This window comes from Podarcis muralis, chromosome 5 (genome assembly GCF_964188315.1).
Source record: "Podarcis muralis chromosome 5, rPodMur119.hap1.1, whole genome shotgun sequence".
NCBI lineage: Eukaryota > Metazoa > Chordata > Lepidosauria > Squamata > Lacertidae > Podarcis > Podarcis muralis.
In genome coordinates, this window is record NC_135659.1 from 45950199 (window position 1) to 46021069 (window position 70871).

General features: G+C 43.0%; 4 protein-coding genes across 18 annotated transcripts in view; 2 read left to right on the top strand and 2 right to left on the bottom strand.

Moving 5' to 3' along the window:
- Positions 1-6098: 6098 nt before the first annotated feature.
- SHISAL2A (shisa like 2A) lies at positions 6099-20344 on the bottom strand. 3 transcript variants are annotated; one of them, XM_028733473.2, is made up of 4 exons: positions 19931-20334; positions 16376-16521; positions 12917-12999; positions 6099-8781 (listed from the first exon to the last, which is right to left on the bottom strand). In XM_028733473.2, exons 1-3 carry the CDS (start codon positions 20110-20112, stop codon positions 12968-12970), a joined length of 360 nt encoding a protein of 119 aa, XP_028589306.2. In that variant the 5' UTR covers positions 20113-20334; the 3' UTR covers positions 6099-8781; positions 12917-12967. The 3 variants fall into 3 exon arrangements, with proteins under 3 accessions (XP_028589306.2, XP_028589305.2, XP_077784862.1); XM_028733472.2 differs by having other exon boundaries at positions 6099-8784; positions 19931-20332; XM_077928736.1 differs by lacking the exons at positions 6099-8781; positions 12917-12999 and having other exon boundaries at positions 13225-16521; positions 19931-20344.
- Positions 20345-20459: 115 nt separating this feature from the next.
- Positions 20460-52931, top strand: SLC26A8 (solute carrier family 26 member 8). 10 transcript variants are annotated; one of them, XM_028733464.2, is made up of 22 exons: positions 20847-22965; positions 23641-23789; positions 24196-24298; positions 25232-25404; positions 28773-28912; positions 30169-30285; positions 32161-32336; positions 33368-33532; positions 35085-35234; positions 36638-36720; positions 38198-38345; positions 38869-38982; positions 39748-39825; positions 40695-40790; positions 41599-41705; positions 43278-43347; positions 44065-44157; positions 44599-44730; positions 46410-46739; positions 48406-48460; positions 48593-48786; positions 52423-52931. In XM_028733464.2, exons 4-22 carry the CDS (start codon positions 25247-25249, stop codon positions 52675-52677), a joined length of 2661 nt encoding a protein of 886 aa, XP_028589297.2. In that variant the 5' UTR covers positions 20847-22965; positions 23641-23789; positions 24196-24298; positions 25232-25246; the 3' UTR covers positions 52678-52931. The 10 variants fall into 10 exon arrangements, with proteins under 10 accessions (XP_077784859.1, XP_028589297.2, XP_028589298.2 ...); XM_028733465.2 differs by lacking the exon at positions 24196-24298; XM_028733463.2 differs by lacking the exon at positions 23641-23789.
- Positions 52932-55947: 3016 nt separating this feature from the next.
- GPX7 (glutathione peroxidase 7) lies at positions 55948-65709 on the bottom strand. The gene is made up of 3 exons (XM_028733474.2): positions 65452-65709; positions 59631-59892; positions 55948-57798 (listed from the first exon to the last, which is right to left on the bottom strand). The coding sequence occupies exons 1-3, from the start codon at positions 65692-65694 to the stop codon at positions 57635-57637; spliced, it is 669 nt and encodes a 222-aa protein (XP_028589307.1). The 5' UTR covers positions 65695-65709; the 3' UTR covers positions 55948-57634.
- A 4374-nt stretch (positions 65710-70083) lies between these two features.
- Positions 70084-70871, top strand: part of TUT4 (terminal uridylyl transferase 4) — a 34600-nt gene continuing 33812 nt past the window's right edge. For 3 of the 4 annotated variants that reach the window (XM_028733475.2, XM_077928731.1, XM_077928732.1), the window contains exon 1: positions 70084-70241. The gene's annotated coding sequence lies outside the window, so the exon portion shown is untranslated. The remainder of the gene's footprint in view (positions 70242-70871) is intronic. The other variant, XM_028733476.2, reaches the window with a different exon arrangement.

The window sequence follows — 70871 nt, forward strand, 5'->3', positions numbered from 1 at the left end:
CAGTGTTTAATCTAGGGAAGGGTCTGTACCAACATTTGACCAATGAGGAATTTGTCAGCAAATGGCAGAAAACCATGGCTAAAAAAGCCACCTCTATTGGTCTGTCTCCCCCCCAACTGTATTACCTGGGCTATGAAGGCGCCCAAAAGGTTTTAAAGCAAAGATTATGGGACAATGCACACAGTGACTTGCGATCTCGGTCACACGCAGTCTGTAGTCCACTGGCAGCAGGAGTTCAATATGGGTATGTCTTTGAGTTAACATCTTACATCAAAAACCTGACAGTACCTAACTATCGAAGGCTTTTCACCAAGGCCAGACTGAATGTCTTCCCCTCTGCAGTGCTGGATGGTAGGTTGAGAGGAGTTCCCTACCAGGACAGACTTTGCTCGTGTGCTCAAGACATCGATTCCATAAATCATATTTTGTTACATTGTGCGAAGTATGAGCAGGCCAGGGCTGAACTGATACTACCCTTGCTGGTGCCTTTCCCGGGAAAGTCAGAGGCTCACTATGTCAGGTTCCTACTGGAAGACCGGACAAAAGCTAGAACGTTGGCAGTGGCAAAGTTTTTATCGGTGGTTGCAAGAACAAATGAGCCCTATATTCCAAACAAAGTGCTTGATTAACCTGCAGGTAGGCTGTATGAACTCTGTATTGATTTGTAATGTTTTGTTGGTCTCTGGACCGTAATAAAGATTGTTGTTGTTGTTAAAGAAACAACACCCAGGAAATATTTCAGATGTGCTGTGGATGCAGATGAACAGAGGAGAAAGTGCATTCCATTTCCTGTTCCTTCACAGCTCCAACTATTCTGACAGAAGTTTTGCATCTTCCCTGCTTGGGGTATATACAGTATAAGGTGTCCTCAGGTACAGAAGTTGTACATCTCTCAGGTGGGGGAAGTTTGAAAGTTCTGTTGTGGGCATAGTAGAGATGCCAGAAAACTGGAAGGACAAGTTCCTTTCGCTTTCTGCTCTCTCCAGATTTGTGTCACAGCCAAAGCCACTCTAAGGATTCCTAAACACACACATTCTTAGTGCCTGAGCATTCTGATTTCCTGTTCTGTACTATAGTGGTGATTATAGAGCAATGGCGGGATAATTAGTGGATCTAAGAGAAACTGTTTTTAAAAAGCCATATCATGCATGACATATTTTTCCTTAAAAAATGACAAATAAGGTTTTAAGATGTTGTTGGTCCTGTGACAAACAAAAGGCTGAGTTTCTTAACATGCGGTACTTATGTATTCAGTGTAGTACTTCCTGAAAAATGGCAGCTGAGACTATAGCTAGATTTATTAAATATCCATTTACCATTAGATCCTTAAGCTTGAGAAAGTACATATTGTTCCTGAAAAACTGTTTTGCTATTTTAGCATATCTTCTGGCTCTGTGAAGGATTCAGGAGAGATCCTCTCTATGCCATGAAAGCATCACTCAGAGATAAGATCATGCTATGAGTTGCTGCAGTCACCACCCACTAATCCTGTAGTCCTTTTGCTTACTATGCTCTTTAATCCTATTTTCCTTATTCACCTCAATTTCTCACTTCCTCCCGTCATTTTCAATGCTAGTACCTGACCTGGGTCAAAACACAGTGTGCTATTTACCATCCTAGTCTCTTCCTTGTGGTGGCTTCTCTTCCCTCCCCTCCTCTAAACGCCAGTTACCAAGTGAGTGTGTACATCAATAATATAACATGTAGCTTGGTCCTTGCTCCCATGTGCTGCCACAATCTACCTTACTATGTTCCCAAATTCATTGCTGGACTTCCATTAGTTTATCCTCTTCTCTTCCCATTCTCCTTGGTTCAAATGGTAATTTCTTGCCCTCATCACTTTGCTGGAACCACAGATTTAGAGCAAAACTAATGGCAGCAGATCTACAGGTTTGAAGAACTTTCTGGAACTTCCAGGAATAATTTTCTGACATTAAGAACCGTTCGACAGTGGAACAGACTCCCTTGGGAGGTTGTGGACTCTCCTTCCCTGGAGATTTTTAAGCAGAGGTGGGATGGCCATTTGCCATGGATGCTTTAGTTGAGATTCCTTCCTTTGCAGGGGATTGGACTAGATGACCCTCAGGGTCCCTGCTACTTCTATAATTCTATGAGCCTGCGCCTGCCCTAATGGTGTGGACCAAGGATAGCAAAAGTTGCGCCGTCTTGATGCTGTTGGACTCCAGCTCCCATAATCCCTGGGTATTAGTCATGCTGGTTGAGGCTAATTAGAACTGTACGCAAACAACATCTGGAGGGCATCACGTTGTCTACCCCTGGTGTCGACAATGAGAAGGGGAGAGTGCAATTTTAGCAGCAAAAGGGATAAGTTGGTAAAGGGATCCAGGCTCTTGCCATATTTTTTTCCATTCAGTATATCCTCATTGTTGTCTTCCCAATTTGCCCCAACTTGAAATTGTCCTGCTGTTTCAAAATTTAGCTTTATATTACCAGTTGGGGAAGAGGTTCCATCCAAGGTTTTAGAGGACCTTCAGTCCCTAGGACACAAATACCGCTACTTTCAGTATGGGGCGACTGAAGCTGCAAGTAAGCAACTTGCTGAAGGTCACCCAAACTCAATCACAATCAAATGGAAATTTGACCTCACATTTCCAATATTCACTGCGTCATATTATGCTGCCTTGCACTTTAGCCTCTTAATGGCTCTGTGAGTGGAGGAAAAGCACCACTAGACAATTGCTTCTAATGGCAGACAAGAGCAGGCACTGAAATGAAATAACTTCAGCAGTATTGAACAGGCATTCGCATAACTCATTTGAACAGCACTGAACATGATACCTCAGAACACAAGAGCCCTGCTAGAGCACCTGACTTCCAGCAGCAGCAAGATACACAGAGCAACAAATCTACCCAGCCTGGGTTAAGGTGTACTGATCCCTATGTAGGTCAAGTTACTTCAGCACTGACCCCACAGGTGCTTCTCCGCCTCTCTGGTAGTGTGAATGCAATAATTAATTGAATATCCAACAATTTTGCTATCCTTTCATGACATCCAAAACCTGAGGGCACCACTTCACTCTGCCTTAATGGTAGGGCTGCCATTTTTAATGTAGCATTCATACCCTGGTGGCTTCAGGTGCAAAGAGCTCACTGCAGCATCGATAGTTCATCAAAACAATCACATTGATTCAGTGTGAGTTCGATGAACTAATATGGGAAAGCTGTTTAAATCCAAAACCAAAAAAACCCCAGCCTGCATGAAAGCATAGCTGTGAGCTCTACAACCAAAAGAAATTGCCCTTAGTGGGTTGCAGGCACTGGTATTGATCAAAGCAAATGTATTCTCTTCAAGGCAATGCCCTTGTACAACATTTATGATGGTTCAATAAGGGAGGTGGACACACAGAGTATCGACTGTTGGTTTCCCAGCTGGCTCCCCTTCTCAAATATCTTCCTGTTGCCGTTATTTCAGTATCCTTAAGTTGAAATGCTTTCACAAATAGAAGTAAGAATCTTTGAGCTTGTGACAAGTTGTGTTTGGGGTGAAAGGACACAACTTTGTTAAAATCAAAGAGCTTCAGAGGAAAGAGCTAGGAAGATACTGCAGCCAATGCTATTGGTGAAGTGTGCCAAGAAAGCACTCACCTGGGTGATACTACCTGGTCACATTCACACTGTACATTTAAAGCGTGTGGCTGTCCCCAAAGAATCCTGAGAACTACAGGTTGTTGATTTTTTAAAATGGTGCTGGGAATTGTTGCTGTGTGGTGGGTAAAGTATGGTTCCCCAGATCTGGGGGGGGGCATGGTAGAGAAACATTCACACACGCATACCCTGCTGTCTAGTACTGAGAGGGATGGTCCCATCAGCACCTGAAGTATATCCATTTCCACTTCTGTACTTTTTTGGAGCCAGAAACTATCATAGAATTCAGAGAAGTGCAAAATCTGAAGGACAACAATGTTTCAATTTGCACGTTGGTCTGGGAGGTGAGGATCAGGCCAATTCACGGAAACCCTCAAGCACCTCAGCCACCACTTGATGCCAACTGAATATTGTTTTCACCTATATTGTACTCAGCTATGTGATCACACCCTAAACTACTGTTCCCCTTCAGCAGAGTGGCCTGCCCAATGTCTGTTGTTGTTGGCAGCCATTTTATCTCGAGAGACAATGGAATGCCCAAGGTCACACAACAGATAATTGTGTTGCAAAACTTGTCAGAACTTGATTACCATCCAGCATCCAATATGAGAAGTATATGTGTGTTTCTCTCTCCCTTATGCCTGCTTTGTATTAGTGCTGTTTTCATTTTGTTCATTTTGGTGTGCACTGAGATGTACAAAAGCAGTCTAAAAATCCTAAAAACCATCCATCCATGCACTACAGTACATGATGGGCTGAAGGGATCGGACACAAACAGTGAGGATTGAGACGGCTACATCTACCTCCCTGAAGCTTAGCCCTGGCACAGGGATGTGTGCTAAGTCCCTACCTGTACTCATTGCACACATATGACTGCATATCATCTGATCCATCCACAGTAATTATTAAGTTTGCAGATGATACTACCATAATGGGCCTAATTGCAGGCGGAGATGAAACAGCTTACAGGGGGAAGGTTCAAAAAGTATCTACATGGTGCTTAGAGAATAACTTGCACCTAAATATTAGTAAGACAAAGGAGATGGTGTTGGACTTCCAGAGGAAGAGAGGGGAACCTGCCCCATTGTATATCGGGGGGAGGGGCTGTGTGGAGAGAGTCTCCTCCTTTAAATTCCTGGGAGTTTACCTTAGTGAGGACCTCACTTGGAAAATCAACATAACTCAGGTGGTCAGAAAGGCCCAACAGAGACTCAATTTCCTCAGGGTCTTGCGAAAGAATAATGTTAAACAACAACTGATGAACTCCTTTAACCGGTCCACAATAGAAAGTGTCCTTTCATATTGTATCACAGTGTGGTATGCTGGCCTGACAGCCACAGACAGAAAGTCTCTACAGAGGGTAGTGACTACAGCACATGATATCATGGGCTGTCCCTGGATGACATCGCAAGGGATAGTTGCCTTAGGAGAGCGAGAAAAATTCTCAGAGATGACTCACGCCCTGGCCATCACCTCTTTAATCTTCTACCCTTGGGCAGGAGATATAGAAGTATAATCAGCCGTACAAACCGGCTAAAATATAGCTTCTATCCATGGGCTGTTAGGCTGTTGAATGGAAAATAACACAGCGAAATTGACTTGCAAGGTGGTGTATTGTTCGATAAGAGATTGAGTGTTTGGGAGGGGAGGCTCACTTAATTTCATTGTACACAGGTTGTACAATGACAATAAAGGTATTATTATTATTATTATTATTATTATTATTATTATTATTATTATTATTATTATTGCACCCTACATTTGTTGACCTGGGACCTGCTTTTTCACTACCTGAAGTGAAAAGAAATAAAGCAGGGAAATGATGCAAGAATCACCCTGCCAACAGGTAAGCCTGCATTTTCCTCCTTGTGATACTCTTTTCAAACCTCCTTTGTTACTTCCCATTTAATGACATTTGAGATGTTGAAACCATGCAACTTTCTGGAAGCAAACCAAAAGCATTGGGGCGGGTGGGGTGTGTGCAGGAGAAAGAAAGCAGCCACTTAATCTTAGCTGGAGATTCAGACTAGACTACAATGTGTCACTGATTAAATGACAGTTAAGAGCTTGAGCATACAAACAGAGGCATAAACAGTCTGTATGCGAAGCTGGTACCTTTCTCATGGGGGAAAATCATGCCTATTGTGCACATAGCCCTGATAACCCATTAGGCAGACAGGATTTCCTGGGACCTTTTGTTGGCATCGGTCTATCTCAAGAGACAATGGAGTGCACCTCTTGGGGTGAAGTCAAACTGCTGCGTTACCAAAGCAGTACCAAAGTGACCTCCCCAGAGTACAAACCTGGGCAGTGTGTATGGAGGTCTTGAGCTGCCCAGACAACAAGGCGCCCCTTTCAGCCTTGCTGATGTGGTCCAAAGGAAAGCAATATGCTTGGCACCAGCTTGGCTGCAGGAGGTGCCAGAATGAGGCATACAAGGTGCTATGCAACCATCTTAGATTAAAGAAAGATGACTAAGGAAGCTGATGGGGTAACCAATAATTTCCACATTTTAATTTCCATACAATCACCAATTTAAATCATTTGCATACAATTCACATAAGCATGGCAGAGTACCAACAATAGCTTTTGAAGTTGTCCCTTTTCTGTGATGCCAAATGCACATTTTCCGGAGGTAAGAGCAGCGGGTCCTTAGGGATTTTGATGAAAACAATTGGTTGAGATCTCATTCTACATTTTTAAAAAAGCTTTGGCAATAATGGGGTGGACAGATGGAGCAATTAGTGTTGGAGTACTGGCATGATGCATGGAGCATGCAGAATAAGATGCTAGACCATTTCTCATGCCAAAAATCAATTTAATATGACACTTTTTAAAACAACCTATCACAAAAGCACCTGTGATGGTGGGGCTTGTTGTCTCTGACTATTCATATCAGCTTCAGCCCCTAAACTATGGAATAGAAAGGAAAAGTGCAGAGAGAGGAAAACAAAGTGATGTGTGGTTGCAGACAAACTTGTAAATAAGAAAAGAGAGGATTGGTAGACTAAAGTACAGAGGGGGAGCAGAGAGATAATGGGTTTCAGAAATGGAATTCAGTGGAGGAGAATGTGGGCAAAAACAGATGAGGCAGTTGAGAAACTGAGTGTACAGTATCTGGGGAAAGCAAACAAAATTCAGACCTGTGATTGTGCAGAGAAAGAAATAGTTCATGGAGAAGGGCTATAGTTTAGGGACAAAACATCTGCTTTGCATGCAGAAAGGTCTGCATGCAGAAAGGTCTCAGGTTCAATCCCCAGCATCTCCAGATAGGGCTTTAAATGTCTCCCTGCCTGAAACCCTGGACTACAATTCCCATCAGCCCCAACCAACATGACCAATGATGAGGTATGATGGAACTTGGAGCCCAGCAACACGTGGAAGGCATAGCCTCCCCACTTCTGGGATACAGAAAGAAATGACAGTGTACTATGGAGCAGAGAGAAAGAAAGAAAAGGAGGGGAAATGATCAGAAAGTGGAGTTCGGTATTAGTGAAAAGTGAGAAAGCACTGCGTAGCACAGAAATGAAATAGAGAATGAATTGAAAAGATGACAATGAGTTAACACTGTAATCAAAATACTTTTCTATGGTTCACATAACAATGTAGCTCACTAGAGTTAGCAGAACTACAGAAGTGGCCCTCAAAGTGATGTGTAGCTGTGATCTAAACAATATGCCTTTCCTGCTATGAATGAAATATTTATTTATATAGCCATGGGTTTTCCACCCCATGCAAGTTTATGTCTATAATATAGGAGAGTTGATCACTGTAAGCCTTCAAAAATAATAGTGTGAGCTAAACAGGCGTGCTTATCGTTAACATGATGCATAGAAGACTGTCAGCCTATGGTTTAATTAGAAACAGCTGCTCCGATGAACAAAGGTGTCACTAACAGATGTCTTTATAAATTGTAAGCCACTGAAGCAGATCCTGTGGGCCTCAAATGCTCCTGGCAAATTAGTAAACTGTTTACTTACCTGCTTTTTAATTTTATCAAGCCAATTTCATGGAACTGGTTTTAATTGCTAATTGCATCTTTCTATTTAGGATTATGTAATACATTGAGGAGTCTCTTCAATTTGGCTTTGAGCATGCACTTTTAACTCTTGCTCATGTTGGTGCCTTGAGTGAAGCACTGTTGGTTTTTGCTGCAATTTGAATTGCTACAACTAACTTTAATAGTACATATAGTGAAGTTATTGTGCCTTCTCAACATCTGCCTATTTTCACCCTAAGAGCTGCAGGGGAGGCCCTGCTCAGGGTCAGTGAGCAGGGCCCATTTGGCAGTGACATTGAACAAGACCTTCTCTGTGGTGGCACCCCAACTGTGGAACTCTCTCCTGCTAGAGCTGCATTTGTGCCCCCCTCCCTGATTCTGCCAACAGCTAATCCAGGCCTTTGGAGTAGAGTGAATGAAACTGATCATTTGTAATCCCTTGTCTGATGTACTGTGAATTCTGTCTTTTAAATCATTTTACTGATCTTACTTTGTATAATGTACTTATGGTTTTGATTTGGTTTATATTCTTTGCCATCTTAGACCCCTGGGAAGGAAGAATGGGGCAGAAATAAATAAATAATATGTATGAGCAGATATCATTAAAATGTGTTTCCACAGTACACGATGAAGACACAAATGAAATGTTAGGAAGCGGGGTATTGTCTGTTCAGAAAGAACCATGTGTTTAACGCAAAAGTTTGCAGGTGCATAATTCAAAGAAAATATTGGGGCACAAAAAATCACTTTCTTAACAGAAGTTGTGCAAATCAAAATATACTATTGCATTTGCATTTTGGGCATGTAAGATGGTCTGTATGAACAACAGGTTAATTTTTTTTTTTAAAGCAATATTAGCTCATTTAATTAAAAGTTAACATTCCTGCAAATATAAGACAATACATACTTGTAAAACAGAGGGGGAAGGTTGTCACTGGATCAGGGCCTGCAGTGTACATGAATGGTGACAATCATGATTTCATTTTCCTGGATACTTGTCCAGGTTGGCCCCTGAGCATTAATAGCTTTCACAGCAGCAATAGAACAACTTTCAAAGTGCTCCTTGGGTTCTTCGAGTTGGATTCTTCCAGTCCAGCTTAAAGACAAGAGACTCCTTTTGTTTCTGTGGGGCTGTCTAGACAGTTTTGCTGGTGTGTTCTGAAAGATGCAGTTTTCTGCTATGGAAACAAAACAGAAACCACTATTAAAAACAGACTCTCTCTCTTTTGAATAGATTTGTCTTTGTCGTACTTGAATCTCACCCTTCCTCCATGGAGCTCAGGATTGCATACATAGGGCAATCATATTTTATTTGCACAATAACTCTGTGACTAATAACCTTAGAAGCAAGAAATAATGTTACCCCAGCCAAGATCAAGGGCTAAGCAGGAATGTGAACCCCAGGCTAGAATCCTAGATCTGGGAATGCCCCATTAAAGTCAACTGGACTTGCTTCCAGAAAATTGCACTATCAGTTTCCTACCCAGGAACACGTTAACTCCTACAGCTGTAGCTCTACACATGCTTCATAAGTATAAGCTTTAAAAAAAGAAAAGACAAGAACACTGAGTTAACAATCCAGTTCTGTGATGAAGCACAGAAGGTGATTAATACTAGCCTAAAATAATGCACGAAGAAGATGACAAAGATATCTTGGCACGGGGCCAAATCAAATGTGATGTGGGACATCCACAATTAGGATCTTTCAGCTCCTGTTTTGCTTACAGTGACTTTGAAGATCAGCTCTGGGAAAGTTTCACCCTTTCTTCCTATGTGTTTTCTCTAGTGCAAATTGCTTTCCCCTCCCAAGCTATTATTAGCTCCAAAAGGAGGCTAAAGACAGGAAACTATTAGCAACTCTATCAGACAAGGGGCATGGGAAGGAAGGGTTAAACAACTTTCCTCAGAGCACTACTCTGCCAACCTCCAAAACAGCACAATAACAAAAATGCAGGAGAGTCTATTAGTGAATTTCCGACCTCACATCTGACTTGTCACTAATTTAGCCAAATCAACAGCTGTCCGCCATAAGCACAAACAGATTCATCAACAGATAGTAGCTGAAGTAGGAAAATGCCCTCTTGCATTCTGCTGGGGACAGAGGATCAATAATGCCCAAGGTTAGAGTGCTAGGAAGGCTTGCACTTCAGCTAAAACAACCATGAAACTTCACTCCATTTGCCTGTATAAAATCCCCACTCATTTGTCAGAGCAATGCTGATACAAATGTTGTGCACAGCCTTGCCTCTTTCTCCATCCTATTTGCCCCAAGTCAGTCTCTTGGATGCCAAAGCTGCTCCATGAAAGGGGCTTGCAGGTCTTTTTTTTTTTTTTTTGGAGTAGCTGAGTATGATTGTCTTCCAATGAACACAGTCTTAACAGTGAATCTGTAAGTGACTGTGGGGGACATAGGTTTCCAGGCAAGAGTTAATCATGGTGAGGGTTTGCCAAACATGCCTTCCTCTTAGCACATTTCTCCCTTTTGTCCTGAGTTTGAGCGTCTTTAAAGTCCATGACATCTTTGGTAAAGGCTGTTCTCCAATTGGAGCGCTCACAGGCCAGTGTTTCCCAATTGTCGGTGGTTACATTTTTTAAGATTTGCCTTCAGAGAGCCTTTAAACCTCTTTTGTTGACCACCAGCATTATGCTTTCCATTTATAAGTTCAGAATAGAGTAGTTGCTTTGGAAGACGATAATCAGACATCCAAACAACATGCCCAGTCCAACGAAGTTGATGTTGAAGAATCATTGCTTTGACAATGATCCTTGCAGGTACTGCTGCTACAGTGTCATGGCTTCAGCTCCTCCCCCAGCAGATGGAGTAGGGCAGCCTTGCAGTGGTGGAACAAAGATTTCATTTGCACAGGGACTAGTCAGTGCGAGAACAAGGCTTCCTGTTACACCAGCTTAGTGCTTGATGTAGTGCTATGTAACTACGGTATAACTACATCAAATCAGGTTTCAGTCCCATTGTTGAATCAGTGCTAGCTCTCACACAGTTGGCTACATTACATTCTGTCATGCTGTGCATCAAAGGACATAGCAATACAGGTGTGCATCAAAGGCACAGCAGAAAGATCTGATCAAGCCACATTTCAAATATGTACTAATAAAACATATCAACAGGCACAAAGTGCAAACAGAAGGAAACAGCCAGCTTCTTCATGAGCAGCAGAAGACTGTAAAGTGGCATCCGGGGGGGGGGGGGAAGGACAGTTACACTTCTATAATATATGCTTGAGAAGACTTGCTTTTGAAACTCCAAGGGCTCTGATTTCAAAAACAATATTAAACTGCATGGTTTTTCTTTCTTTCTTTCTAGGCTATCAAGCTAAGTACCATAGAAAGCATATGTTATATATGCATTCCTCTTTGGCCATGGATTGATCTGTTCCCATTCACAATTCTGCATTAAGCAAAAACCATAGAAATTTATGGTAGCTGCTTTCCAGCCCTCTTCCTCCTCTTAAATACACACGTGGACAAGGAAGAAAGAAGTATATCTACATAAACACTAAGTTCTGCTCTAAGACCCAGAAAAACAGCTTGGAGAAAAAGCCCCTGCTATTAATAATTTTGTTATCTTCACTTTGACTCTGCCTCCCATGTTCATCAATATACTAAGGCTTAATCACTGGTAACATAAGAGGGAAATGACTGTTATTCATATTTAATCTAAGCACACACACAAGGGCTTCTGATCACAAGGTGTTTAGCGCTGCAATGTTGAACGTTATCTGTTAACTCTGTTCTACCCTGTTTCCCCATTGTTTAAACCAATTCACAAACCAAGAACTTACACACCTAACGCTAATAATGAACCATATGTTGCAGATATTACACATGACAAGAAGACTTGGTCTATTTATTTGTATCATTTATTATGATCCTTGTTTATAAAACCCAATAAAAAGTTATTTTTAAAAATGCACCCTGAAACTCACAAACAAGATTGTAAAGCCAACCAAAGGAATGCAGTATATTTCATTTGTTGACTAAAGCATGTTTCTTTTATCAGCATTTTTAGTTCAAATCCTCATTGATCAGTAAGCAACACTGTGCTGTCTCCCTTTCAATAATCCACAGACAAGTGCACTACAAAAATAATTTTCTTCTGTCCAGATGAATCAGTGTTTATTCTCAATGGCTAAATCCTTCTGTCTCAGCTGAATTATGTGCTCTATGACGCAGACAGCTTGGCCTTTCACCTGAAATGTTACTACTGCAATACAACATACTATCTCCCCATCTCTCTGAGGAAGAAACAATCCACACTCATTATTCAGGAAGTAGAACAATGCTAAGCTACTTAGCCCAAACTTAATTTCCTGTCTTACCCAGGAGTCCATGTGCCAGAATATTTGCTTTCATGAAAATGTTTCATTGACTGTTTCCACAATGAGTTTTAATGCTTTCAATTGTCAGTTGTGAAATCCATTAGCATCGCATAAGGGTGGGAAGGGCAACCCGTGGCTTTCAGCCTAATTTCATGGGGTAAGGGGCAGGGCTGGCCCACCCATGAGGCAAGTTGAGGCGATTGCCTCGGGGGACAGGATCCAGAGGCAGAACATCCTAAAAGGGATCTTTATTTCCCCTTTGTTCCTGATGTAGATCTTCCCTCACCCCTTCTTCCCTGGCAGGGAGCAGAGTACCATTTTGTGGTTTGCCTCAAGCATCAAAATGTCTTGGACTAGCCCCAGGTAGCTCAGAATAAGAAAACGAGGATTTGGGGAGAACCTCTGCCAAGTGATCAGTTCAGACCTCTAAGAAGAGTGATTTGTCCTACTCCCAGCAGTCTGCTAGAGAGGGAAGGGGGTGGCAGAGACTTCTTCCTCTCCTCTCACTGTGCACCTTCAAAAGATGCTTGGAGGGGCATGTCTGGAGGGTGCCCAGGGGTCTGGAGAGGAGGAATGGGGAAAGTTCCCTTGTGCAAATGGAAGTCTACTGCACTGGTGGAACATCAGTACTGGGTATAACCCAACGTTAACTAATCCCTGCATTTCACAAAAGCTAATATTTGACCTGAATGGGCCTGCTCAATGAAAGTCACAAAGACAGCAAGGACTCTTATGGACTAAATAATACAGCAACAAAGTAGGCATTCAAATGAACAATCTTGCAAGTTCCATGACTGCACAAGAGGGTAGCGGGAACACACCCTCCGCCATTGTACAGGTGAAGGGGTTTGTTTGAACACACCTATACTGCCTTTCAAATAGCAAACAATTCTTATCGATCCTGAATTCAAAAGCAAACATTCCCTCATCTACAAAGAAGAGACTGGGGGCTGTAACGGGAAGAACAGTGTACCTGTTTGCTTGCAGAACTGGTCCGTACGTGTCCTGTTCCACGCACCTTTCTTTAACATAAAGAACTTCCTCTAGTTTCTCGACCTGAAAAACAAAAAGGACATCTTTCTCAGTCAACCTGAAATGAAGGAGGCATCTTTCAGTTACAGGATCTAATGAGGATGCTCTGCTGGTATGGTCTGAAGGTACATGAAGCCATCCCCTTGCTGAAGTTGAGTCTGATCAATATCTGGATAGGTGACTGACTTGGGTCCAATGACAGGGGAAAAAGGGGCTCTAACTCTAAGAAAATAAATAAAGGATAGCTAGAACAAGGCTGTGTGTGCACACTGGTGGGAGAATCCATTGGTGTGCTTGCACAGCCCCAACCTTGCACATTGCCCTGCCCTGCTCTGCATCATCCCAATAAGTGACAGTGATTACTGTGTTAGATGGGTAGCTCTGCAGCACTGCCCCAACTACTCCTGGTAGTTACACTTGACGGGATGAATTAGCATAATTTCTTTCCAGATCTGATCTCTGAGCTTCTGACAAAGCAAGGTTTAGGAAGGCAATGGCTGCATAAGCTGAAATTGGGTTTGCTGCTTGGTTCTGAACTTGCTCTATTGTCACAATTAAAATGCATCTTGTACTATTCTAGTAAGTTGGCAACCCTAATAAGAAGAGGCACCAAAGTCAATTTGTGTATTTGGCCTTTTAACACTTACTGCGCAGAGTGTCAGCTGTTCCTCAAAGCCTCAGATTTATCACTTTAAAAGGCCAAGTAGAAAGTTTCAACAGATTTACTGTTTCTAATTAAGCAGATTAGGGACATTCAAAGCATGACTGACTAGTTCCAAAGGAAATGAACAGATATCCAGTTATGATAAAGCAACTTGATCATCAGCTAACCTTATTATTAAGAGAGAGAGATAAGAACAGGTATCAACAAATTTAAGTTAACACACTTAAGAGTATAATAATCGTTTTTAACAAGCTGGAAAACTTCAAATTCACAAATATATATTTCAAATCAACCTAATTAAGGTTGTCATAGTTACCAAATGTGCCACTTAGTGATTTTCCCCCAGGTCATTCTTTTAAGGGAGAAAACAGGAAATAAACGAGTTTATCTGATTCTGAAGTTCCTTTAATAATTAGACCAATATGTGTGCTGCTGTATCTGTACCCACAAGCAATTGTTGCTCAAAGACAGACATAAAAGCTTATTCCTTTTCCAGTCCATTGACGGCTATTCTTAAATTGGTCATTAATGTATTTAGCAAGTCATCTTTTCTGGTGTTTTCTGATGGTAGATAAAGTTCCACAAAACTGTTTTACCATAGTTATGACGACATATGAGGCAGAAAGGGGGTGCTTCCAGACGGGAGGTTTTGTCATGGCCCCACTGAATGAAACCTCTTTGGAGGATCTGGAGAAGCAGCCTACATCACAGGACCATGAAGCAGAGGAGAGGAAGGGACCTTGGGGGTCATCTAGTCCAACTCCTTGCATTGCAGGAACCTCAACACATGCCCCCCCCCAATACAATTTGAAACCATCCTGGATCATGCTTGGCTTTGCAAATGTGCTAGCAGTTTTATTGCTGCACCACTAGTTGACAGTATATATGCTGCTAGAGCTTTAATGAAACACCACAACTGCCCCCCCCCATTCCTCCCCATTTCAAAAGATTGAAATAATAACTAGAATAGTAGCTGGAGACTGATGATGGGTTTAGTTCCAATTTCAGAGGATAATCAATACAGTTCCCTTGAATTCACAGAACAAAAAGTTTTCATCTGGAATTGAATTAAATTGAGTAGGTCTGTTGCCTAAGGATGAGACAACTAGGACTAAGAATCTCTTAATTAGCAGGCCGATATGCTTGCCATCTCTGGAGAATGTCCCATTAGGAACCTTTTAACAAAAAAGGGAGCAAAGAAGGCAGCTTGCTGTTTCTGTCAGGCTCAACTTTGCCTTTCAAAAAAAAAAATATAAAGTATTAGGTGTTTTTGCTAATTAAAATAAAATAAGAGAGCTGACGGAATTCTCTATAATATGATTGCACCTCAAAGATCTTTCAACACCTCTCTGTTGGGATCAGGAAATCTTTCACATTAGAAAGAATTTCTCTGCGGCTCCTGCAGCATGGCTTATAATACTCTGCAAGAAGGTGAACAGGACGTCTCTTTTTAAAGAAATGTTGGCTCCTGTCATTTATGAACATTTTCAATATGAGTTTTGATATGTTTGTTTGGTCTTATTTTCTGTATATCAGCAGTAATGAAGGAATAGAAATAGGTGATGATTAGCCCGAACCAGATCTTGCAGATATCAATGGGAGCATTTAATCTGCAGCTGAAGCCAGACCAGGCAGTTGTGGTTATGGGCTAGGGAGCTGCATGCTTTGTATAGTGTGGGGATGCCCATGATTAAGGTGGCTACCATGCATTCGGTAATCAGATTCGACATCTGAATGTAGTCCTGGACCCTGGGCACTAACAGTGTGAGATTATGACCACACTTTGAACTCAAGGATCTGTCAACTATCATCCATGTTCCCCTAACTGCCAGGATGAACTACACTATCAGAGAACACTGACACCAGAAAACGCATCAGATAAGTCTTCTGATATTGTATTTAAAGACAGGAAGACACTGTGGCGATCAGTTTATAGGTCAGGCCATAGCTCTCAAATGGTGATAAGGTCTTCCCCAGGGGTCTGCAACCCGCGGCTCCGGAGCCGCATGTGGCTCTTTTACACCTTTGCCGTGGCTCTGGGGCAGATACTAGCGAGGGGAGGAGGCGCATTGTGCGCCCCGACACTCCCCACTGTGGCGGGTGCTGTACTGGCTGTGACGTCGCATGGGGGCGGTGCGTGCGTTAGTCACGCACCGTCCCGACGTCACCTTCCCGCCCACTGTCAGATCGCGGCTCCGGAGATATATTTGTTTTAAATGTCGCAATGGTTTTGCGGCTCCCAGTTTTTTTTTCCTTCGGAAATAGGTCCAAGTGGCTCTTTTTGTCTTAAAGGTTGCAGACCCCTGGTCTTCCCCAACATGATGGAGGCAAGATCTAGGAGAACTGCTAAGTCCTCCCAGTCCAGGTGTGCATCTTTTCCAACAAGCTATGCAACAGCCCATTCCCTTCCTTTCCTAATGAGCACAAAATGAAGCCCTGTGATTGGCTTGCTCCTTTTCACTGTTGTACTGAGTGACTGTTCTATTGCCCAATGGACTACTTGTTCTCCTGCTACATACTGTCTGAATATTTTTTTGCCTCTAGAACTTCAAGAAGGAATAAACGTTGCCTGAGCCATCTGAATTTGGAAGACTCGGAGAGCTTAGTGTTGATTTAGAGAGAGGCTAAAATTTGAGACTGCTTGATATCAGAACAATTTGAAAACCCAGGTGGTGAGGAACCTTGGAACTACTAAGGAAACATCTGAATGTTCTCTGCTGAATGAAGAGCTCTTACCTGCTGACTGTAAGCTTAAACTGAGGCCTCTATCCAGTTTGCTTTGTGGCTTCGTGCTGATAAACAAGTAACAAAGAACGCACACAGTGATGATAAAAGCCAGCAGGACCACTGCTGCAATTGACAAGCCAATAAGTGCTCCAACACTGAGAAAAGAAAGCAACAAAATTCAATGTGCTGGACATTCTAGGAGCATTGTCAAGCACACCACAACAAGAAATTATCAGCATCACACGTACTTAAGGAAGGAAAACAGATGTTTTGACAGAATAGAGATAAACTGATTTGCCTTTAATATTCTCATGGGAGCTGAATTCGTCATGAAATTCTACTCTTATTGATCCAGAGCAGAACTCCAACGTATAGTTAGCAGAGTAAAAACTTAAACACGTTGCAGGATTCCCAAAAAATAGACCAGAGGCAATTGTATTTCATCCAGCAGAGCTTTACTGCTAACGAAGGTAAATGAGCATAATGGTCACAAATCCAATACAATCAGGATTGGCGCTGTCCATAAGAAATCCAGTTGCAGCAGACTTAACTTAAACTTACAATAACTTATAATAAGACTAAAACTTAACACTATATACAGAACACCACACCAGAAGGAAAAGAGAAAGAAAGAGAAACTGAAACCCAGGCTCCTTCTGGCCTTACTTTTATAGTCAGCATGACCTTGACAGAAAAGAGATCCAGTTTAAACCAGCTGTACTCAGCTTCTCTGAAGGAATAACCCAAACATCATGAACCTTCTGCTTGTTTCTTTCACACAGAGAAGCTTCCAGAACCCTCTTGAATTAAGTAGAATAGGAAAGATTTTTACACATCAGATCAATACTTTCTGTACTAAGAAAATGCAAACTGATACTCCCCCCATTTATTAAGTACAGGAAGTATTGATATGCAAAACGCCCATAGAAAAACATTGCATGTACAAGAATAAATCCTAGCCTTTTGTTGCTAGACCTGCAATTTACAGCAAACACATTCCTTCACTATTCCTGGGGAGATAAACATAGTCTCAGAGAGAGAAGGGGACTGAAGCTATCTAGTTCAACTTTCTGCTGCAGGAAGGACAATATGCCTGTCAGCCACACCCACTCACTGTGATATTCAGTTCTAAATGGACTAAAACAGAAGTGGTGTGCTGAAGCAAATGTTTTGCCACAGGCCCCCATTGTAGATTCCATGTTGCTGGTCTGGTCTTCACATGCATGCAACAGAAACAGGTGGTAGAGTCCCAAGGTATGGACCGTACCACTTCAGACCACACGTGGAGGATCATTATTTTGAATGATCCTTTGTATAAAATTATTACTTTTTAATATGAAAAAAGTGAAATTCCACAGGTTTCTTTTTAATTCCTACACAGCACTGCCTTTGCTGTATAAATTTTGTATTCTGTGAGGTGGATTTCTCTCACATGAAATGTAGTAGCACCATCTGCCTGCATAGATTAGTACCTAAATTCAGTCACTGATGATAGATATTCTTGTTTTGAGATGGCATCTGTTACTTCTGAGGAAGAAACTGGCAGAGGAGAGAGTGTAATGAGGAACTTTAAGTGTTATGTTGCTATTCCAACCATAGTTGACATCCCATCCCTAATGACGCCGTCAGCATTGAAAGTGCTGCTGTTTTTGACTAGTCATGGCAATATAATAGCTGTTCTTGTCGGTAGCTATTTGGTCTGCCTACTTTTCTGAAATAACTCAACATGGTGTCAGAAGTCTAAGCCTTAAAACTCACAATTGCTTACTATGACAGTTTTAAGCTCCAGAAAGCTTCAACTTCTGGTGAATGTGCAAGGCTGATACATGTGCAAGGCTATGCCTCCTGTGAGCCACTTATTTGGCCACAGTGCTTAGTGATGTATGCATGTACGGTAGGTGTCACTGAACACATGAGGGGGGGCAGGATCCCCCCCACAATATGTCATTTGCAAATACTCTTTTACTCAATATCCAGGTGATCACAGTTGATACTCCTTAAAAATATAAACTTATTCAGTACTTTGGTTTCTCTTCAGATTGGATAAATCTTTTTATCTTTTACTCATACAAACTTAGCAGTAACATAGAACTTTTTTAAAAGTGTTCAAAGTGTTTTCTGTGTATTAGTACAGGCTTGTTGTAAACCACTCACAGGGTTAGTGGCCTGTGGCAATGATTAATCACCTCCAGGTAACCAGGCAGGGAAACCTCTACAATAGTTTGTTCCTCTTTTGAGCACAAGTAAATACAGTAATGGGACGCGGGTGGCGCTGTGGGTTAAAGCCTCAGCGCCTAGGACTTGCCGATCGAAAGGTCGGCGGTTCGAATCCCCGCGGCGGGGTGCGCTCCTGTTGCTCGGTCCCAGCGCCTGCCAACCTAGCAGTTCAAAAGCACTCCCAGGTGCAAGTAGATAAATAGGGACCGCTTACTGGCGGGAAGGTAAACGGCGTTCTGTGTGCTGCGCTGGCTCGCCAGATGCAGCTTGTCACGCTGGCCACGTGACCCGGAAGTGTCTGCAGACAGCGCTGGCCCCCGGCCTCTTGAGTGAGATGGGCGCACAACCCTAGAGTCTGGCAAGACTGGCCCGTACGGGCAGGGGTACCTTTACCTTTACCTAAATACAGTAATATATTGGAGGACTAGACAACGGATTCCGCCTCCCCCTGCCCCCTCAGCTTGTTAACTCAGGTGGACTTTTCCAAGGCTGCACAAATCCTTGCCACACTATCCATATTGCAAATGCGACATGGAGGCTACAAGCTTATACCTACTTATCTGGGAGTAAGCCTCACTGAATTCAGTGGGATTTACTTCCAAGCGGAAATGCATAGGATTGCACTGTGAATATAACATGACTTGCCTAAAACCACCTGGATTAAGTTTGAACCAAATCAGATTCTTGTTAAGAAAACTCTTTCGCCAATTATTGATGATGAGTTATTTCTACAAAGAGACAAATCTTTCATTTGGATTAATTAGACTAGGCTAGTAGCTACCATTCTCCTGTTCTGTACCACTAATATTAATTAGAGTTAATGAAAAGGCATGCATTGGAGTCTCAGAGAACCCATCATTTTGTCACCCTGGTTGTCGCCAGTAATAGATATACAATGATTCAAAGGACAAGAGGGGAAATTATTGTATGTTAAGTCGTCTCTTGAGTATACCTCTTTGTCTCGCTGCAAAGTGACGATCCTCTCACACTGCTGCTGCTACAAGGTTGCTAAAACAGGGGTAAAAAATCCCCTCCTAAAATAATACAAGCTCTAGTCTAAGCAATCGGTTTAGATTGCAGAAAGTTCCCATATTTGGTTACATTAACAGTTTGCACATTCACACCCCTGCCACACACATTCCCTCTCTGCTAGTGGCTCAACTTAACTTAGTGCCAAAGCTTAGCCTGGTGCTAAGGCAGCACTGAAACGGGCACAGAATCATTATACAACCTCTGAGCGTGTGCAGAGCGCATTCCACTAATTCCACACACACACACTCACACCAAAGGGTCTTGGCACTGTGGTGGACTGGGCGGGCAGCCCCCCAGCCTGCCTCCTGGTCTCACCTGAGCCACCACATGTAGTTGTGCTCGTAGGGGAAGAAGCTGTTCGGGTCATCGCAACAATACTTGAGGTCCTGGAAGCCGCAACAGTAGATGGAGCCGGGCTCGCCGTCCTCCCCCGGGCAGCTGAAGGCGCTGACCAGCACCTTGTCGGCGTTCATGTAACTCGTGCAGTCGGCGCTCATGGTGCAGCCGAGCGAGCGGAGTCTGCGGCGAGGCAGCTCAGCTTCTTCTTTCAGAAGCGGCGGGGAATTGGAATCGAAGGCGCCGCAGAGCAAGGAACCGCGCGCCGGAGGCAGAGCGGGTAAAAGGAAGAAAGGCAGCCAGGCAGGCGCAACCCCGAGGGCGCAGGAGGAGCCGGCTCGCCTTTCCTGCCACTTCTGAGGCGCCACAGGCGCGCCCCCCTCCACCTCCGCCGACGGACTCTCTGCTGTCGCCAAGGCGGAGGGTTTCTTTCTCCCTCTCCCGCCACTCCCGCGCTCGCCCTGTGCGACGCCCCGCCTCCCTCGCCCTGCTGAGCCTTCTGGCCATTGCTAACGCAGCAGCGATCCTGTGAAGGGAAGCGAAAGGGATGGATCACGCAGCCTCGGCGCAGCGTCGAGGGGATTTCAAGACAAACCATTTCAGGCGTTATTCCAGACCCCTTTTCTTGTCCGGAGGGTCCCATTCATGGGTACGAATATATCCACATCAGCGCCCAACTGTGTTTGAGGAGCCAGGTCTGGAAGATTGCCGTCGTCTGAAAAACTGGTCCAACCAACGCAGTTAAAACGGTGAGGTGACAGACCACGGTCTTTGGACACCTGGTTTCCAGTTTTGACATTTGATCAGCAAAAGACGCCCCGAAATCAACCACCCTGGGATCACACGGATAGTTTTGGATTGATCTAAGAATGGAAGAGGCAGGGTAAGGAGGAGATCAGGGTAGTTAAGAACCAGCTCTGAACTGTGGAGGTGGCACCTGGTGCTAGGTGACAAAAGTGCACGCACTTCAGTCTAGACTCAGGATAAGTTTAGGATTGGCCCTACCATTAGGCAAAGTGAGGCAACCGCCTCTGGTGGCAGATTCAGGGTCACAGATTCCCCTCTACCAGAGGAGAGAGCTAGGTATGCACCCCCTAACCTAGCCTCCTTCTCTTGGGTGCCATGGAGGGTGCCATCCTAGTGCCAGTACTGCAAGTCACATTTCACTGCTGATTTTGTTGACTTCCATATATGGAGCATCAGGCACCACCTTGCCTCTCTTTCAAAGCGACTGAAGTCGGGGGGGGGGGCGACCAGAGAGAGCCCCATCCCACCTCCAACCCCAGTTCCCACCCGTCAGCCCTCCCTTCCCGGTTTCTACATCCACCTGCCAACCCAAGTCTGATCCCAACAGTGCTGCAGGCCTTGTGACAAACAGCATAAATAAAGAAGTGAGGGTGGCACTGTGATCTAAACCACTGAGCCTAGGGCTTGCCGATCGGAAGGTTGGCGGTTCGAATCCCCGCGACGGGGTGAGCTCCCATTGTTCAGTCCCAGCTCCTGCCCACGTAGCAGTTTGAAAGCACGTCAAAGTGCAAGTAGATAAATAGGTACCGCTCTGAAGGGAAGGTAAACGGCGTTTCCGTGCGCTGCTCTGGTTTCACTGGAAGTGGCTTAGTCATTCTGGCCACATGACCCGGAAAAACTGTCTGTGGACAAACGTTGGCTCCCTCGGCCAGTAAAGTGAGATGAGTGTCGCAACCCCAGAATCATTCACGACTGGACTTAACTGTCACTGGTCCTTTACCTATGCCCTGCCCTTAAAACAAACATTGGCTCGTTCTAAAATCTTGCACCCCATAACCAGAATGAACTTCAGCCTTGTAATTACAAAATGCACTTTAAGTATCCTTAGTGTTACAAAATGCACACTGTAAGTCTAAATAGTGTTCTAGGACATTGTCACATTGGGGCTTTAGTTCTTGGTATAAGGGCTAAGACAGCGGTTAACCAAACTGTGAAGTACAATGGTACCTCAGTTTACGAACTTAATCTGTTCTGGAAGTCCGTTCTTAAACAGAAACCATTCTTAAACTGAGGCGCGCTTTCCCTAATGAGGCCTCCCGCCGCCGGTGCCCTTCCACTGTTCAGATTCCGTTCTTAGACCAAGGTAAAGTTCTCAAACCAGGACACTACTTCCGGTTTTGTGGAGTTCGTAAACCAAATAGTTTGTAAACAGGGCTGTTCTTAAACCGAGGTACCACTGTAAAGCTCTACAGCGCTAAAGTCAGGTGGGCCAAAAATACTGAGGGTAAGGAAGGAATTTGCCCTAAATCACACACCCACACCCATTTATCCAGGGGACTGTTTGTTTACTCAGCTAAATCTCAAAGTCATATTATCTCAGTTTTACTTTAGGGCAATAGCAGTGAACTTTGGTGCTACACAGGCTGAAAGTCACCCTACAACTGGAGCACAGAGCTTTAGCACTATCAGGAAATTGCTATGCAGTAAGGCTACAACTTTTGCAAAGGTTATGTTCAGGGCATTGTGCTCAAAGTCAAAACCCAAAAAGTAAAAACAACAACAAGCAAAGTCAAAATTGTGTCAAAACCCATTGGCTTCTATAAAGCACATAAGTTAAATGTGTACAAGTTACAGGCTTACTATATTGCTCTGAGGTTGTACCTAATTAAGCAGTATGTTCCCAGTTCACTTCTATAATGCTCAACATCAGGGTGACATTAAGAATAAAAAGGGAAAAAAACAAAGAACACATCCATGCCAGCACACACACGGATGCAAAATTGTAGGATATAATCTTCAAACAGAAATGCTAAACTAATGCAGAAAATTAGGCATCACTGACAACTGTTAGCACCATCAAGTGGAACTATGGAAGCCTGGGAAATGTTTACATCATGCAACAGAACGCTCAGTCCCAGTGCCAGACTTTCACTGGTGCTATTTAAAAGAACACAGAGGTTCTAAACTGTTCTAACTGTTAGAGAGAAACGAGTGACGTAGCTACAAAAAGGAAAGTAGCAGATCCAGGAGCTGAATCATCCAGAATGGTAAGTGAACAACAAGAGGAAGTGAGATATTAAACTGGGCTAATATTGTTAAAGGTTTAAAAAATAAGTCAGTCGCTAGTAACAAAAAGCGGGGGGCAATTTCTTGTTGCAACACAACATAGGACCCCAACCCCTTTTTCTCTTTCACATTAAAGAGCAGGTATTCACCTGTCTCGAGGATGGCAAAAACCTCTTCTGCCTGCAATTCATTTTGGAAATAGGACCATGAACACATACCTTTAACTAGGCAACAGTGTTGGGGCTAACCAGTAGGGCCACAAAACAGGACCCCTCATGGATAGGGTAGCAGTTTCTGTATATTGGAGGTGGGGGCGTCTGATATAAGCAAATACTACTTTGTTACAAAAAAGGAGATAATCATATCCCCCTGCCAATCCACTACTGATATAAATCTGGTTTATTACTCTTCTCGTATACTTTTGTTTTGTTTTTTTAAAAACTTCTCTGCTTGTCTTGCTGTTAACGCTTAGATTTTAATGTGGCAAGGCACTTTGAGTTTATAATTATTAAAGAGAAAGGCTGATGAGAATAGTGATGGTGGTGATACAATTTTTAAGTTCTAATTGTTTCCACGCACAAAACAAACTTTTCTTAGCAGTCCTTTAAGAACATGTTCTCTCATGTTCTTGTTCAACTTATTTCTTTGTTATTTAGAGCATTTGTACCCCACTCTTCAGCCAAGAAGGCTCCCAGAGGGGCCTTTACGCAGTCATTTAAAGCAAGAGAGTCCCTACCCACCAGCTTGCCTGGAAGACACAGCACAAAAGGAAAGAGGAAGGGGGAGGCAAGAAAAGCAAGTTCAGGTGCCAATTCTTAAAGTTCAGTTGTAGTTCTTATAACAACCAGATGGAATATAAATAATTATTTTTATCCTTATCCTCTATCCTCTTTCAGTGTTTCTCATATAACCAGCTCATAGGTGCAGTTGCACTAATATGAAAAAACTATCTAGAATTTGTGGGAAATTATTACGGTAGTTATTCTTCATGTTGTGATGGCATATTATCCAGAAGCTTTTTGATTTTCCAAAAGGAGTGAATCAAACACCCCCCCCCCCATGGCACCTTCCATGCTATTGCTGATCAAAAATAATAATAATTAAAATCTGTGTTAGTGGATAAAAAAGGATAATGAAATGCCTAATGATCCTTTTATTCTATTTTTTTCTTGGCTGATTCATGAATGTAATTCTCTCAATTACGCTGAAAGGACTGCCACAAAGAACAGCACTTCTGTTTTCTGTCACTGGATGGAAGTACTGAATAGTTCTTAGAAGCCAGCCAATCCATCTTCCAGGAACAAATATCACTAAGTATTAAGGCTTGACATTTTCATTATTTGTGTAACTGGTTCTTTTTAAAGGATATTTGCCACAAATGACATTTTTTAACAACATAGATCAATAGATCTCAAATAACATCTGCCTATCAACCTCCAAGGTCATCTTAAAATCATTAACAAGACCATGTAAAATTATTTCCATTTCTGTCTGCCTCATTGATTCTCCGTTCTTTTAAATATTTCATACAAAAGTATAATTTGCCTGGTTTCATGTGAGCCCCCTAATATCATTTTTTCCTCTCTTGTTGTTAACTCAGTTCTGAAAAAGAAAAAAGAAACCCTTTGCAGGCACAAGTTGTAAGATGAATTCTATAGAAATAATATATTGGGTTAAGTTAGGTTTAATGCATTTGCTGTGGGGGAACTTCAACATTAGACACAGCAGCACCATTGTCATCATAAGTTATACAGAACAATCCATCTACTTCAGGAAAAGCCACCCTGATGATGATGATGATGATAATAATAATAATAATAATAATAATAATAATAATAATAATGGGACAATACATTGTTTTATAAGGCATATTAGGAAAACTAGTTTTTTTCTTCATCAAATTCTGTATTTTTAAATTTTAATCATTATTTTATATACAGTCAAGGTGACCAGAGAGCTGCTAGTACAGATAAACCTCCCCCACCCCAAATGTTTATTGGCATGTAAATAAAAATCAGGCCTTCTCTTTACCAAACTATCATATTTCATATCTGAGACCTCCTGAACTATGTTTCCACCACTATATGGTGATCAGCAGTTGGCTTGGTTTTGCTTTGTGGACTGAGAATTTCAGTCTCCGGGATCAGGCTTGCACCTGTTATAACTATAACTTTCTGATTTCAAAAACCTTATGAAGTAGGGGATTAACTCTCCTGATCTCATTGGTTTTTTGTGTTAATATGTTAGAACCACTGTGACTAAATGGGCTCAAATGAGAGACAGCCACTGAGGGTGACATACCACATCAACCGAAAAGTGTACAATGAAGAAGAATTCCAACAAGATCATGACCGAAAGATTTATGCCACCTCCACCAGGGAATTAGATACCCCTCCAACAAGGCGGAAAATCCAGTGCAGGTATTGTAAACTGGGACTCCTATCCCTTTGAAGACTACCATTGACACTTTATATTATAAGTGAGCAGCAAAAGCACTGAACCCAATAGATCCCCATTTCCTGTATATATTAGAAATGCAGTTCTCCAACCAAACAAAAATGCAAAATTAGGCGAAAATGTGTATAAGAATGAATATGTTAGTAAAATAGCATACCAAAATGCATCATATTAGAATAAATTGCTTGCAAAAATGTGTATATTAGTTAAAACTGCAGGCCAAAATGTGTTTATTAGGATAAATTACACACGATTTAAAAAATATTCATTTGGATTCACATGGGGGGCCCCCTTAAATTTCACATATACACTTATGGAGTCAGAACTGTCAGTATCATCTCAATGAAGATGTCAACCTAGTGTGTGGCAGCTGTGGAAAAAGCAAATTCCTGCTGATAATGCATTGATGGTGTGATTGTATTTCATAGAATCATAGAATCATAGAGTTGGAATAGACCACAAGGGCCATCGAGTCCAACCCCCTGCCAAGCAGGAAACACCATCAGAGCACTCCTGACATATGGTTGCCAAGCCTCTGCTTAAAGACCTCCAAAGAAGGAGACTCCACCACACTCCTTGGCAGCAAATTCCACTGTCGAACAGCTCTTACTGTCAGGATGTTCTTCCTAATGTTTAGGTGGAATCTTCTTTCTTGTAGTTTGGATCCATTGCTCCGTGTCCGCTTCTCTGGAGCAGCAGAAAACAACCTTTCTCCCTCCTCTATATGACATCCTTTTATATATTTGAACATGGCTATCATATCACCCCTTAACCTCCTCTTCTCCAGGCTAAACATGCCCAGCTCCCTTAGCCGTTCCTCATAAGGCATCGTTTCCAGGCCTTTGACCATTTTGGTTGCCCTCCTCTGGACACGTTCCAGTTTGTCAGTGTCCTTCTTGAACTGTGGTGCCCAGAACTGGACACAGTACTCCAGGTGAGGTCTGACCAGAGCAGAATACAGTGGCACTATTACTTCCCTTGATCTAGATGTTATACTCCTATTGATGCAGCCCAGAATTGCATTGGCTTTTTTAGCTGCCGCATCACACTGTTGGCTCATGTCAAGTTTGTGGTCAACCAAGACTCCTAGATCCTTTTCACATGTGCTGCTCTCAAGCCAGGTGTCACCCATCTTGTATTTGTGCCTCTCATTTTTTTTGCCCAAGTGCAATACTTTACATTTCTCCCTGTTAAAGTTCATCTTGTTTGTTTTGGCCCAGTTCTCTAATCTGTCAAGGTCGTTTTGAAGTGTGATCCTGTCCTCTGGGGTGTTAGCCACCCCCACCCCCCCAGTTTGGTGTCATCTGCAAATTTGATCAGGATGCCCTTGAGTCCATCATCCAAGTTGTTGATAAAGATGTTGAATAAGACCAGGCCCAAGACAGAACCCTGTGGCACCCCACTAGTCACTCTTCTCCAGGATGAAGAGGAACCATTGATGAGCACCCTTTGGGTTCGGTCAGTCAGCCAGTTACAAATCCACTGAGTGGTAGCATAGTCAAGACCACATTTTACCAGCTTCTTTACAAGAATATCATGGGGCACCTTGTCGAATGCCTTGCTGAAATCAAGGTAGGCTACATCCACTGTGTTCCCTTCATCTACCAGGCTTGTAATTCTGTCAAAAAACGAGATCAGGTTAGTCTGACACGACTTATTTTTCAGAAATCCATGCTGACTATTGGTGATCACAGCATTCCTTTCTAGGTGCTCACAGACTGTTTGCTTAATGATCTGCTCCAGAATCTTCCCTGGTATTGATGTCAGACTGACTGGGCGATAATTATTTGGGTCCTCTCTTTCCCCCTTTTTGAAAATAGGGACAACATTTGCCCTCCAGTCTGCCGGGACTTCGCCTGTTCTCCAGGAATTCTCAAAGATGACTGCCAGTGGTTCTGAGATCACATCTGCCAATTCTTTTAATACTCTTGGATGCAGTTCATCTGGCCCTGGAGACTTGAATACATCTAAACTAGCCAAGTATTCTTGTACTATCTCCTTAGTTATTCTGGGCTGTGTTTCCTCTGCTGAATCATTTGCTCCAAATTCTTCAGGTCGGGCATTGTTTTCTTTATCGGAGAAGACTGAGGCAAAGAAGGCATTGAGGAGTTCAGCCCTTTCTGTGTCCCCTGTTTGCATTTCACCATCTTCTCCTCTGAGTGACCCCACTGTTTCTTTGTTCTTCCTTTTGCTACGGACATACCCGTAGCATATTTGGACTGCTGTGTATAGTTCTGGTTCCCTCACCCCTGAAAGGATACTGTAGAATTGGGAAAAGGTTCAGAAAGGGGCAACCAAAATGATCAAGGGATAGAGCAGCTCCCACCCCCACCCCCCGCCATGAGGATATATTAAGTTTTAGGGTTTTTAGTTTAGAGAAATGGCAAATAGGAGGAGACATGACTGAGGTGCATAACATTATGCATTGTGTGGGGAAGTGGAAGAAGAAAGGTTTTTCATAACACTAGAACTTATTGGCATCCCAAGAAGCTGGGTGTTGGCAGATTCAAGGCAAACAAAATAAACTACAGTGGTACCTTGGGTTACATACGCTTCAGATTACAGACGCTTCAGGTTACAGACTCCGCTAACCCAGAAATATTACCTTGGGTTAAGAACTTTGCTTCAGAATGAGAACAGAAATCGTGCAGCGGTGGCACGGCAGCAGCAGGAGGCCCCATTAGCTAAAGTGGTGCTTCAGGTTAAGAACAGTTTCAGGTTAAGAACAGACCTCCAGAACGAATTAAGTTATTAACCCGAGGTACCACTGTACTTATTCACACAGTGTATTGTTAAACTATGGAATTCACTCCCATAAAAGGCAGTGATGGCCACCGACTTGGATGGCTTTAAAAGAGGGTTAGGCAAATTCATAGGGGATATGGCTATTGGGGCAACTAACCATGAATACCAGTTGCTGCAAATCAGAGGAGAGGGCTCTTGTGCTTGGGTCCTGCTCGTTGGTTTCCTACAGGCATCAGTTGGCCACTGTGAGAACAGGATGCTGAGCTAGATGAGCCAATGGCCTGATCCAGCGGCTTCTTCTTTTGATCTTACGACATTTATGTGTTCAGAATTTCTGTCTCCTGGAATGAAACCCTCACCTTTTTATTTATTTTTTATTTTGCAAACATGGATGTGAAATTGATATTAAGCTGAACACATTTTAAAGGGCATCAGGTATATTGGCATTTGTCACCAAACATAAATGAAAGCACAGGGCTGAGAAGTATTAATCCACAAAGGTGTCGCTCTAGTTAGTGGAGAAAGTAATCCAATTGATGAGTTGCAAAGCTTTTTCTTAGAAACAGCACAGTTCAATTTGTTTCAGATTCTCGTGGGTACTCTTCCGGAAGTTCATTCTCAACGTGTTTCCCTTTCTAAACTGGCTTTGTTCATATCGTGTCACTGAATGGATTTTAGGAGACATACACGCTGGCATAAATGTAGGGATGGTGCAGATTTTTCAAGGTAAACAAGCTGTCTTTATTATTTATTTTAAGTTCTCTCCCCTTTCCCTTAGGAAATACTTAAGAGTTTCCACCCTTGGATAACACAAGCTTAAAAAGTATTAGGGCTGGGGTGGTGAAACTGGGGTTCCCCAAATGTTGCTAGACTCCAGCTCCTATCTGCCCCAGGCAACACAGCCAATAGTCAGGGGTGATGGGATCTTGGTCCAAAAATATCTGGAAGATTGCAGGTTCTCCATCCCTGCCCTGGAGTCCCCCTTATGCAGGGCTGGTCTGCCCATGAGGCATGGGGAATCGGTCACCACAAGGTGGCAGGCTCCAGACAGCTGAGAGGGGCACTGCTGGTGCCAGCATGTAGTTGTTGTAACCACCACACACCCTCTTTCCACCCATGCACCTGCCACACACTACCTGCTCCTCTCCAGCTTTCTTTGAATACCTGGGCAGAGGAGGAGGAGGGGCATTTTCAGTTTTGCCTGGAGCAGCGAAACATCCTGGGCCAGCCCTGCCCTTACCTTACTCCAGAGGAGGAGGAGTCCTCTGTTTGGCAGACCAGAAAATATGGGAGCTAGAGAATCTTCTCCTTCACCGCTCCTTGACTCCTAGGTGATAAGGGGAGTCATTAAATGTTGTGCTACTTTTAATTTTATTTGTGTACGGCTGACCGAGAAAGCCAAACCGAGAGGAAAGGCAGATCAATGCCATAAGCACACCCAACATGTATTTAAAGCACCTGACTTCCCTTCAAAGAATTTTGCAAACTGTGGTTTCCCCATCAAACAGCTACAATTCCCAATGCCCTTAAGAAATCACAGTCCCCAGGCTTTTTTGGGCATGTGCTTTTAATGTGCATTAGCTGTGCTTTAAAAGTATGGTGAAAGAGAGGCCAAAGAGACTCAGGAGGGAGAAGAAGTGGGCTTTGAAGGCCAAAAGAAGACCTTACTTTAATTGCCCAACTAGGAAGCCTGCCAGGGAAGTTTTTTTATTCACTTATAGAGGGCATGGCTGCACTTACATTGGAACCACAGCATACACGGAGGGAAGGTTCCTTAATTCAAATTAGAATCACCCCTTGCACTGAAATTAGCCTTAAGGAAAAACTCCTATTGTAAAGCACTTTTTGCACAGAAAAGTGCTATAAGAGTAATTTATCGCTTATACTAGGCTTGGCTTGCTTCCAATACGTAATGAACTGTCTGCTTTGACACAATCCGTCCGATACGTCTGATACATTATTTGTAAAACACATTCTTCCAGGGCTATCAGGAATAGTGATAACCGGACTACCGCTACCAGTTATCAATAGTTTTTATTCTGCATTTTGCTGCTCTCTAGCATATGTCATATTTGGAACTTCACGTCATATGTCCATTGGTGAGTACTGTTCTGCCTGGCTATTTCAGTCTTCTAGGGAATGTACAGTTTGCCAACAGAGATTGTAAACTTTGTTTTTATTAATCTAGGGGTCATATCCATGTGGGTAGGAGGTTCTTTGCTTCAGCAGAGGCTTCTATTAGTAGAAGGAGGGAGGAGAATTTTGCTGATGGCCCCTCCTCTCTGAAGCCCCTCCACTCCCAAATTTGCTCCAAAGAATTAGCTGACCCTTTAGCACAGTGTGGGAGGCGGTGTGGGGGATTGTAGTGGGACAGGAAATTGCCTCCTTCCCCATTTTGTTGATAGAAATCTCTGTTGAATCACAAGGGCCTTTAATCTGCATGAGTAATACCATTAGATATTACCCTATGTCTTCTGACATATCATCTTCTGTTTCATTTTGATTTATTGGTAATAAATATTTCACTCACAAGTCACCAAGCCGCTTAAATATCAGCTGTCTTGTTTTTACTGAAGTGTTGTTTGATCTCTTTTCTGCTAAAATCTGTAACACGTGAAAAGGTTTGCAGATATATTCAAAACAGTTTAATAATGTGTCAAAATGGATTAGTCTCCTCTTCTTCAAGATTCATTAATTATAATTTTCTCTATACATGCCATTACCATATGGAAATGTATTCATATCTGTGTCCTCACCTGTTTGTGGGGAGTGATGCATGTCCTCTTCTTTGACAATGTGTAATGGGCCACCCCGTGTAGAGTGGGCTAGTGGATGATGCAGACTGAGGCCTAGGAAAGCTCTGCTTAAACTGCCTGGCATGGCAGAGGAGAGTAGAAAGTATGTTGGAAGGAGAACCCCATTACCACCTTCTTTCTGAACCTGGAAGAATAACACCAGCTCCAGGTTTACTGAGGCCCTTGAGCAAGCTGGTCTTGGCAGGCTTTCTTCCTGACTGGGCCCACTTCCTCTTTACAGCTGCCACCAATTCTCATTCACTCGCCCTCTCCCTTTGGGCCCCGTTGCAACGCAGCCAGGTGAATGGAGAACATTGTTCCTTGCTCTTCCTGCCAATGTCCACTTGCTTAGGGGAGAATGAGCAACAGAGGCAGGGCCAAGGGGTGCCAGTGGGGCATATTCTGGGACGTAGCCTTCTGCAGGTGCCCAACAATGCCAACCCTGGACAGCAGCCCTGTAGAACCAGGAAGGGGAACTTCTGGCCTATGAGCTGAATACAGGCCTCTGGGCCTCTCTAACCAGCCTTCAGGATTCTTCCCTAGGCCAGACCACTCACCGGCCCTGTTCTGTATACTCTCAATTTTTGCCTGGCTGGCATATGTCCTACAACTCTGATGATGCCTCTTCCTTGCCTACACAGACAGGTATATGTGTGTGAAACTTCCAGCTGTTGAAGGGTTGTAATGTGGCTTACTGTACAAAGTTAAGAGTAGCTGTCCCTGCCCAACATAGGTGCGTGGCCCCTGGAAGGCTGCCCATAAGGGAATGTGGTCCCTGGGCTGAAAAGTGTTTCCCCTTCCTGCTGTAATGGAGCAAGGTTATAGCTCCGACCACTTGGCAGCCCAGGTCAGTCATATACCCTAAATGCAGACTGGCTGTCCTTATACCTTCTGTGCAGGCCAGAACAGTGGGAGTCCAACTGAAATGGGCCAACAATTTTGAGGGCACCTACTCAAATCCCCCCATAGAAGCAAAGGGGATTGAAATGGGGCCTACATTTCACATCTGGTCTGGGCCTGTTACCAGCTTTGCACAGCCCTGCTACTGTGAAACCTATCGATGGACATTTTACGCCTTGAGCTCCCTGGTGGAAAAGTGGGATATAAATTTAATTTCAAAAGTGGTTGTTGGAATTGCATTGTTTTTAGCTTTGGGTTTTCTCCTTCTGTTGGTAACAGGTTCTTTCAGCATTTTGAATGCAATGGTGGCAAATTTTCAGAACACCCTTAATCTTAACTTAAGAATGCCATTTAACGGAACTGTGGCCAACTTCTCAGATGCAGCGTTTATGGTCAGTTATATGGAAGTATTAACATACACTGCATCTACGACATTTTTGGTTGGGATTATACAGGTAGGAAACAAACTTGGTTATTGGTTATCATTTCTGAAATGTTACATTTTTCTGCAGAAAGCTTTCCATTCCTTAAAACTTGTTTGTGAAATTAACGATTGACATAGCATATGGCTTCAATACCAATACACTGGGCAGTTTCAATGTTGTAAGTAACTTCCCCCAAATAACCATATTTCCCTCCCCATGTTCCATACATACACTTTATATTGGACGAGAAGAGGCTATGCATGCCTAGGTCTGTCCTTGCTACCAGGAAGGGTGCCACAATTGAGATTCCAGATCCCACATAGAGTTGTATGAATATAGAACACATTCTCACACTCCCCTCCCTGTGAGGAGGATATGGACAAGACAAGCAAGTATGATCCCTCTTCACTCTTGATCAAATAGGTGGGAAACATGAGAACAGGGCTTATGGTCAGAAAATATACTAACATTAGCTGAGTATTAGATTATATAGATATCCTGTGCAGATACTTTAAATAGGTGAACATTTTCCAGTGCCTTCGTGCTTCTCCTTAGAACTTAAACCAGGGATCAGCAACTTGGTGCCTGCAGAAGCACATGCACCCACAGAAGCCCTTCTCTGGCATTTACAGGGTCTTTGGTCCCCCACCATGCTGAAATTATATTGATTCCAACTGTTCTTCTCATTTGCAAATGTGCCTACTTTAGGGTTGGACGTTAAGAGCAGGGTGGGGTGTGAGTGAGATTTAGAAGTATAAGTGGGGGGGGGGGGAGCAATGGTATCCATGGTTAGATAGAAAGAGGTTGCTGAAACGTGTGGGGGATGGCAACAATAGATTTACTTCAGGCAACTGAAAGGGTGGACTAATTTGGAGACTCCCCAGAACAGTCTCGTCCTGCATTCCTTGCAGAATGGACAGCTGGAAAAATGCCTGCCTGCCTCTAACTCTAAGCAAGTAATATGGCAAGCTTTTATAAGTAGACTTGGCACTGCAGAAAGTTGGGGTCTACAACTGGGCCTTAAAGGTACCATTTTCTTCCTTTGCCTCTCTTCCTTTTAGCTGTTATTGTGCTGCATTGGCTTGGGTTTTGTCACAACATATCTTTCAGAAAGTCTCATCAATGCTTACCTCACTGCAGCAGCGCTACATGTTATTATCTCCCAGTTCTCCTTCATTTTTGGGATTGTAATTGACTTCCATTCAGGACCCTTGGCATTTTTTTACGTGAGTAAATCCAGCCTTTACTCAAAGCTAATCCCGTTTCTTGGCAGGGGACAGGGAGATCAGTTTAAGAAGTTGCAAGCAGAAAGTTGTAAGCCACTAGTTGAAATGTCTGTGAATTTTTTTTGGGGGGGGGGCAAATGAATGCAGTACCAGTTCCCTCAGAGGCTTCCCTTATGTCTCCCTCATGCGTTCGATGTAGGAATGCAGAAGGAATTGATTCACTTCCCATTTAAAGGTAAATCTACCTACCGTATTTTTTGCTCTATAAGACTCACTTTTTCCCTCCTAAAAAGTAAGGGGAAATGTGTGTGCGTCTTATGGAGCGAATGCAGGCTGCGCAGCTATCCCAGAAGCCAGAACAGCAAGAGGGATTGTTGCTTTCACTGCGCAGCGATTCCTCTTGCTGTTCTGGCTTCTGAGATTCAGAATATTTTTTTTCTTGTTTTCCTCCTCCAAAAACTAGGTGCGTCTTATGGTCTGGTGCGTCTTATAGAGCGAAAAATACAGTGATTTGCCATGTTATGACCTGTGCAGACTTACACAATTTTGCTAGAGTGTTTGAACATTCCCAGTGCATTTACTTGAGTAGAAATGACTGAGGACTATGATTTTGCATCTGATGTAAAGTCTGGATGCACACAGGGGCTGTACGCACAGTCTAATGACACTGCATAAATGGGAATTAGGTACAGATAGGATCCCACTTTTTATTTTTTAACTTAGGTCAGCCATGTTTCTTTTGGACACTTCCATCTGAAAGTGTTAGAGCACCACCAAGTCCCATTGCTCCCAGGGTGGACAGAAGTTGTGCATGATAGCTGCTCCAGGTTGTGGGCAGATGGATAACCTTCCTTGAGCCTTTAAAAACAGGGTTTTTAATAAATCCCGAAGCAATGGATTCAACTTGCAGAAAAGAAGTTTCTTACTAGACATTAGGTATAACTTTCTGGCAATAAGAGCTGTTCAGCAGTGGAACGGACTACCTTGGAAAGTGGTGCACTCTCCTTCATTGGAGGTTTTTAAGCAGTGATTGGATGGCCATCTGTCAGCGATTCTTTAGTTGTGATTCCTGCATAGCTGGGGGTTGGACTAAATTAGGGTCATTCCAACTGTACAATTATTTGATGGTGTGTTTTTTTATTGAGAGAGAGAGAGAGAGAGAGAGAGAGAGAGAGAGAGAGAGAGTTTGGTAACTCTTAGACCGCCCTGTAAAGGGATCAGCAGCACTGCAGATTCTGAAGTGGATACATGATCCAATCTGGAATATAACCCACCTAGATCAAATCATTTGAGTCTGCTTTTGAATCTGAGTTCTGCAAATTTCTTCCCCATCCCTGGTTGTGGGACACATGAATGATGAATACACATTCCTTCTGTTGTAATATACAGAAATGTATAGCAATGTTGTGAAGAAAGCATACTTGCCTGCAATTGCTATATTTTGTGTGTGCATGTTAGTGATTTTCCATACTACTGAATTTGATTTCCATGCTACTGAATTAATTAACCCTTATAAAAATTCCTCCTGCTGAGTATTTTCTTTTCCCCTCAGAACTTGGTATATTATTGCATGGGTCTCCCAAAAGCTAATTCCACCAGTATACTGCTCTTCTTGCTATCTGTACTAATGCTGAGAGTCAGCAAATGCATTAAGATAACTTACAAACATAGTCCCGTTGAGTTTCCTATGGAGCTTCTTTTGGTAGGTACCTTACGTTCTTCGAATAAGAAATATGTTATGCTTCACAGACAGTCATTTCCTCACTAGATGGAAAATAGCCTGAGTGGTGTTTTCAGCATAGAACCTGTCCAAGGAACAATATCCATGAACCTTTGTATTATCTTTAGGCTTTGGTATAGAGAAGAGAGGTTCACCAAGTAAATTCGCCTTCTCTAAGGCTGAAATCCTAGGCATACTTATGGAGTAATTGAAACTACCAGATCTGCTGGCTGGGAGGGGTCAGGATGAGCAGGAAGACACACACCTCTGGTGGAAATAGGTCCACACCAACAGAAAATCCACATGCTGTTAGAACCACATCCTCATACCAGTGGAAAGCATGATAGGAACAAGAGATGCCTGGGAAGAAACAGAAGAGAGATAAAAAATGGGGTGTGCTAAGGGTGCATTTAGGGAAAGACATTTTGCCACTTACCCCCACCAGACCTGCCTTTGGAATGGGGCAAAACTGAAAGGGCAGGATTAATGAAATTCAACTCTACAGGAGTTGGAAGCTCCACATTACAGGAGCACTAGGGATATGGCCGTTCTCAGTTGCCAATCACAGCACAACAGGATATAAGCCCTGCATGTGCCAGCCACAACTCCAGTGACTGTCTGCATGTCATGGAGCTATGCCCAACATTACCTGGTTGTATGGGCTTTGACCTCATGAGATGGGACCTTTGATGAAAGGGGACCATGGTGAAAGAGCACAAACACAATGCACTTTCTGCAATAACACAGAACCACGGAGGAATCTCAAAGCTGAATTTCAATGGGTGAGTTCAGTGTAGGTTCAGTCGCCATGGCTGTCTGAAGCAGAGTCAATGTTAAGAGTTGGCATTAGAATTTCAGGTTAGCTTTTTAAAAATTCCTGTAACATATTGTTGGAAGCATCCTCTTTGAATATGTACACATCACCCCACAGAAGAGATTTGCATAAAATGTGGATATGCATATTTGTACGCATGGATACAGATTTAGAAATAGCCACTATAATTTAAATATAGTACATGTTGTCTTATTGAGGAAGGTTGTGAACAGGCGGCCAATATGCCTGCTCAGTTGGCTATCCAGGTACCTTCAAGGCTTCTGCTTTCCTTTCTTAAGGTTCTTTATCTCTAAAATCTGACCAGATATCTCTTCAGATAGAGGACTGTCCTCTGTAAAATGGACACACATGGCGACCCTAACAGGGAAGGTGAAATGGTATTCCTGAGAAATTTCAAACTTTAATCAGAGCATGATGTAGGAATTGTAGGGATGTGTTTCTAATTACTTTGTTAATATTTTGTTACCTGCTCCAAGGTGGGTAGATATTATGCATTGTACATAAAATAAAATTTAAAAAATCTGTTGGTTAATTTCATTTTCTTTTACAGATTATTGTGTTTACCATACTTTCCACCCACACCCATATGTACGCTGAATCCAGTATGGGAGTTTTTTCAATGGCCCCCCAGAGGTTGGTAATCTACAATGTAATATATTGCTTTATTAAGTACTCTCTGTTGGGAGAGAGACGGGGAAAATGTGTCCTTGTTAATTCTCCTCAACCTTCCAGTAGCTTTTGATACCAAACCTCTAGGACCACCTCTCTCCATATGAATCTCAAGTCCCCTGCAAGCATCATCTGAGGCTCTTCTTTCTGTGCCTCCTCTATAAGAGGTCCAGAGGGTTGCAACACAAGGGTGGGCCTTTTCGGCAGCAGCTCCCCATTTTTTGAATGCTCTCCCCGGGGAGGATGGACTGGCGCCTTCATTATACACCTTTAGACAACAGGTGAAAAGGTTCCTCTCCAACCAAGCCTTTGGCTGATTAACATGTTTGTGGAAGGGGAGAAAGCTTGTTTTTATTATGTATTTTGTGTTTTATGTATTTTATTTTATGTATTATTATTTATGTATTTTATTATGTATCGTATTTTATGCTGTCAACTGCCCTGAGAGCTGCTGATTAAGGGCAGTATACAAATTTAATTAATAAGAAATAATAATAATAATCAAGAATAAGAATAGTGGTCTCTGGTCAATGAAAATAGTTTTGTGCCCCTAGAGTCAGTCATGTTCATGCACCATCGGTCATCATGAAACCTGTATTTATTGTGGTGCTCCCTCTCCAACAACACTGGGTCGCCAGGCTAGTTTCTGTTAAAAGTTACTTTATGTTTTTTATTGATTTTTTTATTGCAGATTTATTTTAAAAAGCAAACAGAGAGAAAAAAACCCAAACAAAAAAATTGGAAAAACAAAAGCAAAATCATCAGCTCACCTTCACAGTGCAATAAGCATCAGTACATACATCTTAATTTACACATATAGATCAAGACAATATATGCCATTCAAATGTCTGAATAGATATCCAGATAAAGTTGATGTTTATAGAACATGTGCTCAAATGCAACAAGGACATTAAGGTCTGTTTTATAGTAGATGGTGAGTATTTATCTCAGGCCTGAAGTACAAGTTGCTTAATGACGACAAGAGGTCATAAAATCCATTTTCGTTGTCCTTCCATTAGTCCCCATACTATAGACTATAATTTGAAAGTACACAAGCACCCGCTAATATAAAGGATTTTGCCAATACAAGATGAATACAGATGGCAACTTCAGGCCAAAAATGAAGCAATCACTGGACAAGCCCACCTCATATGCCTCTATAAGACATTTCTATCATTACACCTTCATTTATTCCATGCTTAAAAGATTTGTGCCCCATGTTTTGGCAAAAGCTTCCCAGTTAGCTAACAATAAAATGATTTCATTGCAGCATTCCAGGTTTGACTCATAATTCTCACTACAGACATCTCCACCTGGTAGTAAAGGTGTTTGTGTTTAAACAGAAATAATAAATCCTGTACCTAAATAAAGCTACAAGGCAGAGTTCTCAGGAATGTTCATTGAAAAATGAAGAAGGCACTCAGAATCTTTCTTATTTCAGATTTCTGCATCCTACATTACCTGACTTTTCAAACCTGAAAAAGATTTTATTGCACGCTTCATCCCTGGCCATAGTGAGCTATTTTCTTCTCATTTTTGTGGCAAAGAAGTATGGAAATATCCACAACTATCACATCAGACACACTCAGGTATAAATTCAATGTCATATGCCAGAAACTTTGAGAAGATTTTGTTGCTCAGGGAGATTAAAGCAATGAGGATTAAGTATAATTTCCTGTAGTTTTGCAGGATGACTGCAGAAAGGATGCTGATCTCTAATTATTACTAGTTCTCTAAGCAAGTTGGGGTGCACACTGGGATATGTTACATGATAATTATAGAATTCATTCACCAGTGTTTGTTTGTTTGTTTGTTTGTTTGTTTGTTTGTTTGTTTAATTGATTAATTTGGTCCTCAAGGCAACTCACAATCAAGGCTATTAGAAAGGTTTCAAGCAGAAGGCACAACAAATAAAACCATAAAAAGTAGCATGTCCAAAAAAAAGGCGGGATTACATTAAATGCTTGGGTAAATTGGATAGTTTTCACTGTTCCCATGAACAATTTTACCCATGCATTCTCCTTTAAGATTTGTAAATGCATCATACTTCAAAAGAAATTATTTTTTACCATTGTAATCTGATTGTGATTAATTTTTATTTACCTCCTACAGGACTTGATGGCAATTGGGCTATGCAATGTCACCAGTTCATTTTTTAAAAGTTTTGCTGTCAGTTGTGCTCTTTCTACAACTGTTATTCAGGAGAAGACAGGTGGAAAAACTCAGGTGTGTTGGTTGATTGTTGAAACCCATCATTTCTTTTAGACCTCCATTAATAGGATGGGCAATCCAAAACATGTTTAACCAGAAACAAGCTCAACTGAGTTAAATAGAAGTCTGAGTAGGGTTATTTATGAGGGCTTATTTTTTCCTCTGAGGAATATGGAACTAAAATAGCTTCAGAGTCAACACGTATTGATTTTACATAAACCTATTTAAAATGGAGTGTGGATGTTGTTTATTTAATGAGAATAAATAATGGTGGAATAAAAATGTTCACCTAAAAGACAGCAAAGAAGAGACCAATCTGACTTGAGATGGAGTTTCACAATTGTAGTAACACCATCAAAAAGGTCCTATCGCTTGTTCTTGCCAGCTACACCTCTCTTGGCTACCTTATTTCCTATATCCTGTATAGTTTAAGACTTTATATGTAATAGTCATCAGCACCTTGAATTAGTCCCAGAAGCAAATTGGTTAACTACTGTATGTGAAAGGTGAAATTGGCACATCATAATTTTGCTTTTTGAAACTTCTGCTATAGATCCAAGGCTCTATACTATTACATTCTTATCAAATTAATAAAAATACCTATCCACACAAACTGAAATGTCAAGGTTTTAACCTCCATCAAAGCCACCATTTTGAATGTGTTCTCAGTAAGATGGACTGTTGTACCTGATAAAAACTTTGATTTTTTAAACCACTGAACTCAGCACTGGAGCCTCAGTACCAGAACACATTTCTAATGCAGTATTTATTTTTAATTAGCTTGCAGCTCTCATTGGAGTTTCCTTAATGTTGGCAGTTGTGTTAAAGCTGGGAACCTACTTCCAGTACCTTCCTAATGTAAGTTAATGTGAAATGCTATTTCAGTAAACATTGATTCCACACCTTTGACATATTTCTATTGTATTCTATTATATAAAAGGCACATCTTTTGGCCATGTAAATGTTGGCACATTCAATGTGTCACGGTTTTGAGGCTGTAGGGAAGATGACTGTAGCAGATAGGGCAGAATCAAACAAACAAGACATGGTCTTTCAGGACCCTGGACAGAGCACCATGGAAGGCACTGGTTCCAACATTCACACACACACACACACACACACACACACACACACACACACACACGGGAGCAGATTGCTGAGGCCCTATGAAGTTGGCAGGGGCTTCCTTACTGTTTACCCACCTCCATTATTAAAGGGCCTCTGTTGGCTGCTACAGCATGGGGAAGGTGTGAACTGCACAGAGACTGAGACTGTCTTCTGAGTCTGTGGAGTCTGGCCAAGTCACATCTTCTGACCTTAAAGATCCTGGTGGGGAGAGGTGGCTCCTCCATGTTTTTCTGTGACTTCGCAAGTGGCTGAGAGACTGCAGAGCTACAGTGCTTCCTTGAATAGCTCTCTGGGTCTGTTTCTACCACATGTAAGGAGAAGCAACTCAAGGGATTGTTAGTTTCTCCTGGAATAGCACCATCTTTCCACCTTCGGCAGAACCAGGTTAGTGGAAATACCAGCTCTGAAATTACCTGAAAGTGGTAGGAAAATTATAATATGTACACATAAGGGTAGAGACTTTAGAGTTATAAAACATGATATATTGATATAGCATTGGCTTGCTAAACAAATAAAACTGTTTGTTCCTACAAAGCCATTTTAAATGAGCTGTGTATCCTTGGCAAAAGAATAGCCAGTTATTGTTGTTTTTTCCACAGGCTGTTGTGGCTGCTATTGTACTGGTCAACATGTTCCCATTTCTTGAAAAATTTATGGATGTCCCTTTCTTGTGGAGGCAAGATAAATATGATTTTGTAAGTGTCATATGATCCACATGGGGTTGGAGAGGGGAATTAAATGGGGTATCACCTAATGTTACACCATGGCAGCGGAGGTGCAATGCCAGTGTAGATGTGCTGTCATACATATATTTGCATGTACTGCTGCTCAAGATGATTTGGGGATCCAGCTAGACAAATTGACAGAGAACTGTTGTCAGATCTCAACATCTCTTTAAAAACAAGAACACAGCCATGGGGTGTCCCAGTGTGGATCTGGACCATGGAACTGTGGGAGATGTAACTCTTCCCCCTTGTGACATTTTCCTCAATGCAAACAAAGCTTAGAAGTGTATGTAAGTTTTTCCCAGTGGTGTTAATTAACCACCTCCCAACCAGGAAGCTGTGGTTTAAGGGCTCCCTCCAAACCAGTACATATAAAACCCAAGATGTGATGCTGGTTTTGGACATCATGGGAAACTGTGGTTTAAAATGCTAGGATAGCTTGGTTGAAGCTGTGCATGGGAGGAGGGGTGAGGAGGGAGCACATAGGCACACTACTGGTTCTTGGATCAATTATTGTTTATTAAACCAAGACCATCATGACTCTGTAATGTTAACAGTGCATAGATCATTTCGAAGTTCTAGTAGTTTTGAGAACTGTACCCTAAATTCAAACACAGAATCTTCATGGTTTAAATAACCAGTACTTCAGATGTTTTATTCTTTATATACAAAAAACGGCAGAGGGGTGTCTTGTCACATTGACACTGTACTTCGTTTTATCTTCAACTTTGTCCCTGCTAAGTAGCTTATATTGCCCCTATTTCATTTTTCCTTAAAGGGAATTTGGATCGTGACCTTTCTGTCTGTAATCTGTCTTGGTCTGGATATTGGCTTGGGAATTTCTATGGGATTTGCCTTCTTCATAATAAGTGTGCGGTCACACAGGTACTGTCTCCTATGGTAGTGTTGTATTATAGGGCTACAGGTGAGTGTGTGCGGAGAAAGGGAATTATATTGCTACCAGAGTATATTAGAAAGGTGTCTAGAATGATGAATTCTATGGGAAGGGGCCACTACTCAGGATACTGTTGTGATTACAAAGAATAGTACCTGGGTTGTGACATTCTCCATATATTGATGTCAGTTGTGACAACCTAAAAGGATTATTGAAAAGAAAAGAGGAGGATCAAGAGTAGCCATTAGGGTGCCACCACAGAACCTTCCACTGCTACTTGCCAGGATGGTGAGGGTGGAGGGGCTCAGCAATACCAGGATGTGCTAATTGCTGAGTTGGCAGAGTCAATCCAGTGCTCCTGTTGGTGCACCTATGCTGGCCTGACAGTACCAACAGCCTGTGCCACACCATCCTGGTAAGCAGTAGTGATGCTGCTACTGGGAGGCTGGATCTGCAGTGGTGCTACACCAAAAGCTCTTGAGGAGGAGTGTATCCCATAAATTTAAAGTTAGCAAGTATATGAATTATATATAATTAGATATAATATATAACTATCATTTAGTTAATTAATTAAAAGTGCCTTCTCTAACTTCCTTAGCTCCTTTGTGGCCTCACTCAAGGCATACAACAAATTCTAAAATTCAAGTTTACTGGCCATGAAATATTATAATGAGTAAAGAAGCAGAGGAGAAGTAAGCAGAGTGCAAAGTGAACTAAAACACAAAATTAGCATCCAGCTGGCCTTACCCTTGAGCAAGCCATGAAGCTCAAATAATATGCCTGGAATATGCATTTTTCTTCAGTGTATATTGTTCTTCAATGCAAAGACTAGTAAAATCCTCTCACCATATATTGGGGTAGCAGGGTGGTGGAAGAGAGAGCACAAGCAATTGGGGCTTGAGACAGCGTAAGCAAGGTCACATACGCTATAAACCTTTGGAGATGGGTGCTTTGGGCAATAATTGCTTTGCCCAAATTGGGGAAGATGCATAACTTGAAAGGATCTCTTCTTGGATTCCAGTCAGATAACTAAAGAGAAAACACTATCATGTATTTGTGGTGCTTGCAATGATTTTGAGTAATGATCTAAGGAAAACAGTGAGTGGGTGGAGTGGCAGGAGTTTCTGCAAGCCAGTTAGGGAAAAAATCCTCACTGTTTTCTTTGATCTGCGCATAGCAAGGGCAAAGATAGAAGGATGATAAAACACCTTCCCTACAGATATAACTGATGCTCATACAACTTGTGGTCTGGCACTGAGCCTGGAGTAACAATATTGTATGTATTCTTATGGAGAGACATACTGCACATTTGACTAAATGCTCTGTTTCCATGCTACAGCAAGATTAGGATCAGATTTTACCTGCTCTTTTCTTATCCACTCTCCATGGAGAGACATGAAAGTAAAAAAGATAATTCAAGGGGAGCTTGTGACCATTCCATTCTTTAAAACTACATTCAAAGTTGAATAGTTGTCTGTGTCTGTCATGGTTTCTTTCCTTGGCTAAAGGTTTGGCTCTGCTCAATTTTTAAGAAGGCAATCTAACTTAACATTTTGTTTCAGAATGAAGATGTTGACACTGGGTCAGATTCCAAACACCAATATTTATCGCAGTTTTTCTGACTATGCTGAGGTAAGGGTGGGAGGGAATAAATATTCTTTGCTGTAACCAGTCCCCTTCACTAGCACACTAGCAGCTGACGCATCAGGTTGAATTAATTCCAGGAATAGTGTTGTGTATAATTACCACCTTTATGACTCGTAATGAAGAGCCATACTTGAAAAGACAGAGTTGCAGGAACCCCACAAGCATCTCTGAAAAATACACAGCATAGTGATCCTTCTGACAGGATTTAATTAACAACTATAGCTTGGTGACCCTGACATCAGCAATGAAAGCAGATTTGTAGCACAAATGTTGTGCTATGTACTCTGTTCAATCTCTGCATGGTCCAAATGTTGTTTTATATGTCTGGCTTCCTCTGGTATTAGATCATACCAAAAGTGCAAATTCTTCTTCTTTGCAAGGTGCCAGTTTATTATCAACTAATCTCAATAAAAATGTGAATTATGTAGCCAAATGGTGTCATCCGTGCACAGAAGAAAGGTATTGGTAGGACTGGGAAAAGTTTGCAGAGATAAAAATTAATCCATGGAGGAGGGAAACCCAAAAACAGTTCTGCTGTGATTCTGCATACTTAGTGGGCAATGAATGCTTGGGGCTACAGAGGAATGGTAAATTGTATTCTGAAAAAGAGCACATCAGGAATCCTGAACAGGAGCTCTGCACACTACAACATTTTGTTGCAGGTTCCACTAAGAAAGACTTAAATTTTATTTCTCTTTTTAGGCTATAGAGATTCAGGGGGTGAAAATGTTCCAGTGCTGTGCCTCCATTTCAACTGCAAATATGAAACATTTCAAATCCTACATTTTACATAAGGTAAATGGTGCCCTCCAAATGATTATCAGATAAAGAGCCTTCCAAAATTGCATTTTTCTGAATTTTAAGATGCAGTTCTCCTGTAGTGTACACAGAAGTGCATATACTGGGGCAAACTGTGCATATAATACAGTACACATATTGGTGAAAATAATATTAAAAAATGCATTCTATTAGAGAAGGTTTCTTTGCAAAAAATGTCTATATCGGGCAAAGCTGCATACCAAAGTGTGTATTAGGAGAATCATACTAAATGCTTATGAATTTTAATGAGGACTTTGACAACAACAAATAATCACAAAGATGTGGGAATGTGGAGAACCAAATTTAAAATTGGAAAAAGGAGAAAATGAAATTGGCAGGTTTGCCCTCCCTACTCAGAACCTCTGCAAGTAGACAAAGCTGGCCATATCTGATAATCCATCCTTATTTCTATTTCAGATGGACCTGAAGGCTGTGCCACTTGATGAAAATGAAATGAGAGCTTTGATCTCAGTCAGTATGTCTAGCGTTAGGCAGAAAAAGGATTTAAATTGTACCTGTGTTTGTGAGCCACCTGAACCATTAGCCAGGGTGAGAGATTTTGTTCTTTGTTTGTTTTACATAGAACTCTCTTAGAATTCCCATACAGGTGTCACTTAGACAATTCCTTCCACCTTGCCTAAATCAAAAGCCCACACCTGCCTGGTGTATACATCTACACATCACTCAGTGAAAAATACCTAAGCTCTGGTTATCTCTCGCTTTAACTACTGCAATGCGCTCTCTGTGGGGCTACCTTTGAAGATGACCCAGAAACTACAACAAATCCAGAATGTGGCAGCTAGACTGGTGACTGGGAGCGGCTGCCGAGACCACATAACACCGGTCTTGAAACACCAACATTGGCTCCCAGTACGTTTCCGAGCACAATTCAAAGTGTTGGTGTTGACCTTTAAAGCCCTAAACAGCCTCAGTCTAGTATATCTGAAGGAGCGTCTCCACCCCCATCATTCTACCCGGACACTGAGATCCAGCGCCGAGAGCCTTCTGGCGGATCCCTCACTGCGAAAAGCCAAGTTACAGGGAACCAGGCAAAGGGCCTTCTCGGTAGTGGCACCTGCCCTGTGGAACGTCCTCCCACCAGATGTCAAAGAGAACAACAAGTACCAGACTTTTAGAGGATATCTGAAGGCAGCCCTGTTTAGGGAAGCTTTTAATGTTTGATGCATTACTGTATTTTAATATTTTGTTGGAAGCCGCCCAGAGTGGCTGGGGAAGCCCAGCCAGATTGGCAGGGTATAAATAATGAATTATTATTATTATTACTACTACTATTATTATTATTAGCAGCTCCATTTACCAGTTTATATAAAGCATGGCATTCCTTAGGGCCAAACTAGATGTTCAGTGGAGGAATACGTGAAGAAGAGATGCCTATCCTACGTGGTGCTTACATGATTTTCTCAAAGTGTAATTGAGCTAATGGCCTCTAATGCAAGCAGACCTCTATTCCCTTGCTGTAGTGGTGGGAGCTGGTCCCACTGTGAGCCATTGAAAAGGCTTTTTGTTGTTGACGCTTCAGTGCAAGCAGAAAGCCTCTATGCTGCACAGGAATACTGTGCATGTAATAGGGAAGGGAAGAAAACTTTCAATCCCTTCTTCTCCTTTAGGTCAACAGAGTGGGTTTTCCATTCCCATTATAAATGCACCAAGGTTTTTATTTTATGTATTTAGACATTTGAGCTTTGGTGGCTTTGCAGACCTACAGCACTCAAACCTATATGTCAGAATGAAAAATCCACATTAGTTTTTCCATCCAATACCTGGATCATAATTCCTGTTGAAAATCACCCCACAGTAAATGGGACAGGATCAGATGCTCAGCATTTCTCATCCAGTTCACTGTTTCTTTTTCTATTGACATTAAACTCAATGCAATGGTGTTTTTACAAAGATAGTTTCTAAAATTAATATGCTTTTGATAGCACCAAGAGGCATGATTAACAGTGCCTCCCTATGCATATCCACTCAGCAGCAAGGCTCAGTGAGTTCAGTGAAATTTGTGTGTGGGATTGCAGCCTAAATTGAGAATGGCAGAATTCTTGGGTGCGTGACGGTTTTTCTTGCTTTAGCCAGACTATGCTTATATATCTTTGTAACACAACCATAGTTTTCTTAAACATATTTTAACAGGAGAAAGGAAAAATGCATAAATGAAGCTGAGTATTGTCCTAGCCTGTTCTAGAACCTCATCTCTCCTGCGTTTCTAGGTACCTTACACAGAGAAACTTCTAAGGCGGGTTCGTACAGCTAATGAGATATCATCTGCTTCTTCTTTGGCATTAATACGCTGGTCAAGAATTGAGAGCAGATACCCTTCTGAGATTCATTACATAGAAAGGGAAACAGGACAGGAGTATGTAAAGAGGAAAGAAGATCTCAACAGGTTATGGTTTTGCTCAAACCCCCCTGTCACGAGATCCACAACTCATTTGCACCCACTTGAATCAGAGACATCCACTTACATGATCCACACCATTATTTTAGACTTCAGTATGGTGCACTTTGTTGATCTACAAGCTTCCTATCTGTTACGAGAGGTAAGTTGCCTGAACTATTGAAGCTTAGTGGTTTTTATTTAGCTATAGCATTCATTTAAACTAGTGCTCTCTTGCACTCGTGCTCTTATTTTTAAAGGCCCTTTAAAAAATAATAATATGGGTGGTCATGAACACGTTATACGAGAGTAGAAGCAAGATCGGCTGCAAGCAATGTGGCAAAACTAGGTCTTGGGAGAAACTAGAATGATTCAGATAGCCAGTTTCCTACCCATAATGGTGGTGGTGGGGGGAATATTTTAATACAATAGCTTTTCAGTTACTTAAAGGAGGATTGATGTGCAATATGATCCTGCCACATGTTTAAGTCCCAAGACCACTTACATTCAGCAGGTGAGTTTTTCAGGCTTGCAGGAAATGTCTTGGTAGCCAAATGTTTGATAAGTTTCTTAAGAATTGAATTATGTATAAATGCAATTACAAAAAAAAAGATGATGGGGAAACTAGGAGCATAACTTGGGCTTCTAGATACAAACTAAATTGATGTTTGCCAAAAGTGTTAGAATGTCAGCCTGCCTGGATTAAGGATGGGAGGAAGGATTAAAGAACACCCCCCCCCCAACATTAAGAACCACACAGGGGTCAGATCAGATTAAGAACATAACTGAGTCAGAAGAGGGGGAAAAAACTCCACAAAACTGAAAAAGCAAGTACAGTCATATTAGCATGAAGCATTGAAAATGAACGTCCTAAAGCTTAAGAATTGGAAACAACAAAAGGTAGTTAAGAGGGGTTGAAAGAAGTTACATCATCAAAGCAATAGTCATTTTGCTGAAAAGATGACTCAGAAAAGAACAAATATCACTGTGGCAAATTGCCCAACAATATATGCATTTCACTAACATAGGTTTTCATATGGACTGTAAACACATTACTGCTCACCTAATGGGCTACAGATATGACCTTTCTGTTTTTCATGCCTTTCCACCATTTAGTACCCATTCATTCCTCCAGTTATTTGTATACCTGCCTTTCATTATTTGTGCACAGCCTTTCATTAAAAAAAATACCAAAAGCAAGGGGGGGGGGCCAAAACCATCTTATCAAATGATTCCTCTGATTACTAGGAAGTAGGGATGTTGGAAGGCATCGTTTTCCATTCTGCTCTGTATTCGTCACATACAGTACTGTGTTCATTCCGCTGCAGTGCTTCTTACACTAAAAAAAACAACTATACTATTTGTCTCTCTGTCTTCTGTAGCAAAATTACTTAACTTACATAATTTATGCATAATTTTTGCTCTCTATGTTATGCCACCCCGTTGCAGAGGGAACACAATGACAAGCGGAGGAAGGAATGTAATCAATTCCATATTGTTTGCTGGGATGATTTCCATTCTGGATGTGGGACAAATAAGCAAACACTGGCAATTTCTGCTCCCACTCCTGTTTTTGTTGGAATTCTCCAACATCCCTACTGGGAAGGGAGCAGTTTGCATCCCCCATCAGGGCTCTGAATTAGGTGGAGAGCTTTGAACTTCTCTGCCCACCCCTGCACCATTTCTGCTTTAAATTGTTGCCAGTATTGGTGGCATGCCAGGAAAATTTGCTTGGGATTCAGAATCAGGCCCCAGAACCAGGCGTTAGTCACCCCTGATCTAGAGACTGAAAACATCACCCATTTTAATACATTGTTTCCCTTCTACAGCTGTGTCACACATTTCAGAATATTGGCATCACACTCCTGATAGCTGCCTGTCATCGTGAGTATAGTTGCTGCACTTTTAAAATTAGCAATTTTGGATATTGTTTGTATGATTAATGCTGTTGTAAAGCCACATCTTTTAATCATGCTGTTTTGTGTGATTATTCTTTCTTTCTTTTTAATCTTATAGCCACTGTGATAAGGACCTTTGAAAAGCATGACTTTTTTGACCAGTGTGTTACCAAAGCACGGTTCTTTCCAACCTTACATGACGCAGTACTCTATGCAGTGGAGCCAGAACTCTTGGAAGAGACGGTGCCAGTAGAACCTAGTATTATCCTGCCTGAGGAAGTGTTGGCTGAAGTAACTCTAAATGAGGAAAAGGTATAATAGTTGGTTGAGACCCGTGATCAATGTAATGACCTGACAAATGCTAATCCAGAAAAGAAGTCTGATCATTTCAACTAGGAGTTACATAAATGATTTGTTTCAGTGGCGTTTTTAGCAGTAAAAGATCTTTCCAGATGAATTATTAAGCCCAGTAGCATAGAACATTCTATCTGTTTCCTGCAATAGGGAATCAGTCCCAAATATTTTGCTGCTAGGAAAAATAAATACTCCCCCTTTCTCCTCTACTAACACCTAAATTGTGAGTACTATGTGAAATGCATGGGACGTGGGTGGCACTGTGGTCTAAACCACTGAGCCTAGGGATTGCCGATCAGAAGGTTGGCAGTTCGAATCCCCGTGACGGGGTGAGCTCTCGTTGCTCGGTCCCTGCTCCTGCCAACCTAGCAGTTCGAAAGCACGTCAAGTGCAAGTAGGTAAATCGGTACCACTCTGGCGGGAAGGTAAACTGCGTTTCCGTGTGTTGCTCTGGTTCGCCAGAAGCGACTTAGTCATGCTGGCCATATGACCTGGAAGCTGTACGCCGGCTCCCTCAGCCAGTAAAGTGAGATGAGCGCCACAACCCCAGAGTCGTTCACGACTGGACCTAACAGTCAGGGGTCCCTTTACCTTTACCTTTACCTTTATGTGAAATGCACAAGTGTCAGGGATACCTGCTAACTAGTGTAATTTTTTGATGGGGGGGGGGAATGCCCTGAGAGCAGCCTCCGATGGTCTGTCACCCCAGGCACCTTTGGCCCAAGCTGAATCTGACACCAAAGTTTAACCAGGCTGGGAGTAATATGCCTGTGGCAATAACCAGCTGACTGTCAACCCTCCCTTCTCCTGTGCAAGTGGGTGTGGTTTGGCTAAAACAGCCTTATGGGCCAATTGGGGAGGCAGGGTGGGTCAAAAGTAGCCCACAGGCTTGGATTTCCTCACTCCTGCTTTAGATATAGTATCTTCTCCCTGGGACCTCACATTTAATTTTTCCGTGCATTTTGGAAGACCAGGGGGCTAACACATGTAGTCACATAATGTTCTGAAGCCTATAAATGCCAGCAGCTTTGTTTCCTATTGTCCCTGTGATCATGATGTTCAATATTAGTATGCTGCCCAAGGCTGGCCATATCATTCACCATCAGGTAAAATGAAGTGCTGGTGTCAGTTGATGTGTTGCAAAATTTTTGATAAAGGTACCAGTGTCCAATTCAATAGAGTCAAAGAATTGACAGACGCAGCAAATGGAGAAAAAGAAGGTGAGGTTTATTGCTGAGCAATAATTGACCCAGTGGAATCCTTTCCAAAAGACTGGGCCCAGAGCATTGTATATCTGGGGTTTTATACCTGAGTACAGCATCACAGATCATGACATAATCAAATACAATCGCGAACGCCAGCAAAAATAAGCTAATGAGCGCATTCAAGCCTGGCTCCTGACCGTACAAAGAGTTCTCCTCCCAACTTCTGCTTTTTCAGTCTGAACACCAGACCAACCTTTCCCCTAGATTCATCGGTGCAGAATGACCGCTCCCCGCTTAAAACGGGGGGCGCCCTTTGCGTGGACGCGTGCAGCCCCTAGATCTGGAGCGGCTCCAACAGCATAGGCTTGGCCTTGCCTTCCCTCAGGTGGGATACCTGGAGGTCTCCGCCTACCTCAGTCAGTTGTCCAATCCCACCTGGGGGAAGCGTTGCCAAGGAGACCAGGCCAGGTAGGGGAGGGATTACCTGAACACCAGACCAACCTTTCCCCTAGATTCATCGGTGCAGAATAGAAACTTAAGGCAAGGAGGAACTCTCCCCAATGACCATCTGTTCATTTAAGGACATCGTGGTTAGCACCTTCCTGTTTTGTGTACAGACTTAGTCTGGACAAGAGGGGGGAGATGTACCAGCATCTCAGATTTATAGCTTCCTCTTTTGTAGAGAGCAAGAAAGTACTGGGGCAGGGTTCATTCTGGAAACTTGCAATTTCAAGCAATTTTGCTGTTAAGCTAAGCAAAAGCTTTTATGATTCAATGGATTATAAAATCACTGTAAAACTCTGGTTGTGTGTGAATATATGTGAATATATTGATAACTGATAACTGATTACATGGATAACTGATTATATGAATAACATAAGGGTAAAATTCCTCCAGACCCTGCTTCAGATGCTGTGGGTGGAGAGAAGTTGTACAAGTGCAATGTGTGTGCAGGGGAAGATACAGTCCTATCACTCGGAAAGTAAGATTTCGCTGCCAGCACAACCAGACCATGTGCATGGAATGGGAATGAGAAGGTGTCATCTTATCCTTTGCCTTGGGCTGCAAAACATATTGGCCTGACCTTGCTGCTGCCAGCCAGCTGCCGCGGCCTGATGGCTCCTCCCTCCTGTGCACATGAAATACTCTTGGAAACACTTGGACTAACCGTTCTTGAAATAGCATGTTCACATCCAAATATGACTAAATGCATGGGCTAAATTTATTGAGTCAGGATTTCACTGCTAGTCCTGACCCCAATATCACCATGTCATTAGGCCCTATCTCTAATGTCTGCATATTCAGCCAAAAGGTGTCTATTTGTACAGTCCTGATGTTGCAGGACTTCTGAACATGTGGAACACCTGTGTACAGCTGAACATGCAGGGCCATTCCTTTGCAGGTGTCCCACTCAACGTGGGACCAATAGGGCATGTCAATATTGTGGGTTGGGCCACAGCGCATGGTTCCCCTCCCCATCTACATGTTTAGTTGACATGTAGCGGGAGACCTAAATAGGGCTTCTGCCTTATAGGATAGTACACACTTTCCTGTTTCTCATATTCAAGCCCTACCCCCCTCTTTCATGTTCTCTTCTCATTCTCCGTTCTAGACAGAGCAGCTCATAGTTCAGAATGTCACTTGTTCTGTTTTAACACAGTTTCTGATAGACCATAGCGAATCTCACAAGATCTGAACATCCCATATAAATACAGGGGAATGTTTTGCATAAACATCCTCAAGCCCAATCTAGAAGTTATATTCAGATGCTGCTGCACTCAACTTTCATCATCCTTGGTGATTGGCCATGCTGGTTGGGTTAATGAGAACTGGAGTCCAAAATCATTTGTAGCATGACCACTTCCCCACCCACTGTGGTTAGGGTTTCCCCTTCTTCCATCACCCATTCTTGAGCCCTGCCTGGAAGGGGACATATTCAGGGCAGAAAATGCTTCTTGGCATCAAGCTAGCCTGAGAAGAATATCATAAAAGCAGCCTTTAGGAATCAAGCTGCCTGTTTACTCTGCATTGCCCAAAGAGAACCCAAGAGATCTGGACTAATATGCAGTTAGTAAGGCACAGATTAGCCGTTGTGTCAACAGGAGTTATTTCTAAGTAAGTGTGAAAAAGATGGTAGCTTTCAGAAATTCCCTCCTCTCTGGAGGTTGCCTGTGGTCTTTTAATAGGACAGACTGAGCTTCTTTATTTTAACTTCCTCAACTAAATTGCAAGTTTGTGGAGTTATGGCTTTCTGCAACTGTGCATGGGCATGGGGACTCCTACGAACATATAAGATGTAGTACCTTTTTGGCAACCAATTGGATGGACCAGCAACATTAACTGGGAATATAATATATATATAGGCATTGTGCATTTTTGTGTGTTTCAGGATAGGAGTCAACACTCAGGGAGGAGTCCTCATTCAGATAGGAGGAGCATGCAGTCCAATGGGAACAGAGAAACTACCTCAATCAAAAGTGCACAGAGCGAAACTTACATTGATGAGCCCATATCAGATCTTTTCCGCACTTATTCTCTCCAGAGTGATATAGAGGCACTCCCTCAGCATGAAACATCTCCCATTGAGGAAGATGAAGATGATCAAGATTGGGATGGAAAATGGAAATATAACAGTGATGTCTAAATTATGAGATCTATTAGAATTAGCTACATTAAAAAATGGTGCATATGTGACATGATTCAGGTCTGTACTGCTCCTTTTTGAAATTCTGCATTTAAATTAATGTTGTTAAAATAGCTAACCATTTTTCCCTGACATTGCTGAAGGAAATGCTGTTGTATATACAGAGCAGATCAGAAACACATTGAGAAAGAGTGAGAGAAATGAAATGAACTATGACACTTAGAACCATTAATTAAATTGTTTAATTTCCAAAGCTTTTGTGCATTTTGCCATGTGTTATTGTTGAGTGGCTTTTCACAAAAAAGACTCTCTACTTTTAGTCTCCGGAATGTCTAGAAAAGGAACTGTCTTGTAAGAAGCTGTGCTGCTGAGAAACCTTAACTAACCCTCCATTAGAGCCTATTTTGAACAACTGAATGAGCAAAACAGAAGCCATGAAAGACCCATTGGTGCCCAAATAACAGTACCATGTTTCTCCTCTGCTGGCAATAGTAGTGGATTCTAAGGGTGTGCACCAGATTCATTCAGACCAATCCCAAATTGAGCTGGGGTGCCTTAAGATTTAGGACTTGTCAAAGGTGAAACAGAATCTGTACGAGACCGCACAGCTTTGGCAATGCAGTGAAAATCTCTGGTTAGCGCAATGGTGGATCTGGAGTTCTTTTGAGAGACAGCCGTGTGATCTCTTCCAAGAGCATCCTGATAAAGGGGGTGGAGCTTGCTATGTCCTAATATATACCAAGAAGACAGATGCATCAGGAATTTAAAATGAGAGAAAAGGGAGAAGCATGAGTTGCTGTGGATAATGAGAAGCCTTTCACCTTTAGACTGAGATATAAGTATAGTATGTAGGTGAAAGATTCGTGCTAAAAGCAGGAAGTGATTTCCATTATTGCTATCTATATTCAAATTTACACCAACTCAATAGCTCCCTCGTGCCCTTTTGCCTACTTCATGATGAGTACCAGGCAAAAACATAAGAAAAACAGCAGGGGGGAAATGAAACTGTTTCAGCTTGCTTACTTTGTGCATTGTTTGCAGTGATGTACTTCTAAATAAGCATTGCTGAAGTCGAGTATTTAGTGTCACTGGACCCATGCTGTGGAACACACTTCCAGCACAGATGCAGCAGGTATCCTCACTTTTAATTTGCATTTCTTGAAGACCTTTTATGCCAATAGTCCTTATGGAGCTTAAAAGTTTTATTGAGCAGCCCGCCATTTTAGTGATTGTTTTGTGTTGCATTTAAAGATTTTTACATTGTTGAACACTGCCTTGATGTTTTGTGAGAGGGTGGTGGTTGTTGTTGTTGGCTTCCATCTGTCTTGGGAGACTGGAGGAGTACGCCTTTGCAGGTGAGGTTAAGCTGTTAGAAAGCTGCAGCGCCTGCTGTGGCTGTAGAGGCCAATGTGGGAGAGACCTGTTTTGTTGCAGCTGGGACAGATGAAGGCCAATGGCATAGCGTGGGGGGTGCAGGGGGGGCCGGCCGCACCGGGCGCAACATCTGGGGGTTAGGGTTAGGGGGCGCAAATCCAAGGGTTAGGGGGCACAAATCCACGGGTTAGGGGGCGCAAATTACTTGCCTTGGCCCGGGTGCTGACAACCCACGCTACGCCACTGATGAAGGCATCCAGTTTTGCTGCTGCAGATGCACCTTGGGGTTTTTCTCTCTCTGTGCTTCTTCCAGTGGTCATTTCTCCTCTGCCTGTCTCCAGGCTCCGTGTTTGTCTGCAAGGGATTTCAGCATGTTCCTGATGGTTGTAAGTTGCCCACAACTCACTTCCATAACGCAGCGTGCTCAACATACAGACCTGGTTGACTTTCATCTTGTTATTGGACATTAGGAATACCTTATAAATAAAAATCTATTGTATTTGAAGGTGAGAAGGTTAATGAACCCCTGATGTTGTAGGTGACGCCATTAGGTCCTGTAAGAGTTGGCATGGTGAGTTAGCAGCTGGGTCTGCCACAGGGTCCTTGTGTCTGTCTCTCTGTTACATAGCCTGTAGTTGCTGGCATGAAGTGGACTGAAGTAGCTGCCTCAGGCGGCAGAATCCCATGAGCCAGTACTCCCATGGACACCCAGCCCTGCTGCTGCCAGGGAAGCTGTGGCAGCTTCCGGTGAGATATTGCATGATCTCATAGAACTCTTGTGAGAGCTCCCTAAGATCTCACCGGAAGCTGCTGCTGCACGCCCCCCCCCCATGAGATGGTGAGGCAGGGCTGAAGTGGAGGGGGGGCGGCATCCTTACCGTTTTGCCTCAGGTGGCAAAACAGGCTAGGGTGCTACTGGTTGCCTGTGAGCAGCACTTTTTAAGTTGGGGGAGCTGTCTGTAAGCAAGTCAGGTCAGCCATTCAGAGTCTGTGTGAGGGATGTATCACCATCCAGATTAGGCTATGAGATGAGAGCCAGTGTGGTGTAGTGGTTAAGAGCAGTAGACTTGTAATCTGGTGAACCAGGTTCGCTTCCCCGCTCCTCCACATGCAGCTGCTTGGGCTAGTCACACTTCTCTGAAGTCTCTCAGCCCCACTCACCTCACAGAGTGTTTGTTGTGGGGGAGGAAGGAAAAGGAGATTGTTAGCCGCTTTGAGACTCCTTAGGGTAGTGATAAAGCGGGATATCAAATCCAAACTCTTCTTCTTCTATAAATCACAGGTGATACATTTGAGTGGTTTTAACTGTAAGTAACATATGCCGTGACAACACACCTGAGCTACATTGCCATTTTCTACTGATCATTGTGTAAGATTTGGTGTTTGGGGCTTTGGGAACACAGGTGTAAAGCTCCCTTCCTAGAGATGGGCTCCTGGGAAACAGAGCTCAGAGATGCCCCCTACAGGTTGACAGACTAGGGTGTTGCAGGAGGATCATCCCGCTTGGTGGGAACCTATTGTATGTCTTTTATTTTGAGAGGGGGGCTTATTCAAAAGGGTAAAATTGTAAAATAGCAGGGTCCACTGACAAAGGGTTCCTGACAAGTAATTCAGTTATAGAAGAGAGTAGGCAGGTTGCAAATTTGTCTTTCACCAATTTGGGTGCCCTCTATAATATTTTGTGGAGGGAGTAAGGGAGGAGTGTCCAAAGTATTAATCAGCAGGATCAATGAATAATGGTCACTTTCAACTCTGTTACTAGGCAACAAGTTATTATGGGCCAAGCTATTATGAAAAAACTTGGTCCCTCTCTTCAAGGTGCTTGATTCTTTTAAGATTCTAATGGATCACATTCAAGCAAACTGTGTGTAATGTATGGAAGTTCGCAAACATCTGTTAAAATGATGTAGGAATCTCCTTTTATTCTGGTTCAGTCAACAAAAATTCTCCATTCCTTTCACCAGTGGTTATAAACTGACATACAGTATGTACTTCCTTTTCTGAGTCAAGTCACTAAATTCCAACAACATGAATTACAACTGAAGGAAATCTATGGATGCTTCCAGAGAACAACAAAAATATTTTTAAAGCCCTATGTGAGCTCTAATTCACTGTTTGAGCATTACCTATTTTGTATCCCATGGGAAGCCAGTTTGGAGGCTTCCAGATGTTGTGAACTTCAATTCCCCTCAGTCACAGTTAGCATGACTAATGGTGAGGGACGAGGCAAGCTGTAGGCCTCAACATTCAGATGCCACCAGGTTGGTTACCTGTTCTATGTGAAGGGGAAGCAGCTCTTTCAGTGGCACCTACCCATCCCATGCTGAATCTGGAGAAACTTGGTGAAACTCACAACCCTTTCTAAGACTCCCTGTGTAAGTGGGGTGAAAGCCTTAAGTTGTTCTCTGATGTAGGTGTGCACAGCTGAGAAAGCTTTTCGAACATCTGCAAAGTTTCTGTTTCACCAGGCTTATCAAGGCAAGAGGCAAAGATGATTGAAATCTTTTGTCAGTTTCAGTAATGATTTTTTTAAGGGTAGATGCCTCTGGAAATTGAGAGGGCCAGAAAGGTAGGAAACCAAAAACACATGCCATCAAGAACATCACCAACCACACCTCTGCTCTAACAATGCTAAATTTCAGTTCACACCTAAGAGGACTTTGCGGCAATTGAAAGGAAGTTGCTTATTATTATTATTTTTTTAAATCACAATAAATCAGCACATGCAAAATGCTGAATGACAACAGACAGAACACAGGAATGCAACAGTTTGGGATTAATGGGTCCAAATGTTTCCTTCCATTCACAAAAATAATAATAATTTGCAGGAAAAATCTCATTTTCATTGAATAGAACTACAGTCACAGGATTCTTAGATCCATCCTAGTGTATGGATTCTCAGGGATAAAGGAATGTGACTGGTGTGAGTGCAAGCAAATACAGATAGTGTCAATGTGCTCTTGTTTCTCAGCATAAAAACTGCATCTTAAAACCACACACAGGTTAAGATCTATTATACCTGTTCTGGGTTGCATTTCATAATTGCCCTTGATGAACAATAATAATAATAATAATTTATTATTTGTACCCCGCCCATCTGGCTGGGTTTCCCCAGCCACTCTGGGCGGCTTCCATAAAAACCAAAGATACAATAAAATATCACAGATTAAAAACTTCCCTGAACAAGTTCATGATAGGGTAGCTATTAGTAATATTTCTCTAGGAAATCCTAGAGTGCTGAGGTTATTTGCCTACAGAGAGATCCAAATCTGTTCTTCACCTCACCACAATCAATAAGTGACAAGTGACTTGAAATGGGAAATAAACCCCAGACCTTTGGTGTGTTTCCCCTGAGAAGAGAACCAGTTCCTTCTGGGTTGAATAATGGATTGAATGCAAGACCAAAAAATAAAATACAGTATTGTACTTGGAGGATGGAGGTAACTCATGTTGATGGAATTCATATTGACAATTTTTTAAAATTACATTTTCTTTTAGGAATGAGAAGAGTGAAAATAGTGGTCCAAATTATAATCAGAGGTTCAAGAATTAGTGGGGTGTGTGGGTGTGGGTATGGGTGTAATCACAGTTCATCTTTTTTCTTCAGGATGATATTCCTCACAAGTTCAGTGATGTGAGGTTTTATTTCCTCAATAGTGACAGTAGAGTCCCAAGCCTTGACCGTTTTCCCATTTGGATCTACAAGGTATTTCCAGAAATTCCAGGTTGGCTCCTCACCAGTGGAATCTACATAGGAAGGGGAAATGACATATAATTTGATTATTATTCAGTTATAAAGAAAAAAGATACTAAAGATGGATTTGATTGTCAAAATCAATGCAGAAGTTAAGCAAAACAAAAATATAGGCTAAGCAAAATCTTTGGAAAAACTATGGGCACACCACACATTTAAAGAACATCCAATCTACTTTCTTATTATTATTATGTATACTGCTCTATACCCGTAGGTCACAGGGCAGTTCACAACATAAAATTACTATATATGTAAAAAAACAAAATAAATACATAAAAATAAGAGCAAAAACAAATCAATAATCCCCTCTTCCACAAACACATTTAAAAGGGCATCGTGTCAATCAGCCAAAGGCATGGTTAAAGAGGAATGTCTTCACCTGGCAGATGATGGTATATGGTGCCAGCTGAACCTCCCTAGAGAGAGCATTCCACAAATGGGGAGCTGTTGCAGAAAAGGCCCTTTCTTGTGTTGCCACCCTCTGGACTTCTCGTGGAGGAGGCACATGAAGAAGGGCCCCAGAATATGATTTCAGGGTCCAGGTAGATTTATATGGTGAGAGGCGGTCCTTAAGGTATTGTGGTTGTGAGCCATTTAAGGCTTTCTAGGTCAAAACCAGCACTTTGAATTAGCCCTGGAAACTAATTGGCAGCCAGTGCAGTTGAGCCAAGATCAGTGTAATATGATCAAACTGTCTTGCCCCTGTGAGGATGTGATTTAAATCACATGGCTTCCAAAGCACATGATCCAACATCTTCAACAAACAATAGTTCCCAGGATTATTTGAGGGAAATCATGGATATGTATTAAATGTATGGTGTTGATCTGCTATAAGGGCTTATCCACCCTTCCTCTTGTATTGCTGCTTTCCCTCAGAGAAAACCTTGTGGGACACGATGCTGAGGTTTAGTATTTTTATCCTTAATGCCCAAAACTTTATTTTCATTGACTGCTTCTGCGAATAATCAGGAGCTGGAGCATGCAAACCCTTTCTCTGGGTACAAGCTATCAGCCTTCTTCTAGGGAATCTCTGGATTTCTCTCATCCTGCTTTCTGTTGAGCTGAAGAGATCACTTAGCAATTCTTTCAGTCATTCTGCTTCTGGTAGAAGGCTAGAGGCAGGATGAGTTTCCTCATCTTATAATTCTCATTTTTGTAGGGGCGCTTTCAGACTGTCGCTATTCTTGGGTGAGATTCAGTCACATACCAACCAATCCAGGTTGCTCAGTTATAGTTGATTGGGAAGTCCTGTGCAATAAATCCACTTCCCCAAATGACTGGACTTTTTTGCAATAAGGAAAGTGATGGGGAAAGTGTGGGATGCACTGTTGTCTAACCTCCCTGTAAATAAATCTGGATAAATGTTCAATAAACAGTTGTTCATCCGGACACAGTCCAGGAGGCATAAGCTCCAACTGTTGCTTACATTCAAAAGACTGCACAAACGATATCTGGAAAAGTTTAAGTGGAACCTGTAGAGGAGGCACACATCTGTGATTTGAATGTTTTTGTACTACTTTGATTTGAAAGACAAGGCAACTAAACCTCAACTGAATTCCTGTCATTCCTATTGAGTTCCTGGGAGATAGAAAAAAAGAGGATAGAACATAATCACAACAGATGCTCTAGAAAGAGATTGCCTTTTCACCATTTAACCTTGACTGAATTGAAGAACTAGCCCTTACACCTTGCTGAATATTGCCAACCTCCCTGCCGCTCCCCCCCCCCCATCTGAAATGGCACCGCTTGCTATCATAAATCATCTATGACTTTGGGGGCAAAACAGATTCAATGTCAGCCGCTTTAGAATGCCTGCTGTACTCACCAATTAAATATTTGAAGGCTGGATTTGCCCCGGTGCCCTTGACTGCTATCTTGCTGAACATGGGAAAGGTGACTCCATATGTTTTCCTGGCAAAACTCTCAATTTCTTTGTTGGTGCCTGGTTCTTGAAGTCCAAATTGATTACAAGGGAATGCCAGCACGTTAAAATGATATGAGCCAAGTTCTCTCTGCAGCTGTTGAAGGGCTTTGTAGTGGCTGTCTGTATAGCCACACTCACTTGCAACATTGACAACTAAGGCTACCTAAAGGGAAAATAACAATGAGAAGGAGACATATTATTTCCTTCATTTATTAGATAGATAGCTGGACAGATGATAGATATAGATCCCTGCATTTAAAAAAAAACCCAGGGCAATTCATAGCACTATAAATACATCCTCACTAAAATTCAAACATTAAAATACAGCAACCAATATTTGCAACAATGCCCACAGTAAGCCAGACCTAGCTACAGACTTGGCATTAATGACCAGATAATGCCCAGATAAACAAATGAACCTTCAGCAGGCATTGAAAACTCATCCCTGTTGCTGCTTGCTTTGCTTCAGAGGGGAGGTGATTCCATAAGCTGGGTGCCACAACAGATAAGGCCCTCTCCCAGATTGCTGCAATATTGATTTCAGCAGGAGAGCCTCTGCAGATCTCAGTGAACAGGTAGGTCCTTCACACAACCTGGCCTTGGCCTCCATGAATTTCTTTAATCCTCTTTTAAAGCCATCTGAGTTGGTGGCTATGGCAACCTCTTGTAGGAACGAATTTCATAGTCTGATTACGTGCTGCATAAAGAAGTGCTTTTTGTTTGTCCTACAACATTCAGCTTCATTCAGTGTCCACAAGTTATAGTGTTAAGAGAGAGGAAGATAAACCTTTGTTGATCCACGTTCTCCACGTTGTGCATAATTTTATAAATATCTGCCATGCCACTTCTTGTTTTCCTTTTTTTAAACTAAAAACTCCAAAATGCTGCAAGCTTTCTTCACAGGGGGCTCATTCTATTCCCTTGGTATTTTGCTTGTCCTTTTCTGAACCTTTTCAAACTCTATGATATCCTTTTTAAGGTGAGGTGGCCAAAACTGTACACAGTATTCCAAACACAGTTGCACCATAGATTTATAGAACAGCATTACGATACCAGCAGTTTATTTTTAATTTCTTTCCTAATGATCCCCAGCAGAGAATTAGCCTTTTTCACAGCTACCACACACTGGGTCAACATCTTCACTGAGCTATCTACAACAACCCCAGAGAGGTCACTCAGTACAGTGGTACCTTAGGTTAAGTACTTAAATCGTTCCAGAGGTCCGTACTTAACCTGAAACTGTTCTTAACCTGAGGTACCACTTTAGCTAATGGGGCCTCCTGCTGCTGTCACGCCGCCAGAGCACGATTTCTGGTCTCATCCTGAAGCAAAGTTCTTAACCTGAAACACTTTCTGGATTAGCAGAGTCTGTAACCTGAAGCGTATGTAACCCGAGGTACCACTGTAATGATTTTGTTGACTGTCTGATACATATTGTTATACTACGGCAACAACTAGAACCCCAGCCCTATCTGCAGAAAATTCCCTATAGAGCATTCAGAAATTCCATGGATTCCATACATCTCTGAGGGCAGACCATTCTGATGGGTCCCTACCCCTGTAGGAGAATACACCTGCCCTGGGACCAAACCTCACCAGGAAATGGTCTGAGAAGGATAACGGAATTTCTCCAGCCCTCCTTTTCCAGACCTATCTCTTTCATCTCCTGGGGCAAGAGTTTTATTGAAGACATGCCCTGCTCTATGCATCAGGTCAATGACAAATAGAGACAGTTTCATGGTTGTTATGGAGTCCCAAGCAGGCCCACTTAAGGCAGCCTTGGCACAAATGTATGAGTTAATTAGCAGTAATGTAGTTGCACATTTTGAAGTGCAGGTCATCATGACACAGATTTCCCTCTATTTTCAATGTTCTGAAGAGGAAGGCATTAGCAGACTTAGGAATTGCCACATTTTTCTGAAGTATAAAATATATTTGGGGGGGGGAGAAAAAAAACTAAAATAGACCAAAAAGTATCCTCAGTGGACATGGAATGATGGCTGACTATTGGCATGGGAGAACAGAAAACTGGATGAAGATTCATGAACTGGACTGACTGGAGTACTCAGCAGTGCAAATTCTTGTTGCAGGACTCATGTGTATGCGTGTGCGCACACATGTGTGCAAGTAACATTCTTGTGTGTGTGTGTGTCTCTCTCTCACACACACTTATTTTCTCGTTCAGGCGACCAACGTGACATTGATAAATGTACTATTTACAATGAGATGTAGTTTCATCTCTGAAGCTAAGCAAATCTAGATCTGAACAACAGCTGAATTGAGAACTTCCTGAGAGTCCCATGTATGCAGATATCAGGTTCTTGGAGAGATCCACCTAGATACTTCGCTCCTTCATTGCCCCCCTGGTGGTCCCCCCCGGTGCCACCCTTGTTGTGACCCATGACTTCTTTGCAATAACTGCTTTTTACTCTCAGTGTGGTGCAATTTATTTATCTGCATGATATCAGGCCTCTTTGTTCTCTTTTAAAACTCACAAAAAATTCCAGAGCTTCTGTCTTTTCAGCCTAGCTTTGCTATCCCCAGACTGGGAGCATCTCTTCACAAAGGGCAGAGGGAGGGGACCTGTGGCCCTGCACATGTTGGACTCCAATTCCCGTAAGCCTAATCAATAGAGTCAATGGCTGGAGATGATGCGAGGGGACATCCATAGGGCTACAGGTTCCACATCCATCACAGAGTTAGTTAGGAATAGCCTGCCAATATGAAGCCTTCTATAGTTGTGGCTACTGGCATTTATATCCCAACTTTCCTCCAAGGACAGGCATAGGCAAACTCCGGCCCTCCAGATGTTTGGATTACAATTCTCATCACCCCAGCTGACAGGACCAGTGGTCAGGAATGCTGGGAATTGTAGTCCCAAAAATTTGGAGGGTCGGAGTTTGCCTATGCCTGTCCATGGAGCTCAAGGTAGCGTACTACATGGTTTTCTTCTTCCATGTTTTATCCTCATAACAACTCTGTGAGGTAGGCTGAGAGACTGTGATTGGCCCTGTGAGCTTCATGGGAGAGTGGGTATTTGAACCCTGGTCTACCAAGGGCCTAGTCCAACACTCAAACCACTACACCACACTGGCTCTAGGCTTGTCAGTGAAGTCTGTGTCCAGATGGCCACAATATATCATAACTTTCTAGGATCTGGGTACGGCCGACTACAATGCTGGACTAGGAGCATGAGAATGTTTTGTCTGGACATGCTCGTAAGGCCAGTGTGAACGCATAAACACTCTTGAGCCAGAAACAGGACTGACTTTGTCAACACTGCATTTAAAAAACCCTCCCAGGTATTTTCAATAGTTTTTCTATAACAAGCTCTCTTGTGCATTTGCTTCCTTGGGTTGTGGGGGGGCGGGGGGATAAGGGATATATATATAGTTTCTGAACACATTGTGGGCAGTGTCTGAATGCAAGTGTGGGAGTGAGTTTTGCAGAAGTGCAATGTCCTATGCAAAGCACTCTGTTTCTAGATGATACATTTCCAGTTCAAATTAGTAGTGTCTTTGTTATGCTGAACAATAATAATAATAATAATAATTTATTATTTATACCCCGCCCATCTGGCTGGGCCTCCCCAGCCACTCTGGGCGGCTTCCAAAAGAATATTAAAATACTATAATACATCAAACATTAAAAGCTTCCCGAAACAGGGCTGCCTTCAGATGTCTTCTAAAAGCCTGGTAGTTGTTCTCTTTGACATCTGGTGGGAGGGTGTTCCACAGGGAAGGTGCGACTACCCAGAAGGCCCTCTGCCTGGTTCCCTGTAACTTGGCTTCTTGCAGTGAGGGAACCGCCAGAAGGCCCTCGGTGCTGGACCTCAGTGTCCGGGTAGAACGATGGGGGTGGAGACACTCCTTCAGATATACTGGACCAAGGCCGTTTAGGGCTTTAAAGGTCAGCACCAACACTTTGAATTGTGCTGTATATACAATGTACTGTATATACATCCAGGGCAGAAAGGGAAATCCCAAGTTTTTCTCTGTGAGATGGATTGATTCTGTCCCTTAGAGCTCAGAGTCTCAGAGCCCTAGGAGTTAGAGGGAGTTTCCAGTGGGATCATTCTTTGCAGTATCCATAATTTCCAGCATTAGTTTGTCCATTTAATTGAAAATTACCCATTTAGAGGAAAATCGGGTAATTTAAAAAAAACCTGTCACCAACAATCAATTTGTGATACCTCAGCAACCAAGATGCAAGATTAAATCCGTCTGGAAGCATCCTAAATTCAGGACATAATGGACCTTTTCTAGCTTCTGACAGCAGGTAAGAGCAAAAGCAATTACCGGTATCTGCTGATATACCGGTACTTACAATATCAAAATTACTGTGAATCAAGTTTGCCATCTAGTGTCCACTGCAAGCACCTCACACTTTGCTCTTTCAGAAATGTCCAAGGGTGTGTGGGTGAAGAAAATAGGGAGCAATAGCTATGTGAGGATGAAACTAAAGCAATCAATTTGTATGTAGTACCAGTTGTTTATACCCAGAAAAGGGAAGAATTATACCTAAATACAATAGTTCAAGTTGTCAGAACATTGATGACCATATGTTCTGACCACCTAAACTGTTTCAGCATAGACAGAGGTGGGAAAGAGGGAAGTCTGGAGGAAATGATTTAGCTAACCTAGTCTAGTGCTCTTCAGATGTTTTGGACCACAATTCCCATCATCCCTAGCCAACAGAGCCTGACTGTGGTTGATAGGAGTTGTTCAAACCATCTGGAGGGCACCAGGTTGGCAAAGGCTGAACTACACCCTGCAGTCTTGGAGAGTGTTAGAAAAGGGGTTTTTTTAAGTATTGCAGAAAAAGATAGGCTTTTCAGCTTCCATTGCAGTTTTTTTAAAAAATATATATATAGAGATGCAAATATACATTACTGCTTATGTTAAGCAGCACATTTCAAGAATATGAATTTAAGGGTTGAATCATACTCAGAGTAGCCCCACCTAAATGAATGGGCATGACTAACTTAGCGTCATTAATTTCAGCGGGTTTATTCTGAGTAGAACCTAGTTCAGACCTTTAGAAAAAGAACATATATAGCATCTTTAATATCTGTAACAGATAAATTAAGTGCCTCTTCTTCAAGTAACCCTCCGCATCACATAACACCAATGTTAAAATTTAAAAGAGCAGCGGTAGTTTGACAGGGTTATAAAATGTCAAATTAGATGTTTCCTGTTGAATCCCTCTGTAGCGCTGGGCCTCTCCCGCCCACCGTTTTTTTCTCCCACCCAGTTAAACAAAATGAAGTTTTCTTAAGAAGGCAGCGAACATATTGCAATGACAATCTGTACATATTTTTAGAAGAGAGGAGGGAAACCCGCATGGATCCCGATGATGGTGCTTCAACAAGTGGCATCGCCAGAAAATAACGTAGGCGCTGCGATTCCGAGTGAATGAAAGGCGTCTTGCCTGCCTGCCACGTATACGCGGAATACTCTGGGGGGAAGGAACATCTCATGCAAGAACAAGCAGAAAAGGGACCTGACTGCAGCAAACTTCTGGTGCTTTAATAGAGATTATAGCAGAGCCGTGGGCGCCAATCCGCAGGCAACGCGCCCCAAACGAGACCGTTCCCAAACCGGTCAGGCCAGTTAAAAGATGCATTATCTCCCCCCGCACCGTCCGTCATGCAGGCATGCCGATGTGACTCGCTGGTTAGCTGGGGCAGCAGCAGCAGAGGCAGCTCTCCTTGCAAACTTACCGAGCCTCTGTATTTGTCCAGGGAAACTAGCTTGCCCCTGATGTTCACCACTTTATAGGAGTAAAAACTGTCCTCTTTCGGTTCGGTGGCGGAAAATGCTAAGAAGAGCAACGCTCCTATGACGATCAGCATGGCTAAGGGGATAAGAAAAACTTTGGGGAAGGAGGGATCCGCTTTGTGCTCTACACTGCCCTCAGGGTCTAACATACTGCACACAAGCCCGGCACTGACGTCCTCCACCATCGCAAAGCACAGCCGGAAAGAAGCGTCGCCTGCTGCAAAAAGAAATTGCAACAGTTTTTTTCTATTTCCGTGTAAAAGCAATCCACATCTTCTCTCTCTCTCTCCCTCTTTTTTTCCCCCCAAGGGAATCTCCTAAACAGTTTATTAGTGATCTCGCCTATCAAATGCCTGATCTGAGATTTGCAGTTCACGCTTTTCGTTTGACAAAGGGCTCTAAGGCTAATAGTCTCTTTTCAGACTAAAAAAAAGCCCCAAAACTCCAGGCTAGTAATCTTTCTGGCCTTGTATACAAGACTGATACAATCTCTACACATAAATCCAATAAACCAAAGATGCATTTTAAGTGAACCATAAAATACCAAGCTAGAGAAAAAAGCTGTCATCATTATCCAGTTTGAGATATATATTTGAAAGTTGCTTTGACTATGACTGATGATTGGGGTGACCAGGAAGCACAGGTGTCTCTTGCTTCCGCCCCATGAGGCCACTACATCCAGCAGTGAAGAAGCCCTTTAGCACCACCGAGGGCATGGGGGTAGCCAGGGGGTGCAGGGAGGGGCAGATGCCCCCCTAAATCAAGTAAATAAGTAAAAATACCTAACTAACTGACCAATTGCATCACAGATAACTTGGTTCTGCCCCCCCCCCCAACATAAAGCCTGCCACCTCCTAAAATAAATCCTGGCTATGGCCATGACTGAGGGTATTGCTTTTCTGCATTTAGCAGGAGGTAAAAATAAAATGGAAATTTTCCTATCCACGTCCCTTTTTGTAAAAAGGCTGATTCCAAGAGGAAGAGGGTTTGTTATGCAAGAGCTTCAAATCAGCTTAAATTGTGTAACCTGAACCTGCCAGTAAGTGATTGAATCTCAGCAAGCAACAGTCTGGAAACAGCATTTGATCCTTGGACAGAAGCTGTCCTTGTGTCTAGGGTCACTGGGATTTCCTGTTCTATCCACATTCATGTTCCACCTACATCTAAAACCACTCTTAGTTTTATAAATGAAGCAGGCAGAATAAATATGTGTATGCAGGATTTATTTATTGCAATATTGATATGACTTTTATCTGTATTTTTTCAACCCCTAAAGCAGTTTGCAATAATAAAATATAATATGCGATATATTTTGGAAAGTTCACCATGCATTTGGACACCTCTTTTAAGATATTGTAACCAAATTCTGCATCATGGTTCCTGAGATCAAGAAGTAAGTTTTAATCTATGTTTGGACACAGCTGAGCACCATTTGAATAAAGATAGCAGACTGAACCTTTCAAAATAACTGATTTTAATCACTGGTTTTAACAACTGCTTTCAAAACTGCACTGATTTTTTGCGGGGTGGGGGTTAGAATTCCCTGTTTCTTTCTTTCTTTAGAAATAAAATGAAAGAGTGAGAATGTAGTGGAGTCACTGACCATGATAAATCCAACAGTGGTGCAGTGAGAGAATGTTGGACTTGAAGGAGAGCTGAACTCACATTTATTTACAGTGGTACCTCTGGTTGTGAATGGGATCCATTCCGGAGGCCCGTTTGCAACATGAAAAGAGTGCAACCCGCAGTGGCGCATCTGCACACACGTGATTCGCCGCTTCTGCGCATGCGCGTGATGTCATTTTGCGCTTCTGCGCATGTGCAAACGGCGAAACCCGGAAGTAACCCTTTCTGGTACTTCCAGGTTGCCGCAGGACGTAACCTGAAAGAACGTAACATGAAGCGGACATAACATGAGGTATGACTGTATAACATTTTTATCCCCCTGTCTTCCAAGGAACTTGTAACAGCATGAAAGCTGTGCCCCAGTTTATCCTCACAATAATTCTGAAAGGTACCATAGGTAAAACTGAGAATGTGAGTGGGTCAGTGAGCTTCATCATAGCCAAGTGAAGATTTGGACCAGGATCTTCCTGCTCCAAGTCCAACATTCAAGTTAAGGGTGCTGGAAATTTCAGCTCTGTGAGGAGTAAACTACAGTTCCCAGAATTCTTTTTTTTGGGGGGGGGACTATGTGTTGTAGATGTGTACTGTATATGCTTTAAATGAATGCTGTGGGTGTTACCTGTGCCAGCTCTCAAATTCTTATTTAGCTGTTAAATTCCTTGGGTGGTCTTGGACAAGTCACTATCTCTCAACCTAATCCAGGCATGGCCAAACTTGGCCCTCCTGCTGTTTTGGGACTACAACTCCCATCATCCCTAGCTAACAGGACCAGTGGTCAGGGATTATGGGAATTGTAGTCCCAAAACATCTGGAGGGCCAGGTTTGTCCATGCCTGCCCTAGTCTATCTAACCAGGCTATTGAGAGGAGAGTAACCCCCTATAGGCAACCAATCTCCATGGAGGAAGGACAAGAAGAGTATGCATGCATGTGTATGAAAGGAGATAAGATTTGTTAGCCTTTAGTGTGCATCTTGGCCTGATCGCACTGAAAGTGTCCTGAAAAATCCTGGAGACTGCTGGTGTAGAGTGGAGACTGGCAATGAAAGAAGGACAAGTGCTACAATTCTGTGCTTTCTTGCTGGAGACTAAGTGTCACTGAATTCAGCAGTTGGGAAACAATGGAGGAGTGCACCTTTGGGGGTGAAGTCAAACTGTAGGAAGGTCACAGTGCCTGCTGTGGCTGTGGAGAGAGAGACATGTTTTGTGGCAGCTGGGGCAGATGAAGGCATCTGGCTGTGTGGCTGCAGATGCACCATGGTGTTTCTTCTCTCTGTGCTCCTCCAGCATTCATGTCATGTTTGCAGACATCTTTGTCATGCAGAGCTGATCTGCCAGTGGGCCTGGTGCCTGAAGCCAGCTCCCTGTAGAGCACATCCTTGGAAATCCTGCCATCTTCCATTCTGTGGACATGACCAAGCCAGCATAGACATACTCAGGAGTGCAATTCTGTCCTGCTATGTGATGCCTCCAATCTTCCTGGCATCGCTCCTGGTGGTTGTAAGTTGCTCACTTCCAGAAAGCAGCATGCTCAACATGCAGGCCTGGTAGACCTTCATATTGGTATTGGACATTAGCATCACATTCTCCCATACCCTGTTGGAGAGGCAAGTCATTGCTGTAGCTGTCTTGCCAATACCCTTGTCCAGCATCAGTTGAAAGGTTGATGGTAATGGTGGAACCTAGGTAGGCAAAATCTCCTCAAATGTGTGGTCACCAGAGCTGATATATGGAGTGCTGGTGATGTTTACAAATCCAGAACAGGCTCCCTAAGATGGTTGGATGGCGTCTTGTATGCCAGCGGCGTAGCGTGGGTTGTCAGCACCCGGGGCAAGGCAAGTAATTTGCGCCCCCTAACCCATGGATTTGCGCCCCCTAACCTGTGGATTTGCGCCCCCTAACCCGTGGATTTGCCCTAACCCCAGATGTTGCGTCCGGCCCCCCCTGCACCCCCCACGCTATGCCACTGTTGTATGCCTCCTTCCTGCAACTCCTGCAGCTATGCTGGTGTCAATGTATTGCTTTGTTTTCCTTTGGACCACATCAGTGAGGCCAGGAGCTGGGTCTTAGCATCTGAGCAGCCCAGGATCTCCATACACACATTAATTCAAAAGAAATACATGTACGGTGAGGCTGTTACAAACATTACAGCCCTTGTGAGAAGCACTGGAGCTTGGAAACAGTTTGGGTGGCCTTCATGATTGGATGCACCATATGAAATGACTCTCAGCACGCTGATCCCACAAATCCCTCATCTATCGCATGATGCTACATTGCCCTCTCGACCCACGATTTTAAAAAACTAAGCAGATAGTTGGCAATGGAGGTGGACTGCGCTTAATCCCTTTTCGGAATCTGCTTGTGAGCGTCATCATGAGGATCTGTTCCACAGCTACGTATTTGTTTGCTTGCTTGCTTGCTTTCTACGCCTCAAGTTTTTAAGGTCCGTGTTTTGTGTCAAGGAGGCAAAGCAAAAGTCCTGGCGCGAGAAAATGTTTGGATGATTAGGATGCGCGGTTTCCTTTCAGCAAAATCTCACAGTCAGCGCAGAACCGACTTTAACCCGGGCTTAATTTTATTTACTTCATATGTTTGCGTGGAGGGGACTGTCAGCCGTGACTTCAGCTGGCCGAGCCCGGCCCACGGTGCAAATAAAACCCTGCAGGCAGCAACTCTCGGCCCTGAGGCGGCGCGCAGCTCGGAGGGCTGCCCGGCCAAAGAGTTTCAGCCTCCACCGTGAAGACACCTTTCTCCTCCTTCTTTTTGAGGCCTCAAAGGAGAAGGGAGTTCAGCTTTTCCTCGGGGAAGGGAGTGGGCTACCGGGATTGTAGTTACAGTGGATAGGTGGGAGGGTGGGGGCAGAACAGCAACGGCTGCCGCTGCCTTGAGGCAGGTTGGCAGAAAGCAGCCTCCGCCGCCTCCCTCCCTCACACCGCCCCGCCCCCCCCCCGCCGCGCGCGAGCCTCCTTTCCCCTCCCCCACAATGCAGTGCGCGCCGCGGCTGACATGGCGGCCGGCCCAGATTGAGGCGCTCGCGTCGGGGCCTCCCAACTGCCGGAGCAGGACATGGAGGGGGACGCGGCCGGCACATCCCTGGGCTGACAGCCAGGTACTTGAGTCCCCCGAGAAAGAGAGAGAGAGAGGGCGGCGGCGGCGGCGGCAGACGGAAGCGGGTCGTCCCCCCCCCCCCCCGCGTCGCTCTTTCGCCCTCCTCCCGTGCCCGCTCCTGGCTTCTGCCCTCCTGGGGGTGGGGGGAGGGGGGCTCTCTGCACCAAGGCCCTTCGCTGGCCTCCGCCACGGTCTCCCCTCCCCGGCACCCACTTTAAAAAGTCTAATCGGAGCGCCTCTTTTTGGGTGGGTGGGGGTCTGCCAGGCGCCCTCCTAGCTAGGGTCCTGGTTGGGACCCCACTTCCCCATTCCCTGCTTTTGTTTCTCTCCTCTCTGGGTGGGAAGAATAGAAAGTTTAAGGAAAAGAGGCCCTTGGATGAGGACTGTGCCCAGAGCGAGTTGTTTTGGTGTGTGTTTTTGTGTGGGCGGGGGGGGGGTGTTGATGTGGTTGGTTAATTCGGTAATTTAGAGGGGGACACACCAAAAAGTTGATCCTGCACGTGTGCTTCTGAGGGCAAAGAGGGGGTGTTTGTTCCGTGAGAGCACTGTAAAGACGTTGGAGCGTAGCCTATAGAGGCATGTTTTTGGGAAATCGAGCTGTTTTTCTGACAGCGGGCTTAGCTGTTAACAC

Bases quoted from the DNA above. Each gene is read 5' to 3' on its own strand.
- GPX7 (XM_028733474.2), bottom strand. From the start codon at position 65,694: ATGGTGGAGGACGTCAGTGCCGGGCTTGTGTGCAGTATGTTAGACCCT. The intron at 59,893-65,451 runs GTAAGTTTGCAA...TTTTCCCTTTAG, and splicing joins TGGACAAATACAGAGGCTCG to GTAGCCTTAGTTGTCAATGT. The intron at 57,799-59,630 runs GTGAGTACAGCA...CTTCCTATGTAG, and splicing joins AGCCTTCAAATATTTAATTG to ATTCCACTGGTGAGGAGCCA.
- SLC26A8 (XM_077928733.1), top strand. From the start codon at position 25,247: ATGGGCTCAAATGAGAGACAGCCACTGAGGGTGACATACCACATCAAC. The intron at 41,706-43,277 runs GTACTGTCTCCT...ATTTTGTTTCAG, and splicing joins ATAAGTGTGCGGTCACACAG to AATGAAGATGTTGACACTGG. The intron at 48,787-52,422 runs GTATAATAGTTG...TGTGTGTTTCAG, and splicing joins TAACTCTAAATGAGGAAAAG to GATAGGAGTCAACACTCAGG.
- SHISAL2A (XM_077928736.1), bottom strand. From the start codon at position 20,112: ATGAGCGCCGACTGCACGAGTTACATGAACGCCGACAAGGTGCTGGTC. The intron at 16,522-19,930 runs GTGAGACCAGGA...TTCTTTTCTCAG, and splicing joins AACTACATGTGGTGGCTCAG to TGTTGGAGCACTTATTGGCT.